The following is a 72,089-nucleotide window of genomic DNA, read 5'->3' on the forward strand; positions in this document are numbered from 1 at the left end:
TAAATAAGGCCGTGGGGGTGGATGACATTCCTGCTGAACTACTGAAATGTTTAGGAAAATGAGGGAGGAAGACTCTATATGGGCTTATTTGTAGTATTTATGAGGAAGTAATCTGGCCAGAAGACTTTGTGAGATCAATTTTAATTCTTATTCCGAAAAAGGTAAAGATTACATCTTGTGAGGACTACAGGACAATAAGTTTGATATCCCATGCAGCTTAAGTTGTTCTCAGGATCATAACCAAAAGGATCGAGTAGGGCAAAGAGGCTTTTACAAGGAGGAGGGAGTTGATAACAGGGACGTTGATTAGGAATATTAAGAAAAGACTCGTAAAAACTTTGATAAGGAGCGTGTGTGTGCAGAGGAGGAGACATGTACGGCACGAAAACTTGATCATTGAAGCAGGAGGATAGAATATACAATAGATAGGAGGCTTTTGAAATATGGGTGTGGGGAAGAATGGGAAAGGTGAAATATACAGACAAGAAAACAAATGAGAAAGTACTTGTTATGGTGAGCAAAGATCTTGTTGGGAGAAATCCTATAAAGGCAGGAAAGTGGATGAAGGGGGTATTGACCGGCAGTGAGATGTTGAAGACTGGGGGAGAATGTTAACCAAACAAGGAAAGGGAAGCAGGATAGGGATGTTGGACAGGATGAAGGAAGGAGAAAAGTACTCATAGATGAAGAGGGACATGGTGTAGAGTAGGATACTGGATTTTGTATTTTGTTAGGAATCACAAAATATTTATTTAGTAGCTGTGGCCATCCAAAAACCAACCTTAACCGGTAGATTACCTAATAATAATAATACTTCCAATTTAGTCATTTTTTAACACCAAATTTGCATAATATCTCACGTCCGGAGACTTGGTTCTCTTTCCTCAGGAATGTTCGCACCCCGTGTGCCTATCTAAAAGAGTAAAATATATTTTTCCAAATTATTCACTTATGTAATCGTCATTGCTTCTTAATTTTCAATTACTTGTGTAGTCTTCTTCATGCTTGCTCATTGGATATTTTCTTTCAAATTCAAATAAAATTTTTCGAGCACCAGTTCTTTGTGGGAAACCAAAAGCAGCTTAGGATACCTAATTATATAACTTGTTTATCTCAACAGATTCAGCTTAATTGAACTAGTCGACCTCAAAGTACATGCCTTAACTGACGACACACCTTTGACAACGTTTTCTCCTGCTCTCGCACCCTACCTGGGAAACCACCGCAAGGATCCTCTTCAGGTCTGCCATGCAATTAGTTTTAATGTCCTCAATAGAGTCGAATCGGCACCCTTTGATGGTTGATTTTAACTTTGGAACCAAAAAAAATGTCTGAAGGAGCCACGTCTGGAAAGTAGGGTGGCTGCGGGATCCCGGAAGTTACGGTTCTAGCAAAAAGCTCTGCCACGATCAGTTCCATGTCAGCTGGTGCATTATTACGGTGGAAATGCCATGCATCATTTCTTGGCATGTCTGGCATCTTTCGGCAAACTGCAACCCTCGGCCCCTTCATTACATTCAAGCAGAAATCTTCGTTGATGGCTTGACCTTGAGGGTCATTTTCATAATGAATCAACCCTTGCCAACCAAAGAAACACACCAACATGACCTCCACATCAGACGGGGACACATGAGCTTTCTTTGGTCACGGAGATTCAAGACCTTTTCACTGAGAAGACAGGGCCTTTGTCATCATAACCTTAAACCAAGGTTTTGTCAGCGGTTAAGATGGCTTTAAGAAACTTTGGGTCAGCATTGGCTCCATCCAAGAGTTCCCAACTAATGCCCACATGTTTTTGTCTCTGTTCATCAGTCTGAACCAGCAGTACGAATTTTGATGCGATGCACGTCATGCCCAAAATGTCTGTCAAAATTGTCATGCGGGCATTTTTCCGCACCAAATTGTTAAAAATTTACATGGTTGGGATCTGTTGCAGTTGAAGGCATTCGCGAATCTTCATCTGTTGAGGTTCTGCCCGACTAAAAATGAATGTACCACTCAAAACACTGGCTTCGACCCATAGCTTCATTAACAAAGGCCTGCTGAATCATTCCCAATGTCTTTGTAGCACTTTTGCCAAGTTTGAAACAAAATTTCACTCACACAAGCTGTTCCTCTAGCTCCTCAATTGCTGCCATTGTACGTGGTGATGAACAGATTAAGACACATACTACTGCAGCTGTGAAACAATTCGATGTAAACAAAAGCACCACCTCTCGTCTTAGCCGTCAGCTGTGTTGCTAGATGGCGCAATGTCTCATTTCGATCCGTTGAATGGTTTGCGCAGAATAAAATCAGTTCAGTCTTCTTTTGATCACACCTTGTAGAATGCAGTTAGAATGGCATGCTTCCAGACTGATTAATTTTTGAGAGACTCTTCTTAAAATTATTGTGGACATGGGTATGTAAATATTTGGATTTGTTCAATTTTTATTACATAACCCGCATCCTCATTGTTTCAACAATCTGAATATTTTTGTATAAGATAAATGCACGCTTTATTGATGAGCAATTACAGTATTTACCCTGCAACGTTGCATGAATAGATGCACACAGATGAATAAATAAATTCAATACAATCTACCAGGTGGTTTTGTGGAGATAATGCTCATGTAATCCATCAGTATACGCCAAAAAAGCATAAAAGCATTGGTCTGTTAACAAGTACATTATTTAACCAATAGTTTCAATACAGAAAATATCTTTATAAGCTGATGGAACCCATTACTATAGGTTTAAAACAGAATTAAACCCTTTGGCAAATGTAGAATCTATTTCCTATTGTGTGTAGGCCAATTGAATACCCTGTAAAATTATTCTTCCATTCACTATTGAAATTTGAGTCTGTGAATACATTAAACCTTCCAAACAAGTCATAAATAACAATCCAGTCTACCAATCCAATCCACTCAATTCTACCAAAAAACTATGAAGCTGCCCCAAGAAAAAGTCAGGAGAGACTGCTGATACATGGAAATCAGTTATCATAGGTGATCAGATTTATGATTTTTCACACCTCTAAATAAAGGTTGCAGCACACAACTTCTTTTTTTTTGAAAATAGGATTTATGTTGCCGCGCCCTACATTATGCCATGATTGCATTTAGAATTATGTCCAAGTTCTAATTTATTTATGGTGCATAACTTCCATTAAACTCTTTCTCTAATTCTGGCTACAATGTTCTTTTTCGAATCTCAGATTCAAACATACTCGTGTGGATGATCGCACGTGAATAACAAATTATGAATTTAAGAAAAGTGGTGAATATTTTACGGCAATTCTTTATGCAGTTGTTATTTAAAGCAACCTTCAACCACTTTGCAACAAATTTATTAGATTAAACAAACCTAGTAAGAAAGAAATGACTCTTAAATGAGCAAATAGTCAGGAATGACAACTCATAAAACACTTGGATAAAATGGCATAGCTTGGACTGGTGAAGCCATGCTCGGCTCTTTCGACTAAAACCTGTGAAAATGAAGAATAAATATAATTATTATTCGTCATCATATAAGAATTGAGGTCCCTTACACATTGCTGAAATGATTTGCTCCATAACTATAATTCCAAAATCTCCAACTATGAAAGCTACTAAATCATCATTCTCGCATTCAAATGAGACACTTCAATCAAAGTAACAGCATTCAATTGGAAAATGACTAACTGGTCCTTGGGCTACATTGTGTGCATTTACGACTCATTTGGGAATTTTTCCATGAAGAGCTGTCAATGAAGCATTAAAACTATATTGCTTCCCACTGGCTGAAAACATAAATTATTTATAGAAGTTCGTAATAATGGCAACCATTTCCTATGGCTTCATTTAGTTACTTCATTTTGAATATACTACACTAGATTGTAAAACATTACGATAAACTTAGTAGAATATCCAGCATATATATAAATCAAACTTCTTGCACAAATTGGAAAAATGTCTCTTAAGGAGTGATATTGAAACTATCATTGCCTCCATCGTACTACAGTACGAGAGATTATGTCAATAAAACTTGTGAGATTAAGTGCAGAGGAGATAGATTTAAGATGTCATTTTCTTCAACAAATAATAAGGGATTAGAATACCAAGGCAGAAAGCAGAGGATGGTGAAAGGGAGGGAGGTTTGTGCCCTCCCTTGTTTGATGGTCAGGGGAGGGTAAGTTACCACATAATTCCCATTCTTAATTTCTTCTCATCTTTAACTTTGTCAGGAAATAATTTATATTATATTTATAATACCTCACAAATTTTTACTGAGCTCACGTAAATAACTCATGTATACTTCAAAATAATATATCATTAAACTCTTGCTTAGCCATAAGACTTACCCTGACAGTGTTAATTCACATGTATACATTTGTATTGATACATCTCGCATATAAAATTATTAAAATGTGATGTAATGAACAGAGAATAAACAGGTCTAGTAAACTCAAGAGATATGAAGGAAACAATGAATAATAAAGATTTTAATTATTATTATTATTCCTCATGTTTTGTGGATAAATACAACATTAATACTTCCTTTACCTACTTTCAAAAATTTAAACGTATATTATTCATTAAATTTAAGGAAAACTAGTTCAGCTGAGTACAACTTTGATTCCTCAAAAAAAGAATTCCTTGTAAGGTTGCAGTCAAAGAAGGAAGCAATATTCTGATTAAAATACCGGTGATATTGTTGATAGTGAATATTTATTATGAAAGCACAGCAACGATGCAAGGTTTGAATGAAGAGTTTTGGAAAATGAGATTTATTTGAAATATTGTTACGATGCCTCGATTCAATTAAGTAAATCGCTTGAGCATCGACACATTTTGCCAGCAGCTTTTCCATGACTCAAAAGCTCCCTGGTCATCAGATTCCGGAAGGTCCTTCAGGGTACAGGCATGCAAGCCCCTTTTGATGGCACTCAGGGTCCCAACATTGTGTCCTTTGGGGGAGGATTTCACTTTTGGGAATATGAAATGAACTCCCGAGTAAATTGCTCCATTTCCATAATACTCTGCCATTGTGCATCACAGGTATTTCCCACAATGGCCACCTCAAGTGTCCTGAGCCCTAATCCCTTTATTGCCTGATGTAAGGGGTTCCTGGTTGAGAACATTTTCTTAACCCCCCAACACTTTTCTCAGTCCATGGTACATCGCAGTCGGCAGGCCTCATTTGCAGATTGACATAAGCCGTACGTCCTGCTCCATTCTCTTGGTTTCTAATGTTTTTCTGCAGCGCCATTGAATCTTTTTAATACTACCGTTGCCCTTGGCCTCAAAATGAGATGAGTGAATTATTTGCTTTGCGGCCTTGTCCTCAGGTTCTGTTTATCTTTATTACTTGAAATGATCTCACTATCAATTTTCTCCGGAACCATTCATGCATCATTCTTTCTTTTCCTTTTGTCATAACAGTTGGGAGGGCAAAAGGCCTCACCACCATCTAGTCTCAGTTGTTTCATATCTTTCTTGAGAGAGAGAAGCAAAAAAACCTCAAGTATAACACTCAATGGATTCCAAAAGGGATAAGCGTTTTTTGAGTGAAGATAATATAGAGATTTTATAAGAAGATTTTGACGTAAAAAGTGAAGTGAGCAGTGTATCTGATAATTCAAGTTCAAGCGAGGAAGTTTGGTTGGGAGGCACTTGGTTGAAGAGATACGGCCCGCCAGGTAGAAGCCCAGGCCACAAAGAAATTGTCAGGTGCCCTCTTCATGAGGTAAAAGGCAAGATACAGCATATTGACTCGACCCGACGGAAATGTGGGTCTAAGTTTAGAGAGTTGTTTAAAATAATATCATACAAAACTGAAATTTTAGAACGGAGGCTTGAAACTTAAAGGCAAGTGAGTAAGTGAAAATATGAAATATTATGCAAGTAATATTTTTACTTAGGGGAATAAGCAATTTAACATAGGGTTAATTTTTTTAATTTTAGAGTATATATTTAAAAAGATACAAATTATTTTCTGCCATGCTGCACACGGAGAGATGCCAAAAAATTGAATACTGCAGGTAAGGCACAAGGATTTAAATTCATATAGCGGCTTAAAGGGTTAAAATGGAATTGAGGGGGCCAAAACTCCTTAAATCTTTTAGAATGATGTAGGAATTCGAGTGCCACTGAATGCATATTTGTTTCTTTCATTGAACGTGCACATTTCTCCGTCCCTTCCTGTGAAATACCAATCTCCAATCAGCTTGCAAATCCTTGTTTTGATCACACCATCTTGATCACCCTTTCTTATATAACCTACACCATTAACACCACTGTGCACCAATTCTTGTGGGGATCGAGGTCCTGTGCTGGCTATCGTACCAGCTTCCCACCCTTCAGGGCCTGGGTTCAAGTCCCAGTGGCATCCAATATTTTACAGAGGTAACTCAATCGAGGTGCTTGAGGTGCTTTGTGGTTGAGGCACTTTGAGTGAGCATGCCATCAGTCTGATGAGATGTTAAGCTGTGGACCCCTGGTGCCTTTTGATAAGAGTAAGCTAATGCCGATGCCGAGTTTCTCTCCACCCTTCATCCTTACCTGTGCATATATCTCATGGCACAAATAACCTTAGCTGTCGAATGCCTCCCCTGAACACCACTACTATTACCAGTTCTTATTATAGATATTATGCCCTGATATTTGACAAATATCCTTTAATATAACACTAAGATAAATGGAAAGCCAGCAGTGCAAAGGCACTTCAAAACAATAAGTTTAACTTACCTAACATAAAATGCTAAAATGGTGCTTCAGAGGAAGGCTTATGGGGGATGATCAGAACACTGTCTCACGCTTAACTATGTGGAGTTGATCCATATTCAAAGGAATGACAGGAAAAACTCTGCAATTCCACAATTCCCTTTTCCTCAAGTTTCTTATAGATAGCATCCTTTTCTCAAAAGCAAACTCTCTGGCTGACCATATTATCCGAGGTTATTCATACCACTCCATATAGCAAGCTTTTCAGTTCCTTGAACTTACCTTGACTGCATTTCTTACAAACTTGATGAAGGACACTGTCTCAGGCTGCAGAATTCCTCCATATTCCAAGTGAATGTAGAAAAAACTCTGCAATTTCCAAAACTTCCACCATTCCTTGGAGAGGGACGACCAGTTTCATTTCAGGAAGGGGAGGGGCACACCCGATGCAATACCAGTGGTGAGCTTGCATGCAGAAAGGGTCATTTATTAAAAGTAGGATTCAGAGCTTTTAGTGTAGGAGATAAGGGTATAAAATTATTTTTGTTAACAAAAGGAAAACATGCCCCCCCTCACCTTATAGTTTTATGGATTACTTATTACTCTCTGCCATACAATTCAGTTTCTCATGATTCTGTCAATTGGAGAAATTTAACACTCGGGTATTTAGCAATAATATTTGGAATGATTCACCATGAATTTCAACTTAGGAATCTCCAACCAGTGGCTGCAAGCCCAGCCCACTCAGCTACCATGGCACCCAGAGATGCAGTGGAATGAAGCCATCATTTCTCAATGGATCTCACTTATTTCAATTACAGTAATTCCCATGCCATTCATGGATAGATAGAACGATCGAGAGAGGTCTTTATCTGGGAAAAATAGAGACCAAATGGTCCCTTCTTCCATTTACTCATCACCATTTACATATTGTAATGGCCATAGAATTTATAATTACATGCAAACACTATACCTATACATGTGCTCATACTTTAATAAACATAGAGAAAGAGAGAGACAAACTAAACTCAGATTTGCAAATCTTAATAACTATAATTATTATGCAGCTACATATACACACATACACAAAGTAAATTACAATGGAGAAAGAAAACATGCGGTGATGCTTACCTGGTTAAAACCCACACAGGAAAAACACTCGCATAGAAAAAGTGAGTCTAAAAGATGGGTGCAAAAAACCTTTGAATTAGAGGAATGACCACAATAGCAGCCTTTCCCTGGGCTGGTTATGGTTTCTCAGAGAGGATCCCAGAGAGGCTGGCTTGCCCAGGAATCAATTGCGGGCCCTCTGGTCAGCAATCCAATGCTCTACCCCTATGCAGGATATGGTGCTTAAATCTGGGCAAATTAAACTTTTGTTTAAAAGCAAATTCATTTTACAAAATACAAATGCAAATGAAAAACATACAAGTAGTTTCTGTCAAGAGTAACATTACTCAATGTAACTTCCTTTAGCCGCAATGACTGCCTCCAAACTTGTCCTGAATCGATTGCGCACACACTTGAAAACAACGCTGTCCATATTCGCAAAATTCTGCTATGATAGGGGTGCATAGGGATACACCTCATCTTATTGATAACTCCTTCGACTACGCTGCAAACATACATAACATAATAGTCAAAGGGGTTCAAGTCCGGCCTACTCTTTCGACCAGAACATGTCAATGTTAACTGAGAGCCAGTTTGGACTGAATGACTCGCATGAGCTCGTGCAATGTCCTGTTAAAAGACATATTGTCTTCCCGAGGCCACAGTTACCATCCACGGTTTTACGACACTCTTCAAAATTTGCAGATAGACTTCTTTGGCGATAGTTTATCCCTTTTCAAATAAATGTGGCAGCATGATATCATCCTCATTGACACAATATCTGGGACGTGAACACTAGCTAGAAATTTTGTTGGAGCAACAATCGGGATATCCTCGGGGTCCTGGGCAAGCCAGCAATCATTTCTAAAGTTGATCTTTGTGTCAATGCTGAAAATGTTTTCATCAAAAAAGAAGCAGCTTTATTTTTTAGAGAACACAACGGCAGGGTGCAGTGAGCGATCCACTTTGTTCTGCCAGCATCAGACAGCATGAGCTGCACCATTTTGTGCATGACTTGTATTGCAGGTCCTCCTCTGCCATCCAATGCATTGTTTGCTGACTGACATTTAATTCTGATGCCAATTTCCTCAGTGCCCACCCTGGGATCTCTGAAAACTGCACCTGAGCCTTCTTGACGACTGCCGCAGTTCGTGACATATGTTTCCTTGAATGAAGTTTCCTTGCCGGATTAGCAAAACCTTCCCAAGGCTTCTCTGTAGCATTATGCTTTGCCACAATATAATAAACAGTTGATCTGGGATACCCGAAGAATCGGGCAATTTCACTGGGCCAATGCCCAGCACAAACACTTTCCATAATAGCGGCTCTTCAATTGTACTCTGCAAGGTTACATTACATCTCAGCCATTTTGAGGTTATGACTGTTCACTAGATGCCTATAGATTTCAAGAATGCCAATCGCAACCTCAAGTGGAACTATGATATGCTGAGAAATGCAAATTGAATTAGTCGGGAGGTAACCACTGCACCCTGTATGTCCCCTACCACTCAATAGATATATACATATATGAATGAACCCCCATGAACTAAAACCTTGATGTGGCGGAAGGGCTTGAACTCTCCGATGACCCCTAGAGCTGTTATGGCGGGAGTAATGATTATTGTTCTCTGCAGGAACACCCATTCCAGATAGGTTGAGGCTTAGTAGCCAGGCAAAAGGTAATCCACGCAGCATCTGTTGCTCAGTAGAGGGGGCTGCAAAGGCATATGACCCCAGTGGGGCATCCATTGAGTGATGGTGTCACATTGAAAACATTGAACATTGTTGAGGAAGGCATTGGTAAACCACCTCAATCATAATTCCTAAGAATATAATGGACGAAATAGAGAATATGAATCCTGGACACTACTGGACTCAGCCCAATTGGCTGTGTGTCATGCCTGGCAGTGGTAGATGCAACACTTCATTGGTCATTATCTCACCAAACCCTTACAAAAGAAAACCAAGCATCAGGACAGAAGACACAGAAGAAGAAGACCAATTCAGTTAGAACAGGAATTTGTAATGTCAGGACAATATTGAGGCCAGGAAAATTAGAGAATATTAAGCAAGTGATGGAAAGAGGATACATAGATATTTTAGGTTTGTGCGAAGTGAGACGGAAGGAGAGCTGGGATAACTGGAGTGATACTTACTGAGAAATATACAGCCAAGGGGACGAGAGCCAACGAGGGGTTACCATAATAATGAATAAAGAGGTAGGAAGAAAGCAGAACTGACGAATTTGGTCATTGTTCAGGTATACATACCACCAAGCAATCATAAGGAGGAAGAAGACAATAGGATCTATGATCAGTAGGAGGACATAATTGCTTATGTTCCAGCATGAAAATATTTGAGTGTGATGGAGGATTGGAATTCGACAATAGGCTATAAATGGAAAATGCCAGGTCACTTAGAAAGGTATCAGTTTGATTATGCTATGGTTAGACACAGATACAGAAAAAGTGCAATCAATTTGCACAGCTTCACGGGAGCGGATGCAGCCTATGACCAAAATTAAGTTCTATGAAATGCTTCAATTTCAAAAGATTAAGCAGGGGCGGCGAGTTAGGAAGTGGAATGTAGAAGCATTAAATGGATTGACAAAGAAGGACTACCAGCAGGCTGCAGAGAAAATAATGGAGAATGGTTAAGAGCTGAGTATTATCGAAGAAACATGGAAATTTATCAAGAAAGGGTTGTCGAAAGCAACAAAGGATAATATAAGATCCATTAACATGAAAAGGACTATGAAACCATGTAAATACAGAGGTAGGCAAAATGAAGTGCAAAGAGTTAAACAATAAATTGAGGTGGGCAACAAATAAAGCAAAAGAAGCACGGTAGAAGATGCAGTGCGAGGATATGAAAAGGTTGCAGAGGAAGGGAGAAATTGGTGCGCTATATAATAAGATCAAAACACTAATGGGAACTAAGAAGATCTGGGTTAACAGTTGTGGATAGGTCTGGTAAGATAATAGTTGACACAGAAAAGATCCAAGAGATATGGAAAGGATAAGGGGAAACACTGTATTAAAAAAGAAATTAGGCCAACAAGGTTAGACATCGAAAATGACCATGATGTAAATGAAGATAGCTTAGGTCCAGCCATACTCAATGATAAGTTAGAAAAGGGAATAAGGGAGATGAAACCAAATAAGGCCAAGGAGGTAGACAAAATTCCTGCAGAACGACTAAAACGCTTAGAAAAATATGGGAGGAAAAGCTTATATGTACTGTTTTCTAGTATCTATTAGGAAGGAATCTGACCAGAGGATATTTTGAGATGAGCATTAGTTCCTATTCTTAAAAAGGTAAAGGCTACATCATGTGATGACTGCAGAACAATAAGTTTGATATCCCACGTAGCTAAAGTTGTTATTAGGATCATCAACAAAAGGATAGAGAGTAGGGCAAATGATCACCTAGGGGATGATCAGTTTGTGTTTAGGAAGGGGAGAGGTATGAGTTATGTCATTACAGTAATGAGATTATAAATGGAGAGGAATATAAAATACAACCAAGAGGTATTTGCTTGTTTCGTAAAGTTTGAAAAGGCATTTAACAGAGTCAATGGGGAAAACCTATCGAGTATTTGGCAGAAAATGGAAATGTATATTGGAGGGACAGTAGGCTAATCCACAACCTGTACATTTCTCTAACTGCTCAGCCTCGAGTGGGGAATGGAGGGCCCGGGTGGGCAGTGTTGGGGATAGGCATAAGCAGGATTGCCCATTATCACCATTGCTGCTCAACCTATATTTAGAGGAAATGATTAAAGAGGCATGGGAAGAACTGGAGGTAGAAATGAAAGTGGGCGGGGAAATCTTAAAATCAGTTAGGTTCACTGATGACCAAGCTTTAGTTTGTCAGTCAGCCAAGGGGTTGCAAGCATTCCTGAGTGAATTGGAAATTCAGTGTGACATGCATGGGATGAAAATCAATATTAATAAAACAAAGATTATTCGATTTTCTAGAAAGAAGATGGCTAAGCTAAACATTAAAATACAAGGCCAAAAACTAGACCTGGTAGAAGTTTACGTATCTCGGATGTGTTTTGGACCAATACGGTCAAAGTAGTAGAGCCTGAGGAGAAGAATTGCACTAGGCAAAGAGGCTTTCAAAAGGAGGAGGGAGTTGATGACAGGGACGTTGAGTCAGGATATTAAGAAAATACTTGTAAGAACTTTAATATGGAGCTTAGCTATGTACGGCACAGAAACGTGGTCATTGAAGCAGGAGGATAGACTTAGATTGGAGGCTTTTGAAATGTGGGTGTGGAGAAGAATGGAGAAGGTGAAGTGGACAGAGAAGAAAACAAATGAGGAAGTACTTGGTATGGTGGGCGAAGAGAGGGGTTTGTTGGGAGAGATCCTATGGAGGCAGGAAAAGTGGATGAAGGGGGTGTTGACCGGTAGTGGGATGTTGAGACTGTAATTCAGGGGAGAATTTTAGGCAAACGAGGAAAGGGAAGAACAGGATAGGGATGTTGGACGGGATGAAGGGAGGAAGAAAGTACTCAGAGATGAAGAGGGACCTGGTGTAGAATGTGTTGCTGGATTTTGTGTTTTGTTAGGAGAGGCATTTGAATTATTTGGTAGTTTGCCCATCCAAAAACCTACCTTAACTGGTATATTACCTAATAATAATATATTTATAAATGTATATATACATATACATACATATATACATACATATATATACATACATATATATACATATACATATATATACACAATCAAACACGAAATCCCGCCAAACAGCGAATAAATACTCATATATACAGAAACATATATAAGGAAAAGGGATAGGAACACACATAAAGGACGAACACAATAGAGGTGGGGAAGGCAGAATCGAACGGACCACAAGAGTAAAAATATTTCCTTGACCGGGACTCGAACACCGGATCTTTCCACTTGCCGGGCAGATGCCCTTAACCACTTGAGCTATCGAGGAAACGTAATTTTCCCTGAGATCCGTTGGTGCCTGCTCTATGCAAAAAATGCACCGCAAACTATAGCAATCTTGTGGCCATAATGTGGATTGTAGTTTTGCCCATTAGCGGCGTTAGTTGCCTGAGACCCAGTGAGCCATCTGTACTAGGCGCACCTTTGAACTGTGCATTTGGTGCCTGTTATGTTAGTTTTTGTTGTCCTTGTTTATTTGTCGAAAATGGAAAAATATGAATTCATGGAACAATGAATTAACTTCAAGTTTTTAATGAAGCTAGGCTAAAGTTATCAAGAAATTTCTGTAATAACGACAGCTGTTTACGGTTATAATACTCTGAAGGAAACATCAGTTTTCTATTGGATTAAGGGTTTTAAAGATGGCCAAGAGATGCCACGGATGATGCAAGGCCGGGACGACCTTCAACCAACTGTGTTGATGATAACATTAATCGTGTGAGGTCCCTTGTCCATACCATTCGTCAAAAAACTGTCCAAATGATATCTGATGAACTGAATTTAGGAATCAACAGTGCACAATACTTCGAGGGAACATGATGGATGGATCATTTACCATGACAATGCACCTGCACATTCAGCTTTGATTGTTCACCAGTTTCCGGTAAAAAATTCAATCACCATCCTTGATCATATGAGGGAAGATGTGGACACAATAAAGCAAGAAATGAGCAGCCAACTAAAAAGCCTAAAGCAAGCCGAGGACTTCCAAGGGTGCTTTAAACAGTGGAAAAGAAGATGGAATAGGTGCAAAGCAAACGAACGAAGAATTCTTTGAAGGGGACAAAATGAAAATATTAGCAGCAAATTTGAAAGAGAACCTGAAAACACTTTGGTCGTACCTCATAGAAGTTCAGAGAAATTATTGAACAGCTAGTTAAATCACAAATGATAATGGCAAAAGAGTAAAGAGCAGTTTGTATAAGGCCAACTTATTCAATTCCTTCTCTCAAAACATCCTCATCCAAGTCTTACTGCATGTCTCTCATAGCTTTGAAGTTCATTCTCTCTGACTGATGCCCAAAATGGAAACCTCATATATTGGAACAGAGCATTCGCTGAAAAATATTAAGCCTGGTAAATCCTATGGGTCCAATCAAATACCTGCTCATATATTGGGAACTAGCAATAGAAATTGCACCATATAAAGGAATCAAATTTAAGAAATTGCTAGTAGATCACAAGGTTCCCATTGATAGGAGAATGGCTAATGCAACACCAATATTTAATAATGGAGACAAGGAGGAACCAAGCAATTACAGACCTATTTCCCTTACATTCATATCATGCAAAATTATGGAACATATAGTTGCTATTTCCAGAGTGGGACACCTCGATAGTTGCGAGTTGTTGAATAACCAGCACAGTTTCCAAGAGGGTAAATCCTACAAAACAAAACTTCCACTTTTTGTTCACAATATGCTTATTTTGGGATAGAGCCATGTTCTAGTGGGCATGGTTTTTTCAGATTTTAAGATAGCTTTCGACAAAGTATCTCACGGAAAACTACCAATCTCTTTTAATCATATACGTACAAAAAAAAGTCTTTGAAATCAAGACTGAAATTCATCAGCATCTGTTTTACAATGTTAAATTGTTTTACTTAGGCACATAGTTACAAAAATAGTGAAAAAACTGAATATATATAAACATACATAAAACGTACGTATGTAAACGTACATATACTGAGTATAAGTAAATATCGGCTACCACATATAAAACAAAACCATAAACACTGTAATCAACCCGAAGGTCGGTTTAGTAGATGATGGTAGAGTTCACCCAGTACTAAGCCCTATACGGCATGTGAAAATTCACACATCAGGGTAGGGGGGCGAGTTCCTTTCCCTGTGCCGGTTATGGTTTCCCAGGAAGACCTGGTACCCGAAAAATCACTTTAGCTTGGGTGGAGCTGCAGGTGCCCAGAGTGCCTTGCCCGGGATTCGAACCCGGGACCCTCTGGTCAGCAGTCCATCGCTCTACCCACTGAACTACCGTGACCCACCTACCACATATGTTGCAATGAAATGAAATTGGTATTGGAATGAGAGTAAATATAGTTGGAATGAATGTATATATGGCATTTAAATATAATTATAGAACTCCTACTGTGAACAATGAGAGTGCCATATTACAATGAATTCTCAGGGATGGCAAAGAGAGGACATTCAAGATACACTGGAAAAGAGGCATTGGTTACGTCCCAACTAATGGCCATTATGCACCAGAACACCACAGTGGACACTCATGCCGTGCTTAATCAAAAATATACATCAGATCACCAAGATTAGACTGCCTAAATACTTCCCACAGACACAAACTGTGATGCGATGGTAAACAGGTACTTACTTTTGTGTTGAAATGCATTTTCTCCTATTTGCCACAGCAGTGATCATGTGGCAACCAAAACGACAGAAGGATTGCTACTCAATGCTTCCAAATGTGACTCACTGCCATATGCAAACTTATCTGACATTAGCATGTCCAGCCACTGAGTGGCAATCAGCCAAGTCTAAGAGAGGGACTACTATTATATGCTTGGTTCTGAAGGATCAAGGCCAAGGCATGCACAGACTCATACTCTTCATAGAAGATGGTGGATGCAGGGATGGGCTTTCGTGTCTAACTTCACTCAAATAAAGTCACAGCAACACCAACTCATCCTGAAATATATATTTGGCATTAGAGAAAAATAGCTTACAAAGCGATCAATCTACTCAAGGGCATTTGGATCAATTTCCATGACCCACCCTTTCATCATATATGAAAATTGTATCTCCCCATGAATGTATTTCCTGATGCACACATTCCCACCCCCTACACATGACACCACTGCACACCACAAACCACATGTCCCGGAATCAATAAAGAAAACTGCTATTATTTCCTCTACAAAATTGCATAAGCATGCTCTAAATTTTTAAATTATTACAAACCTGCCATATTGCCATACATCCAATCATCTTCTGTATCATCTTGAAGTTTTGGTGACAAGTGCCATAGTGTGGTGGTGTCTAGTGCAGGGTGGCCAAAGGTATATAAGTTTGGAGAGCCGATGTCCTGGAGGTGTAACCCTAAACTGGTCCCACAAAAGACAGTGCTATATAACTGGAGAAGACATAGAAAGCTCACCATTTTCCTTTGTATGGGCATGGAATTTCAAGGATGGATTCTCATATGTCCCCTATGTGACAAGTGAGAAGGAAGGAGAGACAATGAAGGTCTCTCTCCCTGCCTCTTTCAACAGTTTTGTCTGCTGCTTCTCTGAGAGAACTAACGCCTGCCTAGAACATAATATGCTGATTAAATGAAAGTAATTTGCAAAGCAAAAGGGACGCAAGAAAACCCCAAGGAATTAATAGACATCTGCCATCCTGAGTTTTGCCCTACACTGACTCCTAATCAAAGCTTTGAAGCAGCACCAGTCAATCCTCTCATCTCAGCTCCCGTGAATAGATCTCAATTGGTTTGGAAAGTATGGATTTCAATTGCACGGTACACACAAACGCTCACACACACACACATACATTCAGAAGATGACAGAGCACAGGTGATGGGCAGGTGATGCCACGTCCCATTAATCTGCCCCATTGGCCAAATATTCTAACAGTAAGTAATTCAATTCCTTTAGCCCATACAAATCTTACTTGTTTTCACACAAATAAGACTGTACTTTTCCTTTTAGCACTTTACTTTTTAGTATGGCGATTAAATACTTCTACGAAGTGAAGCCTGAAACAGTAGAATACATAATTTTCTTTTGTTTATGCCAATTTATGACCTATTAGATATGTTGTCAAAATCTATGTTTCTCTGGTTTTCTATGGCACATGGCTTCATTGAGGTTACTTTTTGATTCCCATTTAACATTGAAAATTTTCAGCCAATTTTCCATGGGGAAGACCACATAACTGATGGTATTTTACATAAATGTAAAGATGGTTTTTAGGCAGCATGCAGTGTCCTTCAGGGAGGCCTTTATTCCAGCAAGGGGCTGATTTGATTCAGCTGATTGGGCAGAACTGTAATTGGTAAGTAATCTTTCCATTCAGGCAAAGGGCCTAATGAATAGATAGATGATGATATCAAAGGTCATGAGACAAGTTTATTATACATCATTGGAATGGGTTTAATCTGAACTCTGTAGCATGTTGCCCACAATCCAGGGAGCAAGGCTCACCACAGGTAAAAACAACTTTGGTTCTCAATGTTAAGGGAGAGAGAAGAAAACCAAAAACCTTGTGAATAACTAGCCAGCAGTAAATGGTACCATTTAACGTCCAGGGACAGCCTTTCAGAAACATTCTCCCACCAGTGATCCCTCACAGCAATCTGGTGCCTTCCTTCTCTTCACTAACTTCCTAGCTTTTTCCACATTCCCATTAAATCCACTCCTAATCAATGACCTCCCCCAAGCCAACATGAGCTTTCTTTTTATTATTTGTAAAAGAAGATATACCATTCAAAAAGGATTGCACTACTATCATTGATTTAGAAATTTTCAGGAACACCTTCAGCAACTGAATTTAGTTTTTTTTGTTGTGGGTACAAAATGAATCAGTTAATGCAGCAAAATTTATTTTTCAGCTTTAATGCTCAGATCATTAACCTGATGTACTGACTTAGTGTATAATCCTCAGCACAGTGTAAACACACGAGAGACAATACTACAAGAAGTATATTACTCATATAACAAAGCAACCATTTCAGAGTGTAAAAATCATTCGCCTTGACGGGGATTCGAACCCAGATCCCTCAATGTCCATGCGAGTGCTATAGCCAGTTATGCTATCGAGGTGTCCTCTTAAGCTCTGAAATTTCGGAAATGATTTTTACTCTCTGAAAATGTTGTACTGAAATGCATATTAGCCGATGACTACTTTAAAAGTTACCTTTGCGGCATCTTCCGCAGTTTCTTGGAATTTGCCAAAAGACATCTGAATGCCATCACATTAATATATGCTGAAGGATAGGAAAACATGACCCCACCAACATGGAAATTAAAGAAATAGCAGGAAGGCTATATTATTTATTTTCTTTCTCGTTAGTAAATTTTACCTCAGGATTGGATATGTATTCACTGATTCTGTTAAGAAAATGAATGTCTTATTGACTTGGAGATTTAATGAGGATTTCCACAAGGATAGAAATATGCATTGATACAACCATTCACCTTGGCCTACCTAAATGATTCCTTTGAAATGCCTTCTCAAATAACTTTGTGGGCCACAAGGAAAAATCCAAAGTAATGTTATCTGTTTATTTAATATTCAAAATGTTCATTTAAGTACAGAATCACTTACATTGAACTAAATAATAGTAAATAAATGTTAGATATTATAAAAATATATCAAAAGTGATAGCATTAGATATTTAATGACTCACAATGTTTAGCAATGGCGGCAGTGAGTGACAATGAAATTGCTACAATGGTGCTTTGATCGCGGAGCACCCTATGACCCTGCAACCTGAAGCATTTTAGGAGAAGCACTTTCTATACACTTAAACTATTCAACCTATTCGAGTTTATGAATTATTTTTTTTAATATTTAACTTGACTTCCCTCTTTCTCAATAACTGAGTTATTTTACATTTATTTTCATCCCATACCTATCACACCTGACTGTCCAATGCACTCAGCAGAGATTGCAACCCCTTGGCTGACCGGCAAACAAAAGCTTGGTCATCAGCAAACCTAACTGATTACATTGAATTCCATACTGACCTTGATTCTAATCTCCAGTTCTTCCCATAATGCCTCTTTTAACATTTCCCCTACATACACATTGAACAGCACACAGGTGATACAACCCTGCCTCACTCCTCTTCCTAACACTGCACATCCGGGCCTTCCGTCCACCCCTCACACCTGAGCAGTCTGAGATACGTACACTTTCAAGGATAAGTCTCCTATTTCTACTACCTATTCACATTTTCAGCAACATATATTCATTGGTTTTTCCCTATACACTGTAATGAATGTTTTCTTGGAGTCTAGGCATGCTACGTATACGAGAAATTAGAAGGATTATATGTAGAATCCCTGGCCTCGTAACATCATGCAGGTTATTATTATTTTGATAGATAGAACCTACAAACAGACAAATACATCCTGACTGTAATCCATGCCCGTTTCTATTAGTTACCCCATTACTGCTATGCCATAGCACATGTCTCTCCTCTTCCCGAGCATAAAAATCATCTGCCCCACTCTCTATCCTTTTGTTGATGACCCTGAGAACCATTTCAGCTGTTTTTGAAATTAAATTTGTTGTTCTTTAGTCATCACATATTCCATCCCTTCCATTTTTCGGACTAGGGGCACTAACCGTTCGGACAACATCTTCCAGTAAAATTCCTTGATCATGAACACCATTGCAGAACTCCATAAAAACCCTTCCTCCCCAGCTGTTGAGTAGTTCTATGAGAATGTTGTCTAACCCCAATCCTCAATTAATTCAATGCCCTTTCTGGAGCCATTAAACCTATCCTAATTTATCTTCTGTGTCTAAACTTTGGGCCTACTGTCTTTTCATACAGTTCTTCTGTGAATTCTTTCCATTTCTTCATTCATTCAGTAATTGAGTGTTTTGAGTCCATTCAATAATTTTTCTTGAATTATCTTTGATGATTTGTGTGGATATTATCTTCCTACTTCCTGGCAGTCCTTTCACATTCCTGCACAGAGCACCCATTTCCCCCTTACTTTATCAACTTTCACATCCCTACACAATCTTTGTCTATGCTTCTTTAGCTCTGTTGGTTTCCCACTTAAATCTGCTATTGAATTCTTGGTACTTTCTCCTACCCATCTCTGCATTTACATTCTTCTCTCCTCTTGTTCTTAATCATATCACCTGCAATCCTTTGTCTTCTTGTCCTCTTCCCGCTCCTCAAGATTGGTTTATGGCTTTCAAATTCCTTTTCTTATTTTATGATAAGTTACACCCATGAGAATGACTGACATTAGGCTAAGACTAGGTGTGGACCTCTTTATGGGAATTCAATGCTCTGGAAGACAATGGCACTCCGTACCAGCCTGTATCTAACATGGTGAAATGAGCACTTTAAAATCAGTGTTTCCTCATCACAGCCACTATTTGCTCTGCATATACTGCAAATGCTTCCTTTGTTCTGCCAGGTCACCAGAAGAGAAAGTGCAATTCTCTCATTATGAAGAATAGAATCCTGTGGAGAGAAAACCAAAAATGTGATGCAAAATTTCAATGAATATTACAAAAATGCTTAAATATCTCCCAAAACACTTAGGAAAGAGCTCATTTGGCTCATGAGATAATTAATAGATAAAACAAAAAGCCAAAAAGGTTCCAGAATAGTGGTATGTCATGAATGAATTCTACATTAGGATTTGATATTTTACTTACAGACGTCTTATGCAGTCATCTCTGAATCCATTCCTTTGAACAAGCCATCACTTGACAGGTTGTCTCTGGCTATTTTGAGTGAAAACTGTGAAAGAGTACGGAGAGAAAAGATTAGATAGAGTAAGAATTGATCTGCCCCGCATTTTGCTAAGCCGTTTCCCCCAGAAGCAGACACAGATAGAGAATTTTAACTTATCAAACAGATAATGACATCATCAAAGAAGTACCTACCTTTCCCTCTCTTTCAAACCCAACCAATGCAGGCCCACTGCCACCTGAGATGGAATTGGCCGTTAGAGTGGCCGTGTCAGTCATCAGGTGAGAGGTGGTGATGCTTACATCATTGAAATCTTTTGAGCTGGGCTAAAATAATGGAGGATGATTAATTCTCACCAAGTGGGTGAGATTCGATCATCCTCGAGTTCCATGAGTGCATGCCCCTTTGAAAATTCCAATGGATCCGCATTGGCTACTGGGCCGGCTTTATTCTCAGTCTTTGGTGATGGCGTCACCCTTAGCCATGCAAGGAAGAGAGATGGTGAGAGAGAATGAAATGGGAAAGGGAGTTCCAAAATGAGAATATACAACAAATGATACAGGAATTCATATAGCAGCATGGAATTCATAATTATTAGGATTAAAGATAATAAATGATGAATTTTTCAATTTTTCCTGGTATACAATTGAACGCCCTTCATCTTCATTCCTAAATCATAAGATTGATAAATAAGTCAGTGCCTCAATCACATCAACGAGTGTCCACAAATGATCACCCGCCTGACATCCAGATGTCTCTTCCTATCCTGCATATCAAAATCCAATCCGCAATCCAACGTAATGGCGACATTCTACTGTCACAAAACTTGTGAGTGGGATCTTCAGGCTGCATCTTCCTCATCCTAATTTCCAGTTACTATCTCCTAAAACTGGATCTGGGTCTGGGCATTTTTGGGACAGACCCGTTAATGTTCAGTAATGTGGTATAACTTAACACTTGTCAAGAAGAATGAAAAAATCAAATTGATCTTGAAGATATGGTTAAAGCACGTCTAGACTGACTAAATCATGTAAAAATGCATCCATTTATCACACTTACAAGACCCCTTCACAAAAGAAACTGAGGATATTTATCATTATTTACCCAAGTCCACTTTACATAGATTTTGCTGACAACTTTGAAAAAAAAAACAATTTTTAAATATTCAATTATTACCGGCTAAACTTTGTGGACATTCGTTTTAATTAAATGAAAAATACAATGTATCTTTCCACTGTCCTTAAGGACAGAGGAAAGATACATTGTATTCTTCATTTAATTAAATTTTTTTTAAAGACTCACTTGAGCAACATTAAATTGCATCAGCCTGACTTCCTGCACTCAGCTTCAGATGCTCTGCACTGCACATATGTCCTACGGTATCTCTGGGTTGATAAAGGGTTCAATGAGGGAAGGACAATTACCTGAAGGGGAAAGTGAACCCTGAATATAACTCCGGGCCCTCCAAGTCAGCGGTTAGGCGTAGGGCTAGCAACCCTGCCCTTCCAAAATTCACTGGCTATGAATCCTCTAAACATGCCTCGGATAGATAAGCATGGATTTTCAGGGTATCGACCTGGAAAACAGACAAGGACAACGAATTCATGGAAATTATCAACATGGAATGTTAGAACATTGTTGAAACTGGGTAGAATGATTGAAGTTGCCAATGAAATGCTGAAATGTGGTTTGGATATTACAGCCCTACAGGAGGTGAGATGGGTAGGAAATGGTAGAATTGATGAGAAGAATTTTACAGTAGTATACAGTGGGCTCAGCTTGCTCTGTCACTCAACATGCTGATAAAGAACACATGATTTGAGCATAAAAATATTCACTAAGGTACCAGGAAAATACCTGGGGCAAGAATTGTGAATAAAATAATCACGTGCTGGTATCCAGGAGACATTCCTCTTCTATATTGGACATAAGGTCTGCACGAGGACCGATTTGTGATTCCGATGATCACTATATAGTGAGAGTGCATTTCAGTGAACGACTGACACTCTTGGGTACGCTCAATAGGCCAGGATGGGGTTAAATGGAATAATAAAATTTTAAGAGTACCTGGGAAAGCTTTGAGGTACAATAATTAAATAGGTAGAAAGTTAACAAGGAATGAGGAAGAACAGACAGGGCCATAGTCTGTGGAATATCAATGGCAAGAATTAAACAATCTGTTTTGTCAACTGCAAAGGACATCATAGGTAACACGAAAGTAAAAGGCATGCAGATTGGTTTGATAATGAGTGTAAACTTGCAATAGAGGAAAATAATAAGAATAGATACAATATGTTACAAAGGGAGACTAGATTTACAAGAGAGAAGTATAGGAAGAGCAGGAAAGAAGCTGATAAATTACTAAAAAGAAAGAAAAAGAGTGCTTAAAAATCAGATGAAGGCTGTAGAAGAGCTCAATAACGCTAAAGAAAGCAAAAAGTTCAACCAACCAGTAAAATGCATGACTAAAAGCTAACAACCATAGTGCACTCCCGTGGAAATAAAAATGGTCAAGCCATTGGGGAAGGCATAAGTGCCTATGCTCAAGACATACTGGAAGAATATCAGTTTGGCTTTAGAGCTGGAAGAAGTACCATTGACCAGATATTATCGGTAAGGTAAACAATGGAGAAATGCTATGAATATAATGTTTACTTGAATACACTCTTCATTAACTTCAAAAAAGCTTTCGACAGAAAATCTCTTGTCTCAGGGGTAACTCATAAAAGAACAAAAATCAACCGTAGGCTTGACCTACTATGGAAAAATAAGGAGTCCAGTTCAAAATCAACAAGTTCTCAGGGTGACCGTAAGTTTGGGCCTCAAATTGTTAACCTTTCCGGACATTCCTTTTCTAATAGTCAGATTTCTTTGCTCGAAAAGGGCTTAAGTACGTACCTTAAATTATTATTATTGTTAAAGGCATTATAAACCTGACAGTTGACCTCAACGCAGTAACGCAGATAAGGAGGGTCTCTAGAGAAGACACTCCATCAAATACCAGAATGCGCCATTGAACATCTTTTTCAAAAGTTGCTGCATCTCCCTTGGATTTTTCCAAAGTTCATCAACCTTCAGCATAAAAAACCCAATCCTCGGCAGGAAATTTTGCTATCAGAGTAGCCAAGAAAGCCTGGCTTACAAGGAAGATACACAAATGGTATGTTAAATGTAATGCTATATCCCATTATTTACTACTTTTATCCGTGGAATTGTCCCATAACTTCATTGAATCGAGTGTTTATACTTTCATAAAAATGTTCCCCAGACATGCAGTGCGATTTCCTTTCATAAAAGAGCAAAAATCAACCATAAGCTTGACCTACTATGGAAAAATAAGGAGTCCAGTTCAAAATCAACAAGTTCTCAGTGTGACCATAAGTTTGGGCCTCAAATTGTCAACCTTTCCGGACATTCCTTTTCTAATAGTGAGATTTCTTTGCTAGAAAAGGGCTTAAGTACGTACCTTAAATTCCTATTTCTGTTAAAGGCATTAAAAACCTGGTGGTTGAACTTTAAGTTGACCTTCAGAAAGAAATCATTGCGGTCGAGCAAGTTGTTTCCCAGGAGCTCCTTAAAATCTCACAACTAGAAGTAAAAAAGAAAAAGCATTCTACCAAGTACGAGGCCTTGAAGTCGATTATACTGTACATTCAGTGACAGATAAAAATTTGATCATCCAAAAAGCAGATAAGGTCAGCGCAGCGGTTGTATTAGAACGAAACACCTACAACACGAAATGCAAAGACTTTATCAGGGACAATAATACTGAAGTACTTCGTTCAGACCTAACCCCCAAGTTTCAACAAGATATTAAGAAAGTGATTAAATCCAGGGATATGTTATATAAAAGATGTGAAATGTTCAAACTAGTGCAAATGAATCCCTCAGCAACATGATTTTTCGGGCTTCCTAATTTCCATAAAAATGGGATTCCAATCAGACAAGTAGCTTCAAATATGTCAGCCCCCAACCACTACTATTGAAAAGGCTTGATGTACTGTTCAGGGAGGTGTCCAAATTTTCCACAGGATATGGTTTAGTGAATTCCTTGGACCTTGTCAACAAACTAATGAAAGTGGTCATCCCGAAAAAGTGCATGCTTGTTTCCTCCAATGTACACAACATTGTACACCACTCCATTTTTAAGAACAAAATGTATTCAGCCAGTTATATTTTTGTGAACCTTACCCCAGCATCCCGGCCTTTATTATACTTGATTCTTCTTTCCATCTCTCTAAATGAGATTTGGTTTTCCCAAATATCCATTAATTACCAGACTGCAGTACGGATTAGAAGGGGAAGAAAGTTCAAGGAATGTCACCACAATTGCCTCAGCACTTGATGAAACTAGAAGACCACTGGTAAAAATGAAGTATTTCCCAATGACCGCATTCCATCTACATCTCTACAGTAATTACCCTCCGATCCAACTAACAACATGTAAGCAGGGGGTGCAAGCACAAGGTTAAACTAACACCGCAGGTCACCTGAGACAATACATTATTCTCATTCTCCATTTTAAAAGATATTTTCCTTTCAACTTCTTCAGGTTGGGCCATTGTCAGGTGTACTGGCATTTTAATATCGTTTTAAAAATCCAAAGCCTATAAATTTTGCCTGAACATTTTAGTAAGTGAATTGTGATAGATGGTTTATGAACTAAATTCAAACTTCTACAATTGACAAAAATGTTGAAAAGTTGACAATGAGACCTCATAAAATGATTGTCTACTTCTTAAATCTACTTAAGTCTACTATTAAGACTACAGTAAAATATGGGGTACATAGTTAAAACAAGGCCGTATGAGCTGTCAAGACGAGCATAGCATTGGTTGCCCAAATGAGGTGACGACTCCAGAAATGGTGAAGGAAATCCAGTAAGTGATACTGGATGATCATCGACTGAAAGTGCACAAGCTAGTAGACATAGTAGGCAATACAAGAAGTGTGGTACATCCACATATGTACCGAAAATTTGAACATGAGAAAGCCGTGTGCAAGAAGGGTGCTCACACTTAAGCAATTACAATGTCGCGAAGATGTTTCAAATGGAGTGCTCAGCAAAGTTTAAGAGCAAAGAAGCAGAATGAATAAAAACAATGGATTCTAAAGGGACTAGCGGCTCCAAAGAAGGCAAAGACCTGTTCATCTGCAAGCAAGGACAGAAAGTCGGTTTCTTGGGATGCACATTGGGTAATTTCCTTTTACTATCTTGAAAAAGGAAAAACTATCAACGGTGAATATTATGCCAACTTATTGCAATGTTTGAGTGAAGAAATGGAGTAAAAGCGGCTGCATTTGGGTGAGAATAAAGTGTTGTTCAATCAAGACAATGCACCAGCTCACAACTCCGTTATTGCAATGACCAACATTCATGAATTAAAGTTTGAATTGCTACCTAATGCACCCTATTTACCAGATATAACCCCCCAAATTTTTTCTGTTCGCTAACTTGAAGAAATGGCTCGGTGGTCAAAGATTTCCCAATCGTGAAGAAGTGATGTTGGCAGTTGATGGCTATTTTGATGAGCGAGACAGCTCTTATTATAAAAAAGGGTATCGAACTTATTGAACATCACTGGGAAAAGTGTATAGAGCTGAAAGGAGATTATGTTGAAAAATAAATAAATTTTTTCCAAAAATTTTTTGTTTTCTTTTGTTAGGTCGGGTACTTCTGGGGATACCTGGTTTATATTTACATTACCCTTTCATCTCTCATGGGCAACTACATGCAGTGTGTTCACATATTTCAGGGAAAACGTTTGTTCTTCCATGCACCATATCGCAAAACTATGAATGCTCAAACCAATACTGCATTGCAAAAATGATCAAATTATAAAACCATCCACTAAAAGTTATACCTTACCAAAGTGTACACGATAAGGTAAAACTTGGTAAGGTTCTTTTTCCAAAATCCTCAGAGTTAATTTGAATTAACCGTAATACACCCTGCCTTAAATAGGACTAATGCAAAAACCACTGCCATAACCATGTGGATCCCAACAGTGAGGATTGTGGAATTGTAAAATATATAGAATTGAAAGCATATATTTTGTTGCTAAGTAATTGAAATGTCACAAAACACAAACCTCATTACTCAACATGGAAATAAGAGGTATTCACCCAATAAAACATCTGCATTACAAAATGGAATATATTTTTTACCCCCATGAAAGGGCGCTTTGGTTACCAGCTTCATTCTTGTCAATTACTAACAGATGGAAAATAATTCGTATAACACAGAAAAAATTGCTCTTGGAGTACATACATGTCTTTTGCCAAAGACAAATTTGACTATGAAACCATCAGCATAATCAGGTAGACACAATCAGAAAGCAGTCACGTAGATGCGTTGCCAGTAGTAATATGACCTCATTGCAAAGAAAATAAGTAATAAATAATTTTATCATAACTACTGTTATTTATTTTCATGGCTACTTGGAAAAAAATAGCATTTCATTATCCTGGAAACTTTAGTTCCTTGCAAGACTTCCATGTCATGCAAATCTTTTGCTTTCCCATTATTTATACTGGGCAATAAAACAGCCTACTGGATTTTCTGCTAGCCTTAATAATGTAATTACCAATTAATGTCCTGAACTGTTTAGTATAAGTGGTATTGACTGTCTCTCATCTGACATTCAAGGTATAAGCTTCACTTTTGAGACTCAAATAACTCAAGAGATATTCTCAAATAGAGGTAAAAACCAGTTTTTCAAGTTTTTTAGGTAATTTCCTCGACATTTTTGAACAATGATTTCGGAAAAAAATACTAAACTCTATGCCCACTAAAAATAAAAATAATCTCTGGTATACTGGGGAATTATTAGCTCTTTGAAATGATTTACTTAGCTACTATAACTCTAACAAAATCAGCGGAAGCCTGCATGACAAAGAGGCTTACTTGAAATACGTAAGATCACAAAGTAAGGTGTGCCAAAAATTAAGCTTATTAGGATTTCATATTGAATTCAAAAATTAACAAAGGGCAGAGCAATCAATCAAGCAGTTGGTCAAGGTAATGGAAAAGAAAATCTTCCTTTTACCCCAAATTCTATAAATAATTTTTCTTTAAAGTTGTTCAGGACAATTTTTTCTCTCAAATCATTGATTCTGCCCACAAACCTTTTTTTATTAGGTATGGAATCATGATTGCACTTAGTTTAGATATCTTTGAGGCTCTGATTCATGTGAAAGTTAATCTAGAAACTTACCAATTAAGATCTAACATCCATAACTACCCCACAAGAGGTAAATCAAATCTAAATACTACATATTGTAGATTGTCATTAACTTAAAACACATTTCCTAATATGATCATATGACTGTACAACTATCTGCCTACTCAGTTGAAATCAGACTGTACCCAGAGTCTCAAGAATAGGGTATATTCCTGGTTACTTACTCATCCACTTTACTCATTTGATGAATTCTTTTGTGACAATCTTCATCACATTTAAGAACTGTTTGTATGTCGAATAATATTTATATTGATAACATTAAAATACGGTTGTACGATTTTTCAAAATGAATGAAGTATTATTATTATGTCTTCTTTCCCTGCGACAGAAAGGGAGCTCTCTGCTCCGATTGATGCGTGCCCACAGCCACCTGAGAGGGAATTGGCCGCTAGAGTGGGCGTTATTATTATTACTTTTTATTTGCCCAGAGATCACAATATAAAAATACCAGGTGGGTGGTGTATGTACATGATATAAGGCACGTCAAATGAGGAGCAAAGACACAGGCTCAGTTAAGATACATCAAAGAAATGATGCTCATAGTTACATAAATGTTTGGTACAAACCCATGAACATTGGCTGTAACATGCACATGCAATATCAAATTCAGAAAAATCATTGATCATTAACATGAATCAGACCATGACCATTGCTAGAAACTAAAAGTATGAACTTACTGGTTGGGGAATATTGTTGAGATATTCGTCAACCGAGTAGAACATATTGCGCTGTAGATATCTTTTTAATTTATGCCTGAATGCAGCAGTTCCCTTTGTATCCTTGATACTTTTGGGTAGTTTGTTGTATAATCTGATGCCCATTTCAATGAGTCCTAATTTCAATGCTTTAGTTCTTATATTCCCATAATGGATGTCATTCCTTCCTCAATGTGTAATGATGATGATAGGTAGAGTTAAGAGAATAGTTGCCAATGTTATTTTTATATATAGAATTAAAAACATAATGTAGATGCATGGGAGTGGTAGCAAATTTAATTCATGGAAAATAGGTCTAGCTGGAGCATTGTGAGGTTTCATGGAGATGTTTCTAATAGCTTTCTTTTGCATTTTAAAGATTGTTTGAGAAATAGCAGCTGATCCCCATAATAGTATACTGTAGGTTATATTTGAATAAATTTCCCCATAGTACAAATTGAGTAGTACAGTTTTACTTGTAGTTTCATGCAGGTGTCTTAATAAGTAGCAAGTTGAACTGAGCTTGTATTGAAGGTCTTTTACATGAGTATCCCAAGAAATATTTGCACATAGAGAAATACCTAGAAATTTGCATTCTGTCACACCCTCAATTGATAGGTCATTGATTTTTACCAGCAGATCATCTGACACGTTCTTGTTGCGTGTAATGTATACTATTTTACTTTTATTTACATATAAGTCTAGAAGGTTGTCTGTACACCACTTGTTTATTGCAAGTGTGACAGACTTAGATTTTTCCACAAGGCTGGGATATGCTTGTGTTGATATTATTACATTAGTGTCGTCAATGTACAACACTGGTATTATTCCATTATTATTTGGTAAGCAGTTAGGTAGGTCATTGATGTAAATCAGAAAGAGGAGTGGCCCAAGGGTTGAGCCTTGTGGAACACCTTTGTTAACTTGGTATGCTTCGGATGAATATTTTGACCCATCAACTGATAACACTACTTTCTGAGTGCGATTATGAATATTGAACTTCATCCAGTTTAAAGGTCTTCCTCTAATTCCTATTCTATTGAGTTTAATTAGTAGTCTATTGTGGTTTACATTATCAAAAGCCTTTGACAAGTCAAAAAACATTCCAAGAGTTTTGCGTTTAGCTTCTAATGAATTAAGTATGCTGTCGATTGCCTGACATATGGCAGTTGTGGTAGACCTTTCAGATCTAAATCCATGCTGAGAATTTGAAAGTAGGAAGTTTTTTTTGAGATAAGATGCTATTTGCATATACATGGCTTTTTCGAATATTTTAGCAAATGTATTTTGAATGGCTATTGGTCTGTAGTTATTCAAATCATTTACACAGCCATGGTTTTTATAAATGGGCACTACTTTTGATTCTTTTAATTGGGATGGGAAAATCCCTTGTATCAAAGATTCATTAATTAAAAATAAAAATCATGTCAGTCATCAGGTGAGAGGTGCTTATGCTAACATCATTGAAATCTTTCAGGTTGGGCTAAAATAGGAGAGGATGATTAAATCTCCTGACGTGGGTGAGATTCGGTCGGCCTTGTGTTCCACGATTGCACGCCCCTTTGAAAAGACCGATTGATCCCCATTAGCAACAGGGGCGGCTTTATTCTCAGTCTTTGGTGATGGCATCACCCTTGGCCATGCGAGAGAGAATGAAATGGTGGGAATGGGAAAGTGAGGTCGAAAATGAGAATATACAACCCATGATACAGGAATTCTGCATATGGCTGCATTGAATTCATAATTATTAGGATTAAAGATAACAGCAGGTATTTTTCCAGAATAGTCAATATTTATGATAAGCCAAGGTATTTAACAGTTTATTAACTCTTTAATAATTCAAAAAGAGTGTACATCCCATAATAAACTTGTAGACAACAGGAGATTCTTAAGGATTACTCTTCATATTCAAACACTTAATGGCAACAGAGAATTATTTTAAACACAGGAAAGTATGGCCAGATCCCAGTTCCCTTCCAGCTTGGGATAGAGAACCCACGAGATGATGCATACATGGGTGCTCTGGTCATTCAAACCACCCGAGCTGAATCAAGCCCACTGAATAGCCACCTATATGTGGCCTCCGACTCCCTTGTCCGTTTCTTGTTCATCTTTTACCTCTCCTCCCATTACCAGTCCCCCACACAACGCCATGCCTAGAAGGGGCCCTGAAAATCCTTGACAGGAATATCTCTCAGAATCATTGTAACATTCTTTTGGATGTTATTTTGAGTCTCTAAATGGTTTCCTTTCGGCTCTTTCCCCAGTTGTAGAAACCAAGTCCAAGCCAGGAAGTTGGAAATGATGAAGGACGTGTGGCACTGCCATGCCAATCTACAATGCAATGGAACACTTCATCGCTCCAATATGTTAGGCTAGGTCAAACTTTTTGCCTATTTTGAATGTTCAGTTCATTGCTGACAGCTGTTTTGCTTGGACGTGTTTTGGCTTGTCTTCCACTTTTGCCTGTTCAAAAAACTGGATCAAAGAATCTGTTACAAATTTTGTGCCTAAAACAAAATTCAGTGCGTGGACACATTCCAAATGTTGACTCTGGCATATGGAGAAGCTATCTTGGACCGAATTAACGTTTATCAGTGGTTCCAAATGTTCTCAGAGGGCCAAGAAGATTTGAACGATGAAGAGCATGCTGGACTCCTGAGCACTTCAACAACAGATATTAAACTTAAATTAGTGAAGAAAAGAGCATCGGCCAATCGTCGAATCACCGTTAGAGAATTAGCTGAGGGCCTAAACATATCCATTGGCTCATGTTTTTTGACCTTTACTAATGATTTGGGCATGACACAGGTTGCCACAAAATTCATACCAAAATTGCTCAATTTCGACCAAAAACCCCAATGCATTAGCATTGCTGTTGCAGTGTTGGCCTCTGTCCATGATGACCTGAATTTGCTCCTCCCGCGTTGCTCTTTCCCACATTGTTTAGTATTTGTCTGGCAGCCATCAATAGTAAACGTTTTCACTGAATTTGTGAAAATGATGGATCAACTGAAGAGACTGAATGATGGTCATTGCTATGTGATACAATACTTTTACTTGAAAGGCCTCAGCCCATCCAATATAAAAGCTGAACTGGATTCTCCTCTGGGTGAGTCTGCTCCATTGTTTAGATCAGTGAAATGTTGGGAAGCACAGTTTAAACAAGGCTGTACGAGCTGTCAAGACAAGCACCCCATTGGTCGTAATTGAGCTCTTCTACAGCCTTCATCTGATTTTTAAGCACTCTTTTTTTTCTTTTATAGTAATTTATCAGCTTCTTTCCTGCTCTTCCTATACTTCTCTCTTGTAAATTTAGTCTCCCTTTGTAACATATTGTATCTATCCTTGTTATTTTCCTATATTACAAGTTTGCACTCATTACCAAACCAATCTGCAAATGAGGTGACGACGCCAGAATCGGAGAAGAAAATCCACAAAATGATACTTGATGATAGTCTTCTGAAAGCGCACGAGCTAGCAGACATAGTGGGCATTTCAAAAAGTGTGGTACATTGCATATTAGCCAAAAATTTGGACATGAAAAACCTGGGAAAGTAAACCCTAAATATAACTCCGGGCCCTCCAAGTCAGGGGTTAGCCATAGGGCTAGCAACCCTATCCTTCAAAATTTCACTGGCTATGAACGCTCTAAAGATGCCTCGGATAGATAAGCATGGATTTTCAAGGTATCGACCTGGCAAACAGACAAGGACAACGAATTCATGGAAATTATCAACATGGAATGTTAGAACATTGTTGAAACTGGGTAGAATGATTGAAGTTGCCAATGAAATGCTGAAATGTGGTTTGGATATTACAGCCCTACAGGAGGTGAGATGGGTAGGAAATGGTAGAATTGATGAGAAGAATTTTACAGTAGTATACAGTGGGCTCAGCTTGCTCTGTCACTCAACATGCTGATAAAGAACACATGATTTGAGCATAAAAATATTCACTAAGGTACCAGGAAAATACCTGGGGCAAGAATTGTGAATAAAATAATCACGTGCTGGTATCCAGGAGACATTCCTCTTCTATATTGGACATAAGGTCTGCACGAGGACCGATTTGTGATTCCGATGATCACTATATAGTGAGAGTGCATTTCAGTGAACGACTGACACTCTTGGGTACGCTCAATAGGCCAGGATGGGGTTAAATGGAATAATAAAATTTTAAGAGTACCTGGGAAAGCTTTGAGGTACAATAATTAAATAGGTAGAAAGTTAACAAGGAATGAGGAAGAACAGACAGGGCCATAGTCTGTGGAATATCAATGGCAAGAATTAAACAATCTGTTTTGTCAACTGCAAAGGACATCATAGGTAACACGAAAGTAAAAGGCATGCAGATTGGTTTGATAATGAGTGTAAACTTGCAATAGAGGAAAATAATAAGAATAGATACAATATGTTACAAAGGGAGACTAGATTTACAAGAGAGAAGTATAGGAAGAGCAGGAAAGAAGCTGATAAATTACTAAAAAGAAAGAAAAAGAGTGCTTAAAAATCAGATGAAGGCTGTAGAAGAGCTCAATAACGCTAAAGAAAGCAAAAAGTTCAACCAACCAGTAAAATGCATGACTAAAAGCTAACAACCATAGTGCACTCCCGTGGAAATAAAAATGGTCAAGCCATTGGGGAAGGCATAAGTGCCTATGCTCAAGACATACTGGAAGAATATCAGTTTGGCTTTAGAGCTGGAAGAAGTACCATTGACCAGATATTATCGGTAAGGTAAACAATGGAGAAATGCTATGAATATAATGTTTACTTGAATACACTCTTCATTAACTTCAAAAAAGCTTTCGACAGAAAATCTCTTGTCTCAGGGGTAACTCATAAAAGAACAAAAATCAACCGTAGGCTTGACCTACTATGGAAAAATAAGGAGTCCAGTTCAAAATCAACAAGTTCTCAGGGTGACCGTAAGTTTGGGCCTCAAATTGTTAACCTTTCCGGACATTCCTTTTCTAATAGTCAGATTTCTTTGCTCGAAAAGGGCTTAAGTACGTACCTTAAATTATTATTATTGTTAAAGGCATTATAAACCTGACAGTTGACCTCAACGCAGTAACGCAGATAAGGAGGGTCTCTAGAGAAGACACTCCATCAAATACCAGAATGCGCCATTGAACATCTTTTTCAAAAGTTGCTGCATCTCCCTTGGATTTTTCCAAAGTTCATCAACCTTCAGCATAAAAAACCCAATCCTCGGCAGGAAATTTTGCTATCAGAGTAGCCAAGAAAGCCTGGCTTACAAGGAAGATACACAAATGGTATGTTAAATGTAATGCTATATCCCATTATTTACTACTTTTATCCGTGGAATTGTCCCATAACTTCATTGAATCGAGTGTTTATACTTTCATAAAAATGTTCCCCAGACATGCAGTGCGATTTCCTTTCATAAAAGAGCAAAAATCAACCATAAGCTTGACCTACTATGGAAAAATAAGGAGTCCAGTTCAAAATCAACAAGTTCTCAGTGTGACCATAAGTTTGGGCCTCAAATTGTCAACCTTTCCGGACATTCCTTTTCTAATAGTGAGATTTCTTTGCTAGAAAAGGGCTTAAGTACGTACCTTAAATTCCTATTTCTGTTAAAGGCATTAAAAACCTGGTGGTTGAACTTTAAGTTGACCTTCAGAAAGAAATCATTGCGGTCGAGCAAGTTGTTTCCCAGGAGCTCCTTAAAATCTCACAACTAGAAGTAAAAAAGAAAAAGCATTCTACCAAGTACGAGGCCTTGAAGTCGATTATACTGTACATTCAGTGACAGATAAAAATTTGATCATCCAAAAAGCAGATAAGGTCAGCGCAGCGGTTGTATTAGAACGAAACACCTACAACACGAAATGCAAAGACTTTATCAGGGACAATAATACTGAAGTACTTCGTTCAGACCCTACCCCCAAGTTTCAACAAGATATTAAGAAAGTGATTAAATCCAGTGGTATAAATAGAAATTAAGAAAGATATAAATCCAGTCCAAATTTTCCACAGAATATGGTTTAGTGAATTCCTTGGACCTTGTCAACAAACTAATGAAAGTGGTCATCCCGAGAAAGTGCATGCTAGTTTCCCTCGATGTACGCAATATTTTCACCAACGTGACCTAACCCATGGAAGCTGTGAACCTCGCCCAAGACATCATCCTCCTAAAATCCAAGCCATTGCCAGTTATAAGTGAACTCTGTGCATTACTAAAGACGTGTGTTTCTCAAAATTGTTTTATTTTTAATGGTTCATATTTCCAACAGCCCAATGGTTTAGCCATGGGCTTGCCCTTGTCCCCACTCCTGGACGGCATTTATAGGGACAATTTTGAACAAATTTTGTTCTCCTCAGCTCACCCTCTCATTAATAATGTATTTCGTTGGTATAGATATGTAGACGATGTCTTCTGTGGGTGGACAGGTTGCGCAAGGCAACTAGATCAGTTTCCAGCACATTTAAATTCTGTCAATTCTAATGTACAATTCACGTGTGAAAAAGAGGAAAAAGGTTCCCTTAATTTCCACGACTCATCAATTTGTAAAGACAAAGATGGGCTACAGTATTCTATTTTTAAGACCTAAATGTATACGGACCAATCTATTCATTCCTCTTCAAGGCATTGCTTTGCCCAAAAGCTTTCGGCATTTCATGCAATGATCCACCATTTAACCGCTATCCCTATGTCTACGTTAAATATAAATCAGGTTATTAATGTAATTAAAACATTAGCAGTAAACAATGGCTATTCAGAAGATCTAATTAATAAACTTTACCCGAATGAACTTACAAAAACAGTCCTATGCCACATTTACAACCCCGAACATTTAAAAGATCCCATTATTAAAAGTTTTCCTAGAGAAAAAATTACATGTGCCTTTTACAGTAGTTCATGCCTTAAAAACCTCACCTCTCAAACTAAAGACAAGGTCCCCAAAAATGAGAGGAGTGGAGTATATGAGTTCAAGTGCTCAGAGTGTAACACAAATTATATTGGGCAAACAGGACTGAAATTTAGAGAGAGAATTCAAGAACACCTATCATGTTTCAAAAGTAAGAACATAAATCCCTCTTTACAAAACACCTCATCGAAAGTGACCATTAAAGTGACTTTACGACTAAAATTATTTATTTTGAAAATAAAGGTCAGAGGCATGATGCTTCGGAGCAGTTGGAAAGTTTGAAATGTGTCCGTTGCAAAGATGAACCTTTCAATGGAACTTTGTATCCCTCTCACTCCCTCCCCACTCCTAGACCTACCTACCACCCTTCCAAGTCAATGATTGACACCGAAAGATTTAATTCTCTTTTCTTCCCGGCTACATTGTAACCTTTTTACCCCTCCACCTTCCCTCTCTGACCAACCCTCCCTTCCCTTGATCAGATGGTATATCTACCAAGTTTGCTTCTATGAGGACCACCTGATGATGACTTTCAACCTTGAAACCTGGGTTGTGTTTTTAAAATAAAGTGTGTCGAATTACAAAGTCAATTATTTCATTTCATCTCAATAAGCTTTCGACAGCGTGAAAAGAAAGAGATGTTACCTGTGTTGAGAGGCTATGATATTCCAGAGACTGGTTCCATTGACATTGCATATGATATTCCTGATTAGACTGGTTCAATTGACATTGCAGAATCATAACATAAAACCTTTATTGGGGGTAGAGCAAGTTGAGTATTTAATATGACCTCAGGGGTAAGACAAGGAGATGCTCTCTCAGCCATGTCATTGAGCCTGGCCCTACATAATGCAATGAAAGAATTGAATTCAAGAGGGACCATTGTGCATTAATCCCAGCAAGGATTCCCATATGCAGACCATATAGCACTGATTACACGAAACGTGAATGGCCCGAAAGAAATGTTTAACATTTTAGAAAACACTGGTGAAGAAGTGGGGCTGAAGGTTAGTGAGGAGAAGACCAAATACTTGAAAATTACAGCTTCTCAGAATAAGTGGGACCTGCAAAATATAATGATTGGGAATTATGAGTTAGAGGGTTTCAAGGAACTAACCTATCTAGCAGTCCGACTTGACAATAAAAATAAGACATCCACGGAGATCAATGCAAGGGTAATGGAAGGTAACAAGGCATATTTTGCGAATGTCAAACTCCTCAAGTCATTGTTACTATCGAGGAATACAAAACTGAAGATCTATAGATTGCTTGCTAGACCCGTTTGAACTTATGGGGCTGAGACATGGACATGGCAGGATGGAGAAATCCCAAGAAAATTGGAAAGGAAAATGATTAGGAGAATCTATGGCTCAATTAGAGAAGGAGAGAGATGGAGAATTATAATGAACATGGAGATAAATGAACTACTAGAAGGGAAGGACATAGTTAAATTTGCCATGTCACCGTGGCTGGCATGATTGGGCCATGTAGAAAGGATGGAGAATAACAGAATGCCCAAACTGATACTTAATAGCAAGATGGAAGGGGTCAGAGAAAGAGGTAGACCAAGGAAGAGATGGCTACAGGGTGCAGAGAATAATTTGAGGGCAATGGAAGCTACAAGATGGAAGGGTAAAGCAAGAACAAGAACTCTTGCATGGGGGCATATCTTAGAGGAAGCCAAGGCCCACACCAGGCTGTAGAGCTGCGAATGATGATGAGGTGGTTGAAGTGAGCTTTCAATGAGCAGCCAATGTTCCCAAAAAACAAAGTGACCTACACGATACCTATTCCCCAAGCCAAGTAAGTCGAGGGTGGCAAAGGGTGAGTGCTTGACATGAGTTTGACAATTCTTTAAAAGACCCCTCCAGAGCGAGATTAAATGACTAGGAGCATGTCTGATTATTATTCTGAAACACTCACTTCACTGCCCTTGGTTGTCATGTTCATAAGGACACCATAAAGCCTGCAGACATGAATGCCACAGGAGCAGACGTCACCTTTCACATTACCTTTGTTTACAAAGAGAATTTAAAAAGTGATTCCCACTCCCTTTGTCTACAAAGATAATGCTCATCGAAATAATTATTTCACTTCTGCATCATCAACTTGCCTCAATTTGGAGTACCAGTTTCCCCATCATCCCAACATTTTATCACAGAAAAGACTACACTTCCGTGTCAGTAATGTTTGTGGGGAAATTGATGCAGCCAGTTATATTTTTGCGAACCTTACCCCAGCATCCCGGCCTTTATTATACTTGATTCTTCTTTCCATCTCTCTAAATGAGATTTGGTTTTCCCAAATATCCATTAATTACCAGACTGCAGTACGGATTAGAAGGGGAAGAAAGTTCAAGGAATGTCACCACAATTGCCTCAGCACTTGATGAAACTAGAAGACCACTGGTAAAAATGAAGTATTTCCCAATGACCGCATTCCATCTACATCTCTACAGTAATTACCCTCCGATCCAACTAACAACATGTAAGCAGGGGGTGCAAGCACAAGGTTAAACTAACACCGCAGGTCACCTGAGACAATACATTATTCTCATTCTCCATTTTAAAAGATATTTTCCTTTCAACTTCTTCAGGTTGGGCCATTGTCAGGTGTACTGGCATTTTAATATCGTTTTAAAAATCCAAAGCCTATAAATTTTGCCTGAACATTTTAGTAAGTGAATTGTGATAGATGGTTTATGAACTAAATTCAAACTTCTACAATTGACAAAAATGTTGAAAATTTAACAATGAGACCTCATAAAATGATTAACACTCTGACCTCATGGGATGAGTTTGAAATGCACTCTTCCTCTCACATCAAAACACAAATGAACATTGTCTTGAGGTTTGATTTCACTTAAAGAACTTTTCTTGCCTGAGGTGACAATGAAGTTTTCCACTGACCTGACTGTTATTTGATTTTGGTGTCAAAACCACAGCACCATGACTCTTCAACAGCATTGACCTCAGGAAAAAATCTGAGCCGGTTCGGGGCTGGATTCAGTGGTGGACGTAAGGTGCCTCGTGAAGAGGCAGCTTCAGTTTGGACACCCCATGCAGTAGTACTGCCATCTATGTCGCTAAGAATATGGAATGAAAAGATGATGCCTGAATGTAAATACATATATTTTGATAATTTAGATAGCTTGTGCGAACACATTTGGGCAGTTGTGAGAGCAGGTAATGGTTTTTGCATAGTTCTGATTTCACTTCACAAGTCATCCAGCACTCTCTGAATCAAGTCTTCCATTTCTTTTTTTAATTTTGTGACCTGGGCGATTTTTGGTACTAGTTTCCCATCCATTTTCTCTACTCAGACCATATTTTGTCTATAGATAATCCTTTTTTTTTATTTTGCTTTAATTATTAGGTCTGATGGTATTATCTATCAATAAGTAAAAAACTTTTAATCTTATTATATGGTATGAGGGTAAAATGAAACTTGACACTTCCACAATAAAGATATAATATTTCACGACCATGTTTTCGATTCTGCGCATCAACATCAGGTAACATACGTCAGCATTTATTTCAACTCATATAGTCTGGCTCCAAGAGGGAGAGGAGAGGGGTTAAGGTAGGGGGAGTAAGGGAGAGGGGATAATTTGAGGTTAGGTGCAGCAACCTATTAGTGGGCTAGGGGAAGGGGAAGGAATGAATTGGAAGGTTACTGGCTCAAATTTGTGAGTTTAAATTAATTAGATGACCATTAAATGAAAAACACAATGTAACACTCCACCATTCTTAGAAATAGCAGCGGAAAAAAATCAAACACATTTTGTCCTTCATTTAATCAATGGGGGTCTTTGTCTACAATGGTTTGATCTATATTGAGGGATGTTCAATGATCATCACTGCCGTGGTGGGGGCAGGGATGGGGTGGAAAGATATTGGAGTCTTTTAAGAATTTTAGGAGGGTGGAAGAGCAGCGAGAGATATAATGTTTCATTGACCACCTCAAACCTGTCAGCCTGAAGGGATTGCCAAATCTCCAACTCCCCCAAAGCATTCAACCTGCATCCCTTCATGTCAGCGAGAAGAATGTCTGCCATGAAGTTACTGGTGTGATTTCTATCCAAGAGGTATTTGGCAAATTGGGATTTTTTGTCTTTCTTTCTGAAGTATTAACAGTGTTCTTTGATCCTAATATCCAATGTCCTCCGTTGGTCATGGTCGAACCATAGTCATGAAATATGAAATCTTCATTGTGGACATGTGAAGTTTCTTTTTACCCTCATAATGAAGGAATTCCACAAAGTTAAACCTGAAACTGTTATGTTTATTTTACGGCAATTTCATCCAGGGTATTTTTTCATCATTAATCCTTTTCAATAATTGTTTTAAGATATGCTATGTGTCGTGTGTAGTCTATTAATATCTATAGGTACTTTTCTTGAAATGTTTGATCTTTTTCGGTTAAGCTTAGCATCAATGCGATATTTATCCTACAATTACTCTTGGTTGGCCCTTTTTCATTTTTGCTAGTTTTGTTACTTTGTCAGCCTACATAGTGAAACTGTGAATCCCTTTGCCAAGGTTCGGTGAACGACCTACCACAACACAGTTGCATTCATGCAGACAGCTACATTTTTATTAAGGGCATTGCTAATTACCTACACTCTCCTAGCACAAAATTATTCATAAGATTATTCTCCGCAATGTACCAAAATAAGATTCTACACATACATAAAAGAGGTGTGCACCCAAACAATTGGTGGTATCTTGGTAAAATAAGCAAAAATAGGAGTGAACAGAATAACTTTTGACTAAGTATGTCATAATGAACTACCCATCTCTCTTAATCATATATGTACAAGGCAGAGCCAAAATAGTCTTTGAAATCAAGATTGATATTCATCAACACATGATTTCCAATGGAAATTTTCTTACTCAGCACATAGAGAGACAGATATTGGAGAAACTGAAATTGAAATTGCGTAAATATGGACTTCTACATATGTTGGAATGACATGCAATTATATGGGACCTGATACAATCGCCAGAAATACAGGCATATGTAAATTCTGTTAATGCTAATATGGCATTTAAATATAATTATAGAACTCCTACTGTGAACAATGAGAGTGCCATATTACAATGAATTCTCAGGGATGGCAAAGAGAGGACATTCAAGATACACTGGAAAAGAGGCATTGGTTACGTCCCAACTAATGGCCATTATGCACCAGAACACCACAGTGGACACTCATGCCGTGCTTAATCAAAAATATACATCAGATCACCAAGATTAGACTGCCTAAATACTTCCCACAGACACAAACTGTGATGCGATGGTAAACAGGTACTTACTTTTGTGTTGAAATGCATTTTCTCCTATTTGCCACAGCAGTGATCATGTGGCAACCAAAACGACAGAAGGATTGCTACTCAATGCTTCCAAATGTGACTCACTGCCATATGCAAACTTATCTGACATTAGCATGTCCAGCCACTGAGTGGCAATCAGCCAAGTCTAAGAGAGGGACTACTATTATATGCTTGGTTCTGAAGGATCAAGGCCAAGGCATGCACAGACTCATACTCTTCATAGAAGATGGTGGATGCAGGGATGGGCTTTCGTGTCTAACTTCACTCAAATAAAGTCACAGCAACACCAACTCATCCTGAAATATATATTTGGCATTAGAGAAAAATAGCTTACAAAGCGATCAATCTACTCAAGGGCATTTGGATCAATTTCCATGACCCACCCTTTCATCATATATGAAAATTGTACCTCCCCATGAATGTATATCCTGATGCACACATGTTAAACAATTAAAATTTGACAATAAACCAAATATCAAAAACATTCTTTACATGTTAACCACATGTCCTGGAATAAATGAAAAAAACGGCTAGTGTTCCCTCCACAACACGTACAAACATGCTCTAAATTTTTCAATTATCACAAGGGCCATATTACTCTCAATAACCCAAGGATTGAGACTACCTGATGTAATCATTTAGTAAATCATCATTGAAGAACAAATGAGGTAGAACAATGAAACCAAGAGAATAAAATATCTGGTTTAATTCAGTACGAGTAACAATTGGATATGAGAAAATTATCTCCCAGATGAGTGCCATGAATCTTCACAAAACCATCAGAATGGAAATTTCTGAACAAAGTTTGACCCGTTTCATGAGCAACCAACAATATTTTCTTCGCTGGTTTTGGTCCACGGATAAAATATAGGTCAACCACTATACCCCAGAGATGAAATAGTATTCGAAGCAGTGGAAACATGTTGATTCCTTTTCAAAAGACTATTTAGGCTACAAGAAAAAATCCAAAGTAGTGTAATCTGGGGTAAAATGTAAGGATACCTCCATTGTTTCCACAGATGAACTGAACAAGTTTCAAATTTCAACGGAGGCCCATGATGCAATATTCTAATCAAATTTATGAAACTTGTTCCGAACATGCATTAAACATTACGATTACACAGCAACACAGTGAAATTTGAGGAAAAATTGGGCCTTCCCTTAGTTGAACAAGCTTGTAGGCAGAAGGTGGTACTGATACCACGTGGTTAAAACATGGGAGAACCCAAAATAAAGGCAGGATTAGGGCAGGGTTGTTCTATGTTGTCCGTGATGTTTAATGTTAATATTGAGAAGGCAATAGACAAAATTAAGGAAGAAGTATTTGGTGGTGCACGAATATACGGAGAAAGGATAATATGTATTGAGTATTTTGTGAACATATTTAAGCAGCGGGATCTCTAGCAATGGAAAAAGCAAATGGGAGATAATAGCGCAAATAGAGCACAAATGAAAAACCATGCATCAAGAAATACATTGCATATCATTTTCATCTTCACTCTTTTTGGAGTGGTCACAAATACATGCAAGCATCCAATGCATTCACATTTACTAAATCCTGAAACATTCTGCGCTATATTTGACAAGAAAAATTGCAAGAGAAATCTTGAATGTACACACAAGTTTCTAAGCCATCAAACCTGAATCACAGCTTTAATGAAAGATTTCACTAAGAAACTTCCAGAAGTATAGTGACCAATTTGTCCTCCATGAGCAACCGAGTGACACTCTAAATTAATACTGCTTTAGTGTTCCCGAGAGCAAAACTAATTTAATTTATCCCCAAGTGATATGCATTCAAATGCATATTAAGTGAATGACTCCATCAAAAAATTACTGCAGCAGTATGTCCCACAGTTTCTCAGAATATGCCAAAGGTAAACCACCCCTAGTATTTAAAGTTGGCTTAAACCCCGTGGACTGCGGCTCAATGCGCACATCTACGAATGCCTGTGACATTGTATGCAAGGTATATCATCACAGCGTCTCGTACCTTTAAAGCCACTCAAATTTCAGAGGGTAAGGGGACACCTCGATAGCTTCACTGGCTAAAACACTTGGCTGGAAGTCGAGGGATCCGTATTTGAATCCCGGCAAAGGCAAATGATATTTACAAACAAATTTTTGCATTATAATATTAAAGAATATGTCTTTCAGTCTTGTGATATCCTTTCAATGAGTCTTCAGAATGTTTGTTATTTACTACAATTAAATTAATTTCTTATATTGAATGGCATTTAACTTGCACCTATTGTAAGTATTAACGGACTCCATAATTGCTCTCACCATAAGGTGGGAGTAATTACTATGTTTCTTATATGCTAACTGCTGCTTAGTTAAGCTAATGGGCAGGCAGGTGATCAAATTAACCGAGGAAATACTCTGATAAGTATCTCAGTGAAAATTCTTTTCATTTTGATCCACTTGAGTTGCATGCCAGGTAAAAATAGGTTGTGCCCCACACTTACTCTTCAGAAGTGCGATTTTCATTCTTTGAGAAAGTCCACAAGTGCATTTATATTTTCCTCACATGAATAAAACTTATGTGTTTTCGTTAGAAAAACGAAGTCATCGATGACAACCGGTTTAATGATAAATTAATAAAAGACACTACACCCATAATTCTGATCGACTCAAAACAGCGCCAACACCCTGCAAACAAAACGATTTTCAACTACTTTCACTGGAAACGGAAAACGCTCAATGACAACAATCAGTGATTCAGTATATCCTCCCAATAACAAATTAATGCCTGGTGTAAATCACTCCTACCATAAAACGATTACCTGATGAGATCATGGGTACTTTCCACCAGAGCCTTCACTCGATGTTGTTCCCACAGGCACACGTCTTTCATAAAATGATTTCATATAATTCACTTATCCATCAACACACAGAATATTTAAAAAAGCATTGATTGGAATAATAAACTCCCGAGGGCATCCATTTGATTTGCCGAAATCAACTTCATTGAGCAACTGGCTCCTCCTCGTCATTACATGGTCTGAAAACGAATACGTCACATTAGTAATCACACTTAAAATTGACGAAAGTTGATCAATAACCATCACAAATACTATTAGTTCGAATCACTTACTTGAATTCTCTACTTGCACGAAACGTGACTTTCGATATCTTGATCTTCAATCGACGACTTGTCAAACGGTCGCGGCCAGAATCAGCTGACATCAAGAATAACTTGAAGACCGTTAACTGTTTTCTTTCCCAGATCCTTTTAATTTTTTAAATATCTATGTGAAAACAAATCTTTTCTTAGGGAATGCCAATTTTTGATAAGCAGCTCTTCCAAAGATGCATCCTTATTTTCTTGTACCTGGCTCTGCAATAAACAAAGAACTAATTTGGAATTGTGGCATTTTGCAAAGAATTGTGCCCTTATGAGAAATCTACATCAATAAATCTAAAATTGGCATTCCCTAGGATTGTTGATCACTTGATTTGAATTTTAATGTTAGGTCCATTTATTAATTCATAATTTCTGGTTTTAGAATAAAATTGGCATGAGTTTCTCCGAAATATATAATTGCCAATGCGCAAAGCGGGGACCGGAAAGAAAACAGTTGACGGTCTTCAAGCGATCGTTGATGTCAGCTGATTCTGGCCGCGACCGTTAGACAAGTCGTCGATTGAAGATCAAGATATCGAAGGTCACGTTTCGTGCAAGTAGTGAGTTCAAGTAAGTGATTCGAACTAATAGTATTTGTGATGGTTATTGATCAACTTCCGTCAATTATAAGTGTGATTACTAATGTGGCGTACTTAAGCCCTTTTCTAGCAAAGATATCTCACTATTAGAAAAGGAATGTCCGGAAAGATTAACAATTTGAGGCCCAAACTTATGGTCACACTGAGAACTTGTTGATGTTGAACTGGACTCCTTATTTTTCCATAGTAGGTCAAGCCTACGGTTGATTTTTGTCCTTTTATGAGTTACCCCTGAGACAAGAGATTTTCTGTCGAAAGCTTTTTTGAAGTCAATGAAGAGTGTATTCAAGTCAACGTTATATTCATAGCATTTCTCCATTGTTTGCCTTACCAGTAATATCTGGTCAATGGTACTTCTACCAGCTCTAAAGCCACACTGATATTCTTCCAGTATGTCTTGAGCATAGGCGCTTATGGATGTCAGAAGAAGACTGGTGAAAATTTTATATGGTACATTCAGTAATGTAATGCACCTATGGATTTTGCAATCACATTTGTCGCCTTTTTTTATACGTTGCACAAATCAATCCTGTCTTGCAGTCTTCTGGGAACTCACCCAACTTACAAATACTACAAATTAGATGACGTATTGTTCTATTTAAATCTTGACCTCCATTTTTAGTTAATTTTGCTGTTATTCCATCTTCTCCAGGTGCTGTGTCATTCCTTTGTTTTCCAATACTTTCAATTACTTCTTCTATTGTCGGAGTGAGCACTTCCGGATTTTCTATGTGACTTTGTTCTTACTCTTCTACCCCTGGAGTTAATTCCTTAACATACAGGCCATTAAAATATTCAGCGCATTTTTCTATCATCTCATTTTCGTCCCCAATGGCTTGACCATTTTTATTTCTACAGGAGTGCACTATGGTTGTTAGCTTTTAGTCGTGCATTTTACTGGTTGGTTGAACTTTTTGCTTTCTTTAGCGTTATTGAGCTCTTCTACAGCCTTCATCTGATTTTTAAGCACTCTTTTTCTTTCTTTTTAGTAATTTATCAGCTTCTTTCCTGCTCTTCCTATACTTCTCTCTTGTAAATCTAGTCTCCCTTTGTAACATATTGTATCTATTCTTATTATTTTCCTCTATTGCAAGTTTACACTCATTATCAAACCAATCTGCATGCCTTTTACTTTCGTGTTACCTATGATGTCCTTTGCAGTTGACAAAACAGATTGTTTAATTCTTGCCATTGATATTCCACAGACTATTGCTCTGTCTGTTCTTCCTCATTCCTTGTTAACTTTCTACCTATTTAATTATTGTACCTCAAAGCTTGCCCAGGTTCTCTTAATCTTTTATTATTCCATTTAACCCCTCCTGATCTATTGAGCGTACCCAAGAGTGCCAGTCGTTCACTAAAATTTACTCTCACTAGATAGTGATCATCGGAATCACAAATCGGTCCTTGTGCAGACCTTATTTGTTTCACAATTCCTGTCCCAGGTATTTTCCTGGTATCTTTGTGAATATTTTAATGCTCAAATCATGTTGTCTTTGTGAGCATGTTGAGTGACAGAGCAAGCAGAAAGGCCTTCCATCTTCACTTGTCAGATAATTCAAAGAGTACTTTCCTGCTACAGAATGCAAGGAGTCTTCCTGAACAGTTTTGCATTAAAATGTCAATAATGATAATTTTTTGATATTTTGGTATTTTTTGGCATTATCTTTCCAGTTTATCATAAAATTCTTGCTTTTCTTCCTTTGTTTTTCCTTTGGTAAGGGAAAGGGCTGATATGAGACTGATGTTACGGAATGTTCCTTTTAAGGTTATTTTACATAGTCTGTCCCCTAATGGCTCAAAATTCATCAAACTGTTTCTTATCCTTGCATTAATCATGAAAGCCATTCCATATAACCCAATTGAATGGCTGGGTCCACTGTATACTACTGTAAAATTCTTCTCACCAATTCTACCATTTCCTACCCATCTCACCTCCTGTAGGGCTGTAATATCCAAACCACATTTCAGCATTTCATTGGCAACTTCAATCATTCTACCCAGTTTCAACAATGTTCTAACATTCCATGTTGATAATTTCCATGAATTCGTTGTCCTTGTCTGTTTTCCAGGTCGATACCCTGAAAATCCATGCTTATCTATCCGAGGCATGTTTAGAGGATTCATAGCCAGTGAATTTTGGAAGGGCAGGGTTGCTAGCCCTACGCCTAACCGCTGACTTGGAGGGCCCGGAGTTATATTCAGGGTTCACTTTCCCCTTCAGGTAATTGTCCTTCCCTCATTGAACCCTTTATCAACCCAGAGATACCGTAGGACATATGTGCAGTGCAGAGCATCTGAAGCTGAGTGCAGGAAGTCAGGCTGATGCAATTTAATGTTGCTCAAGTGAGTCTTTAAAAAAAATTTAATTAAATGAAGAATACAATGTATCTTTCCTCTGTCCTTAAGGACAGTGGAAAGATACATTGTATTTTTCATTTAATTAAAACGAATGTCCACAAAGTTTAGCCGGTAATAATTGAATATTTAAAAATTGTTTTTTTTTTCAAAGTTGTCAGCAAAATCTATGTAAAGTGGACTTGGGTAAATAATGATAAATATCCTCAGTTTCTTTTGTGAAGGGGTCTTGTAAGTGTGATAAATGGATGCATTTTTACATGATTTAGTCAGTCTAGACGTGCTTTAACCATATCTTCAAGATCAATTTGATTTTTTCATTCTTCTTGACAAGTGTTAAGTTATACCACATTACTGAACATTAACGGGTCTGTCCCAAAAATGCCCAGACCCAGATCCAGTTTTAGGAGATAGTAACTGGAAATTAGGATGAGGAAGATGCAGCCTGAAGATCCCACTCACAAGTTTTGTGACAGTAGAATGTCGCCATTACGTTGGATTGCGGATTGGATTTTGATATGCAGGATAGGAAGAGACATCTGGATGTCAGGCGGGTGATCATTTGTGGACACTCGTTGATGTGATTGAGGCACTGACTTATTTATCAATCTTATGATTTAGGAATGAAGATGAAGGGCGTTCAATTGTATACCAGGAAAAATTGAAAAATTCATCATTTATTATCTTTAATCCTAATAATTATGAATTCCATGCTGCTATATGAATTCCTGTATCATTTGTTGTATATTCTCATTTTGGAACTCCCTTTCCCATTTCATTCTCTCTCACCATCTCTCTTCCTTGCATGGCTAAGGGTGACGCCATCACCAAAGACTGAGAATAAAGCCGGCCCAGTAGCCAATGCGGATCCATTGGAATTTTCAAAGGGGCATGCACTCATGGAACTCGAGGATGATCGAATCTCACCCACTTGGTGAGAATTAATCATCCTCCATTATTTTAGCCCAGCTCAAAAGATTTCAATGATGTAAGCATCACCACCTCTCACCTGATGACTGACACGGCCACTCTAACGGCCAATTCCATCTCAGGTGGCAGTGGGCCTGCATTGGTTGGGTTTGAAAGAGAGGGAAAGGTAGGTACTTCTTTGATGATGTCATTATCTGTTTGATAAGTTAAAATTCTCTATCTGTGTCTGCTTCTGGGGGAAACGGCTTAGCAAAATGCGGGGCAGATCAATTCTTACTCTATCTAATCTTTTCTCTCCGTACTCTTTCACAGTTTTCACTCAAAATAGCCAGAGACAACCTGTCAAGTGATGGCTTGTTCAAAGGAATGGATTCAGAGATGACTGCATAAGACGTCTGTAAGTAAAATATCAAATCCTAATGTAGAATTCATTCATGACATACCACTATTCTGGAACCTTTTTGGCTTTTTGTTTTATCTATTAATTATCTCATGAGCCAAATGAGCTCTTTCCTAAGTGTTTTGGGAGATATTTAAGCATTTTTGTAATATTCATTGAAATTTTGCATCACATTTTTGGTTTTCTCTCCACAGGATTCTATTCTTCATAATGAGAGAATTGCACTTTCTCTTCTGGTGACCTGGCAGAACAAAGGAAGCATTTGCAGTATATGCAGAGCAAATAGTGGCTGTGATGAGGAAACACTGATTTTAAAGTGCTCATTTCACCATGTTAGATACAGGCTGGTACGGAGTGCCATTGTCTTCCAGAGCATTGAATTCCCATAAAGAGGTCCACACCTAGTCTTAGCCTAATGTCAGTCATTCTCATGGGTGTAACTTATCATAAAATAAGAAAAGGAATTTGAAAGCCATAAACCAATCTTGAGGAGCGGGAAGAGGACAAGAAGACAAAGGATTGCAGGTGATATGATTAAGAACAAGAGGAGAGAAGAATGTAAATGCAGAGATGGGTAGGAGAAAGTACCAAGAATTCAATAGCAGATTTAAGTGGGAAACCAACAGAGCTAAAGAAGCATAGACAAAGATTGTGTAGGGATGTGAAAGTTGATAAAGTAAGGGGGAAATGGGTGCTCTGTGCAGGAATGTGAAAGGACTGCCAGGAAGTAGGAAGATAATATCCACACAAATCATCAAAGATAATTCAAGAAAAATTATTGAATGGACTCAAAACACTCAATTACTGAATGAATGAAGAAATGGAAAGAATTCACAGAAGAACTGTATGAAAAGACAGTAGGCCCAAAGTTTAGACACAGAAGATAAATTAGGATAGGTTTAATGGCTCCAGAAAGGGCATTGAATTAATTGAGGATTGGGGTTAGACAACATTCTCATAGAACTACTCAACAGCTGGGGAGGAAGGGTTTTTATGGAGTTCTGCAATGGTGTTCATGATCAAGGAATTTTACTGGAAGATGTTGTCCGAACGGTTAGTGCCCCTAGTCCGAAAAATGGAAGGGATGGAATATGTGATGACTAAAGAACAACAAATTTAATTTCAAAAACAGCTGAAATGGTTCTCAGGGTCATCAACAAAAGGATAGAGAGTGGGGCAGATGATTTTTATGCTCGGGAAGAGGAGAGACATGTGCTATGGCATAGCAGTAATGGGGTAACTAATAGAAACGGGCATGGATTACAGTCAGGATGTATTTGTCTGTTTGTAGGTTCTATCTATCAAAATAATAATAACCTGCATGATGTTACGAGGCCAGGGATTCTACATATAATCCTTCTAATTTCTCGTATACGTAGCATGCCTAGACTCCAAGAAAACATTCATTACAGTGTATAGGGAAAAACCAATGAATATATGTTGCTGAAAATGTGAATAGGTAGTAGAAATAGGAGACTTATCCTTGAAAGTGTACGTATCTCAGACTGCTCAGGTGTGAGGGGTGGACGGAAGGCCCGGATGTGCAGTGTTAGGAAGAGGAGTGAGGCAGGGTTGTATCACCTGTGTGCTGTTCAATGTGTATGTAGGGGAAATGTTAAAAGAGGCATTATGGGAAGAACTGGAGATTAGAATCAAGGTCAGTATGGAATTCAATGTAATCAGTTAGGTTTGCTGATGACCAAGCTTTTGTTTGCCGGTCAGCCAAGGGGTTGCAATCTCTGCTGAGTGCATTGGACAGTCAGGTGTGATAGGTATGGGATGAAAATAAATGTAAAATAACTCAGTTATTGAGAAAGAGGGAAGTCAAGTTAAATATTAAAAAAAATAATTCATAAACTCGAATAGGTTGAATAGTTTAAGTGTATAGAAAGTGCTTCTCCTAAAATGCTTCAGGTTGCAGGGTCATAGGGTGCTCCGCGATCAAAGCACCATTGTAGCAATTTCATTGTCACTCACTGCCGCCATTGCTAAACATTGTGAGTCATTAAATATCTAATGCTATCACTTTTGATATATTTTTATAATATCTAACATTTATTTACTATTATTTAGTTCAATGTAAGTGATTCTGTACTTAAATGAACATTTTGAATATTAAATAAACAGATAACATTACTTTGGATTTTTCCTTGTGGCCCACAAAGTTATTTGAGAAGGCATTTCAAAGGAATCATTTAGGTAGGCCAAGGTGAATGGTTGTATCAATGCATATTTCTATCCTTGTGGAAATCCTCATTAAATCTCCAAGTCAATAAGACATTCATTTTCTTAACAGAATCAGTGAATACATATCCAATCCTGAGGTAAAATTTACTAACGAGAAAGAAAATAAATAATATAGCCTTCCTGCTATTTCTTTAATTTCCATGTTGGTGGGGTCATGTTTTCCTATCCTTCAGCATATATTAATGTGATGGCATTCAGATGTCTTTTGGCAAATTCCAAGAAACTGCGGAAGATGCCGCAAAGGTAACTTTTAAAGTAGTCATCGGCTAATATGCATTTCAGTACAACATTTTCAGAGAGTAAAAATCATTTCCGAAATTTCAGAGCTTAAGAGGACACCTCGATAGCATAACTGGCTATAGCACTCGCATGGACATTGAGGGATCTGGGTTCGAATCCCCGTCAAGGCGAATGATTTTTACACTCTGAAATGGTTGCTTTGTTATATGAGTAATATACTTCTTGTAGTATTGTCTCTCGTGTGTTTACACTGTGCTGAGGATTATACACTAAGTCAGTACATCAGGTTAATGATCTGAGCATTAAAGCTGAAAAATAAATTTTGCTGCATTAACTGATTCATTTTGTACCCACAACAAAAAAAACTAAATTCAGTTGCTGAAGGTGTTCCTGAAAATTTCTAAATCAATGATAGTAGTGCAATCCTTTTTGAATGGTATATCTTCTTTTACAAATAATAAAAAGAAAGCTCATGTTGGCTTGGGGGAGGTCATTGATTAGGAGTGGATTTAATGGGAATGTGGAAAAAGCTAGGAAGTTAGTGAAGAGAAGGAAGGCACCAGATTGCTGTGAGGGATCACTGGTGGGAGAATGTTTCTGAAAGGCTGTCCCTGGACGTTAAATGGTACCATTTACTGCTGGCTAGTTATTCACAAGGTTTTTGGTTTTCTTCTCTCTCCCTTAACATTGAGAACCAAAGTTGTTTTTACCTGTGGTGAGCCTTGCTCCCTGGATTGTGGGCAACATGCTACAGAGTTCAGATTAAACCCATTCCAATGATGTATAATAAACTTGTCTCATGACCTTTGATATCATCATCTATCTATTCATTAGGCCCTTTGCCTGAATGGAAAGATTACTTACCAATTACAGTTCTGCCCAATCAGCTGAATCAAATCAGCCCCTTGCTGGAATAAAGGCCTCCCTGAAGGACACTGCATGCTGCCTAAAAACCATCTTTACATTTATGTAAAATACCATCAGTTATGTGGTCTTCCCCATGGAAAATTGGCTGAAAATTTTCAATGTTAAATGGGAATCAAAAAGTAACCTCAATGAAGCCATGTGCCATAGAAAACCAGAGAAACATAGATTTTGACAACATATCTAATAGGTCATAAATTGGCATAAACAAAAGAAAATTATGTATTCTACTGTTTCAGGCTTCACTTCGTAGAAGTATTTAATCGCCATACTAAAAAGTAAAGTGCTAAAAGGAAAAGTACAGTCTTATTTGTGTGAAAACAAGTAAGATTTGTATGGGCTAAAGGAATTGAATTACTTACTGTTAGAATATTTGGCCAATGGGGCAGATTAATGGGACGTGGCATCACCTGCCCATCACCTGTGCTCTGTCATCTTCTGAATGTATGTGTGTGTGTGTGAGCGTTTGTGTGTACCGTGCAATTGAAATCCATACTTTCCAAACCAATTGAGATCTATTCACGGGAGCTGAGATGAGAGGATTGACTGGTGCTGCTTCAAAGCTTTGATTAGGAGTCAGTGTAGGGCAAAACTCAGGATGGCAGATGTCTATTAATTCCTTGGGGTTTTCTTGCGTCCCTTTTGCTTTGCAAATTACTTTCATTTAATCAGCATATTATGTTCTAGGCAGGCGTTAGTTCTCTCAGAGAAGCAGCAGACAAAACTGTTGAAAGAGGCAGGGAGAGAGACCTTCATTGTCTCTCCTTCCTTCTCACTTGTCACATAGGGGACATATGAGAATCCATCCTTGAAATTCCATGCCCATACAAAGGAAAATGGTGAGCTTTCTATGTCTTCTCCAGTTATATAGCACTGTCTTTTGTGGGACCAGTTTAGGGTTACACCTCCAGGACATCGGCTCTCCAAACTTATATACCTTTGGCCACCCTGCACTAGACACCACCACACTATGGCACTTGTCACCAAAACTTCAAGATGATACAGAAGATGATTGGATGTATGGCAATATGGCAGGTTTGTAATAATTTAAAAATTTAGAGCATGCTTATGCAATTTTGTAGAGGAAATAATAGCAGTTTTCTTTATTGATTCCGGGACATGTGGTTTGTGGTGTGCAGTGGTGTCATGTGTAGGGGGTGGGAATGTGTGCATCAGGAAATACATTCATGGGGAGATACAATTTTCATATATGATGAAAGGGTGGGTCATGGAAATTGATCCAAATGCCCTTGAGTAGATTGATCGCTTTGTAAGCTATTTTTCTCTAATGCCAAATATATATTTCAGGATGAGTTGGTGTTGCTGTGACTTTATTTGAGTGAAGTTAGACACGAAAGCCCATCCCTGCATCCACCATCTTCTATGAAGAGTATGAGTCTGTGCATGCCTTGGCCTTGATCCTTCAGAACCAAGCATATAATAGTAGTCCCTCTCTTAGACTTGGCTGATTGCCACTCAGTGGCTGGACATGCTAATGTCAGATAAGTTTGCATATGGCAGTGAGTCACATTTGGAAGCATTGAGTAGCAATCCTTCTGTCGTTTTGGTTGCCACATGATCACTGCTGTGGCAAATAGGAGAAAATGCATTTCAACACAAAAGTAAGTACCTGTTTACCATCGCATCACAGTTTGTGTCTGTGGGAAGTATTTAGGCAGTCTAATCTTGGTGATCTGATGTATATTTTTGATTAAGCACGGCATGAGTGTCCACTGTGGTGTTCTGGTGCATAATGGCCATTAGTTGGGACGTAACCAATGCCTCTTTTCCAGTGTATCTTGAATGTCCTCTCTTTGCCATCCCTGAGAATTCATTGTAATATGGCACTCTCATTGTTCACAGTAGGAGTTCTATAATTATATTTAAATGCCATATATACATTCATTCCAACTATATTTACTCTCATTCCAATACCAATTTCATTTCATTGCAACATATGTGGTAGGTGGGTCACGGTAGTTCAGTGGGTAGAGCGATGGACTGCTGACCAGAGGGTCCCGGGTTCGAATCCCGGGCAAGGCACTCTGGGCACCTGCAGCTCCACCCAAGCTAAAGTGATTTTTCGGGTACCAGGTCTTCCTGGGAAACCATAACCGGCACAGGGAAAGGAACTCGCCCCCCTACCCTGATGTGTGAATTTTCACATGCCGTATAGGGCTTAGTACTGGGTGAACTCTACCATCATCTACTAAACCGACCTTCGGGTTGATTACAGTGTTTATGGTTTTGTTTTATATGTGGTAGCCGATATTTACTTATACTCAGTATATGTATGTTTACATACGTACGTTTTATGTATGTTTTTATATATTCAGTTTTTTCACTATTTTTGTAACTATGTGCCTAAGTAAAACAATTTAACATTGTAAAACAGATGCTGATGAATTTCAGTCTTGATTTCAAAGACTTTTTTTTGTACGTATATGATTAAAAGAGATTGGTAGTTTTCCGTGAGATACTTTGTCGAAAGCTATCTTAAAATCTGAAAAAACCATGCCCACTAGAACATGGCTCTATCCCAAAATAAGCATATTGTGAACAAAAAGTGGAAGTTTTGTTTTGTAGGATTTACCCTCTTGGAAACTGTGCTGGTTATTCAACAACTCGCAACTATCGAGGTGTCCCACTCTGGAAATAGCAACTATATGTTCCATAATTTTGCATGATATGAATGTAAGGGAAATAGGTCTGTAATTGCTTGGTTCCTCCTTGTCTCCATTATTAAATATTGGTGTTGCATTAGCCATTCTCCTATCAATGGGAACCTTGTGATCTACTAGCAATTTCTTAAATTTGATTCCTTTATATGGTGCAATTTCTATTGCTAGTTCCCAATATATGAGCAGGTATTTGATTGGACCCATAGGATTTACCAGGCTTAATATTTTTCAGCGAATGCTCTGTTCCAATATATGAGGTTTCCATTTTGGGCATCAGTCAGAGAGAATGAACTTCAAAGCTATGGGAGACATGCAGTAAGACTTGGATGAGGATGTTTTGAGAGAAGGAATTGAATAAGTTGGCCTTATACAAACTGCTCTTTACTCTTTTGCCATTATCATTTGTGATTTAACTAGCTGTTCAATAATTTCTCTGAACTTATATGAGGTACGACCAAAGTGTTTTCAGGTTCTCTTTCAAATTTGCTGCTAATATTTTCATTTTGTCCCCTTCAAAGAATTCTTCGTTCGTTTGCTTTGCACTTATTCCATCTTCTTTTCCACTGTTTAAAGCACCCTTGGAAGTCCTCGGCTTGCTTTAGGCTTTTTAGTTGGCTGCTCATTTCTTGCTTTATTGTGTCCACATCTTCCCTCATATGATCAAGGATGGTGATTGAATTTTTTACCGGAAACTGGTGAACAATCAAAGCTGAATGTGCAGGTGCATTGTCATGGTAAATGATCCATCCATCATGTTCCCTCGAAGTATTGTGCACTGTTGATTCCTAAATTCAGTTCATCAGATATCATTTGGACAGTTTTTTGACGAATGGTATGGACAAGGGACCTCACACGATTAATGTTATCATCAACACAGTTGGTTGAAGGTCGTCCCGGCCTTGCATCATCCGTGGCATCTCTTGGCCATCTTTAAAACCCTTAATCCAATAGAAAACTGATGTTTCCTTCAGAGTATTATAACCGTAAACAGCTGTCGTTATTACAGAAATTTCTTGATAACTTTAGCCTAGCTTCATTAAAAACTTGAAGTTAATTCATTGTTCCATGAATTCATATTTTTCCATTTTCGACAAATAAACAAGGACAACAAAAACTAACATAACAGGCACCAAATGCACAGTTCAAAGGTGCGCCTAGTACAGATGGCTCACTGGGTCTCAGGCAACTAACGCCGCTAATGGGCAAAACTACAATCCACATTATGGCCACAAGATTGCTATAGTTTGCGGTGCATTTTTTGCATAGAGCAGGCACCAACGGATCTCAGGGAAAATCACGTTTCCTCGATAGCTCAAGTGGTTAAGGGCATCTGCCCGGCAAGTGGAAAGATCCGGTGTTCGAGTCCCGGTCAAGGAAATATTTTTACTCTTGTGGTCCGTTCGATTCTGCCTTCCCCACCTCTATTGTGTTCGTCCTTTATGTGTGTTCCTATCCCTTTTCCTTATATATGTTTCTGTATATATGAGTATTTATTCGCTGTTTGGCGGGATTTCGTGTTTGATTGTGTATATATATGTATATGTATATATATGTATGTATATATATGTATGTATATATGTATGTATATGTATATATACATTTATAAATATATTATTATTAGGTAATATACCAGTTAAGGTAGGTTTTTGGATGGGCAAACTACCAAATAATTCAAATGCCTCTCCTAACAAAACACAAAATCCAGCAACACATTCTACACCAGGTCCCTCTTCATCTCTGAGTACTTTCTTCCTCCCTTCATCCCGTCCAACATCCCTATCCTGTTCTTCCCTTTCCTCGTTTGCCTAAAATTCTCCCCTGAATTACAGTCTCAACATCCCACTACCGGTCAACACCCCCTTCATCCACTTTTCCTGCCTCCATAGGATCTCTCCCAACAAACCCCTCTCTTCGCCCACCATACCAAGTACTTCCTCATTTGTTTTCTTCTCTGTCCACTTCACCTTCTCCATTCTTCTCCACACCCACATTTCAAAAGCCTCCAATCTAAGTCTATCCTCCTGCTTCAATGACCACGTTTCTGTGCCGTACATAGCTAAGCTCCATATTAAAGTTCTTACAAGTATTTTCTTAATATCCTGACTCAACGTCCCTGTCATCAACTCCCTCCTCCTTTTGAAAGCCTCTTTGCCTAGTGCAATTCTTCTCCTCAGGCTCTACTACTTTGACCGTATTGGTCCAAAACACATCCGAGATACGTAAACTTCTACCAGGTCTAGTTTTTGGCCTTGTATTTTAATGTTTAGCTTAGCCATCTTCTTTCTAGAAAATCGAATAATCTTTGTTTTATTAATATTGATTTTCATCCCATGCATGTCACACTGAATTTCCAATTCACTCAGGAATGCTTGCAACCCCTTGGCTGACTGACAAACTAAAGCTTGGTCATCAGTGAACCTAACTGATTTTAAGATTTCCCCGCCCACTTTCATTTCTACCTCCAGTTCTTCCCATGCCTCTTTAATCATTTCCTCTAAATATAGGTTGAGCAGCAATGGTGATAATGGGCAATCCTGCTTATGCCTATCCCCAACACTGCCCACCCGGGCCCTCCATTCCCCACTCGAGGCTGAGCAGTTAGAGAAATGTACAGGTTGTGGATTAGCCTACTGTCCCTCCAATATACATTTCCATTTTCTGCCAAATACTCGATAGGTTTTCCCCATTGACTCTGTTAAATGCCTTTTCAAACTTTACGAAACAAGCAAATACCTCTTGGTTGTATTTTATATTCCTCTCCATTTATAATCTCATTACTGTAATGACATAACTCATACCTCTCCCCTTCCTAAACACAAACTGATCATCCCCTAGGTGATCATTTGCCCTACTCTCTATCCTTTTGTTGATGATCCTAATAACAACTTTAGCTACGTGGGATATCAAACTTATTGTTCTGCAGTCATCACATGATGTAGCCTTTACCTTTTTAAGAATAGGAACTAATGCTCATCTCAAAATATCCTCTGGCCAGATTCCTTCCTAATAGATACTAGAAAACAGTACATATAAGCTTTTCCTCCCATATTTTTCTAAGCGTTTTAGTCGTTCTGCAGGAATTTTGTCTACCTCCTTGGCCTTATTTGGTTTCATCTCCCTTATTCCCTTTTCTAACTTATCATTGAGTATGGCTGGACCTAAGCTATCTTCATTTACATCATGGTCATTTTCGATGTCTAACCTTGTTGGCCTAATTTCTTTTTTAATACAGTGTTTCCCCTTATCCTTTCCATATCTCTTGGATCTTTTCTGTGTCAACTATTATCTTACCAGACCTATCCACAACTGTTAACCCAGATCTTCTTAGTTCCCATTAGTGTTTTGATCTTATTATATAGCGCACCAATTTCTCCCTTCCTCTGCAACCTTTTCATATCCTCGCACTGCATCTTCTACCGTGCTTCTTTTGCTTTATTTGTTGCCCACCTCAATTTATTGTTTAACTCTTTGCACTTCATTTTGCCTACCTCTGTATTTACATGGTTTCATAGTCCTTTTCATGTTAATGGATCTTATATTATCCTTTGTTGCTTTCGACAACCCTTTCTTGATAAATTTCCATGTTTCTTCGATAATACTCAGCTCTTAACCATTCTCCATTATTTTCTCTGCAGCCTGCTGGTAGTCCTTCTTTGTCAATCCATTTAATGCTTCTACATTCCACTTCCTAACTCGCCGCCCCTGCTTAATCTTTTGAAATTGAAGCATTTCATAGAACTTAATTTTGGTCATAGGCTGCATCCGCTCCCGTGAAGCTGTGCAAATTGATTGCACTTTTTCTGTATCTGTGTCTAACCATAGCATAATCAAACTGATACCTTTCTAAGTGACCTGGCATTTTCCATTTATAGCCTATTGTCGAATTCCAATCCTCCATCACACTCAAATATTTTCATGCTGGAACATAAGCAATTATGTCCTCCTACTGATCATAGATCCTATTGTCTTCTTCCTCCTTATGATTGCTTGGTGGTATGTATACCTGAACAATGACCAAGTTCGTCAGTTCTGCTTTCTTCCTACCTCTTTATTCATTATTATGGTAACCCCTCGTTGGCTCTCGTCCCCTTGGCTGTATATTTCTCAGTAAGTATCACTCCAGTTATCCCAGCTCTCCTTCCGTCTCACTTCGCACAAACCTAAAATATCTATGTATCCTCTTTCCATCACTTGCTTAATATTCTCTAATTTTCCTGGCCTCAATATTGTCCTGACATTACAAATTCCTGTTCTAACTGAATTGGTCTTCTTCTTCTGTGTCTTCTGTCCTGATGCTTGGTTTTCTTTTGTAAGGGTTTGGTGAGATAATGACCAATGAAGTGTTGCATCTACCACTGCCAGGCATGACACACAGCCAATTGGGCTGAGTCCAGTAGTGTCCAGGATTCATATTCTCTATTTCGTCCATTATATTCTTAGGAATTATGATTGAGGTGGTTTACCAATGCCTTCCTCAACAATGTTCAATGTTTTCAATGTGACACCATCACTCAATGGATGCCCCACTGGGGTCATATGCCTTTGCAGCCCCCTCTACTGAGCAACAGATGCTGCGTGGATTACCCTTTGCCTGGCTACTAAGCCTCAACCTATCTGGAATGGGTGTTCCTGCAGAGAACAATAATCATTACTCCCGCCATAACAGCTCTAGGGGTCATCGGAGAGTTCAAGCCCTTCCGCCACATCAAGGTTTTAGTTCATGGGGGTTCATTCATATATGTATATATCTATTGAGTGGTAGGGGACATACAGGGTGCAGTGGTTACCTCCCGACTAATTCAATTTGCATTTCTCAGCATATCATAGTTCCACTTGAGGTTGCGATTGGCATTCTTGAAATCTATAGGCATCTAGTGAACAGTCATAACCTCAAAATGGCTGAGATGTAATGTAACCTTGCAGAGTACAATTGAAGAGCCGCTATTATGGAAAGTGTTTGTGCTGGGCATTGGCCCAGTGAAATTGCCCGATTCTTCGGGTATCCCAGATCAACTGTTTATTATATTGTGGCAAAGCATAATGCTACAGAGAAGCCTTGGGAAGGTTTTGCTAATCCGGCAAGGAAACTTCATTCAAGGAAACATATGTCACGAACTGCGGCAGTCGTCAAGAAGGCTCAGGTGCAGTTTTCAGAGATCCCAGGGTGGGCACTGAGGAAATTGGCATCAGAATTAAATGTCAGTCAGCAAACAATGCATTGGATGGCAGAGGAGGACCTGCAATACAAGTCATGCACAAAATGGTGCAGCTCATGCTGTCTGATGCTGGCAGAACAAAGTGGATCGCTCACTGCACCCTGCCGTTGTGTTCTCTAAAAAATAAAGCTGCTTCTTTTTTGATGAAAACATTTTCAGCATTGACACAAAGATCAACTTTAGAAATGATTGCTGGCTTGCCCAGGACCCCGAGGATATCCCGATTGTTGCTCCAACAAAATTTCTAGCTAGTGTTCACGTCCCAGATATTGTGTCAATGAGGATGATATCATGCTGCCACATTTATTTGAAAAGGGATAAACTATCGCCAAAGAAGTCTATCTGCAAATTTTGAAGAGTGTCGTAAAACCGTGGATGGTAACTGTGGCCTCGGGAAGACAATATGTCTTTTAACAGGACATTGCACGAGCTCATGCGAGTCATTCAGTCCAAACTGGCTCTCAGTTAACATTGACATGTTCTGGTCGAAAGAGTAGGCCGGACTTGAACCCCTTTGACTATTATGTTATGTATGTTTGCAGCGTAGTCGAAGGAGTTATCAATAAGATGAGGTGTATCCCTATGCACCCCTATCATAGCAGAATTTTGCGAATATGGACAGCGTTGTTTTCAAGTGTGTGCGCAATCGATTCAGGACAAGTTTGGAGGCAGTCATTGCGGCTAAAGGAAGTTACATTGAGTAATGTTACTCTTGACAGAAACTACTTGTATGTTTTTCATTTGCATTTGTATTTTGTAAAATGAATTTGCTTTTAAACAAAAGTTTAATTTGCCCAGATTTAAGCACCATATCCTGCATAGGGGTAGAGCATTGGATTGCTGACCAGAGGGCCCGCAATTGATTCCTGGGCAAGCCAGCCTCTCTGGGATCCTCTCTGAGAAACCATAACCAGCCCAGGGAAAGGCTGCTATTGTGGTCATTCCTCTAATTCAAAGGTTTTTTGCACCCATCTTTTAGACTCACTTTTTCTATGCGAGTGTTTTTCCTGTGTGGGTTTTAACCAGGTAAGCATCACCGCATGTTTTCTTTCTCCATTGTAATTTACTTTGTGTATGTGTGTATATGTAGCTGCATAATAATTATAGTTATTAAGATTTGCAAATCTGAGTTTAGTTTGTCTCTCTCTTTCTCTATGTTTATTAAAGTATGAGCACATGTATAGGTATAGTGTTTGCATGTAATTATAAATTCTATGGCCATTACAATATGTAAATGGTGATGAGTAAATGGAAGAAGGGACCATTTGGTCTCTATTTTTCCCAGATAAAGACCTCTCTCGATCGTTCTATCTATCCATGAATGGCATGGGAATTACTGTAATTGAAATAAGTGAGATCCATTGAGAAATGATGGCTTCATTCCACTGCATCTCTGGGTGCCATGGTAGCTGAGTGGGCTGGGCTTGCAGCCACTGGTTGGAGATTCCTAAGTTGAAATTCATGGTGAATCATTCCAAATATTATTGCTAAATACCCGAGTGTTAAATTTCTCCAATTGACAGAATCATGAGAAACTGAATTGTATGGCAGAGAGTAATAAGTAATCCATAAAACTATAAGGTGAGGGGGGGCATGTTTTCCTTTTGTTAACAAAAATAATTTTATACCCTTATCTCCTACACTAAAAGCTCTGAATCCTACTTTTAATAAATGACCCTTTCTGCATGCAAGCTCACCACTGGTATTGCATCGGGTGTGCCCCTCCCCTTCCTGAAATGAAACTGGTCGTCCCTCTCCAAGGAATGGTGGAAGTTTTGGAAATTGCAGAGTTTTTTCTACATTCACTTGGAATATGGAGGAATTCTGCAGCCTGAGACAGTGTCCTTCATCAAGTTTGTAAGAAATGCAGTCAAGGTAAGTTCAAGGAACTGAAAAGCTTGCTATATGGAGTGGTATGAATAACCTCGGATAATATGGTCAGCCAGAGAGTTTGCTTTTGAGAAAAGGATGCTATCTATAAGAAACTTGAGGAAAAGGGAATTGTGGAATTGCAGAGTTTTTCCTGTCATTCCTTTGAATATGGATCAACTCCACATAGTTAAGCGTGAGACAGTGTTCTGATCATCCCCCATAAGCCTTCCTCTGAAGCACCATTTTAGCATTTTATGTTAGGTAAGTTAAACTTATTGTTTTGAAGTGCCTTTGCACTGCTGGCTTTCCATTTATCTTAGTGTTATATTAAAGGATATTTGTCAAATATCAGGGCATAATATCTATAATAAGAACTGGTAATAGTAGTGGTGTTCAGGGGAGGCATTCGACAGCTAAGGTTATTTGTGCCATGAGATATATGCACAGGTAAGGATGAAGGGTGGAGAGAAACTCGGCATCGGCATTAGCTTACTCTTATCAAAAGGCACCAGGGGTCCACAGCTTAACATCTCATCAGACTGATGGCATGCTCACTCAAAGTGCCTCAACCACAAAGCACCTCAAGCACCTCGATTGAGTTACCTCTGTAAAATATTGGATGCCACTGGGACTTGAACCCAGGCCCTGAAGGGTGGGAAGCTGGTACGATAGCCAGCACAGGACCTCGATCCCCACAAGAATTGGTGCACAGTGGTGTTAATGGTGTAGGTTATATAAGAAAGGGTGATCAAGATGGTGTGATCAAAACAAGGATTTGCAAGCTGATTGGAGATTGGTATTTCACAGGAAGGGACGGAGAAATGTGCACGTTCAATGAAAGAAACAAATATGCATTCAGTGGCACTCGAATTCCTACATCATTCTAAAAGATTTAAGGAGTTTTGGCCCCCTCAATTCCATTTTAACCCTTTAAGCCGCTATATGAATTTAAATCCTTGTGCCTTACCTGCAGTATTCAATTTTTTGGCATCTCTCCGTGTGCAGCATGGCAGAAAATAATTTGTATCTTTTTAAATATATACTCTAAAATTAAAAAAATTAACCCTATGTTAAATTGCTTATTCCCCTAAGTAAAAATATTACTTGCATAATATTTCATATTTTCACTTACTCACTTGCCTTTAAGTTTCAAGCCTCCGTTCTAAAATTTCAGTTTTGTATGATATTATTTTAAACAACTCTCTAAACTTAGACCCACATTTCCGTCGGGTCGAGTCAATATGCTGTATCTTGCCTTTTACCTCATGAAGAGGGCACCTGACAATTTCTTTGTGGCCTGGGCTTCTACCTGGCGGGCCGTATCTCTTCAACCAAGTGCCTCCCAACCAAACTTCCTCGCTTGAACTTGAATTATCAGATACACTGCTCACTTCACTTTTTACGTCAAAATCTTCTTATAAAATCTCTATATTATCTTCACTCAAAAAACGCTTATCCCTTTTGGAATCCATTGAGTGTTATACTTGAGGTTTTTTTGCTTCTCTCTCTCAAGAAAGATATGAAACAACTGAGACTAGATGGTGGTGAGGCCTTTTGCCCTCCCAACTGTTATGACAAAAGGAAAAGAAAGAATGATGCATGAATGGTTCCGGAGAAAATTGATAGTGAGATCATTTCAAGTAATAAAGATAAACAGAACCTGAGGACAAGGCCGCAAAGCAAATAATTCACTCATCTCATTTTGAGGCCAAGGGCAACGGTAGTATTAAAAAGATTCAATGGCGCTGCAGAAAAACATTAGAAACCAAGAGAATGGAGCAGGACGTACGGCTTATGTCAATCTGCAAATGAGGCCTGCCGACTGCGATGTACCATGGACTGAGAAAAGTGTTGGGGGGTTAAGAAAATGTTCTCAACCAGGAACCCCTTACATCAGGCAATAAAGGGATTAGGGCTCAGGACACTTGAGGTGGCCATTGTGGGAAATACCTGTGATGCACAATGGCAGAGTATTATGGAAATGGAGCAATTTACTCGGGAGTTCATTTCATATTCCCAAAAGTGAAATCCTCCCCCAAAGGACACAATGTTGGGACCCTGAGTGCCATCAAAAGGGGCTTGCATGCCTGTACCCTGAAGGACCTTCCGGAATCTGATGACCAGGGAGCTTTTGAGTCATGGAAAAGCTGCTGGCAAAATGTGTCGATGCTCAAGCGATTTACTTAATTGAATCGAGGCATCGTAACAATATTTCAAATAAATCTCATTTTCCAAAACTCTTCATTCAAACCTTGCATCGTTGCTGTGCTTTCATAATAAATATTCACTATCAACAATATCACCGGTATTTTAATCAGAATATTGCTTCCTTCTTTGACTGCAACCTTACAAGGAATTCTTTTTTTGAGGAATCAAAGTTGTACTCAGCTGAACTAGTTTTCCTTAAATTTAATGAATAATATACGTTTAAATTTTTGAAAGTAGGTAAAGGAAGTATTAATGTTGTATTTATCCACAAAACATGAGGAATAATAATAATAATTAAAATCTTTATTATTCATTGTTTCCTTCATATCTCTTGAGTTTACTAGACCTGTTTATTCTCTGTTCATTACATCACATTTTAATAATTTTATATGCGAGATGTATCAATACAAATGTATACATGTGAATTAACACTGTCAGGGTAAGTCTTATGGCTAAGCAAGAGTTTAATGATATATTATTTTGAAGTATACATGAGTTATTTACGTGAGCTCAGTAAAAATTTGTGAGGTATTATAAATATAATATAAATTATTTCCTGACAAAGTTAAAGATGAGAAGAAATTAAGAATGGGAATTATGTGGTAACTTACCCTCCCCTGACCATCAAACAAGGGAGGGCACAAACCTCCCTCCCTTTCACCATCCTCTGCTTTCTGCCTTGGTATTCTAATCCCTTATTATTTGTTGAAGAAAATGACATCTTAAATCTATCTCCTCTGCACTTAATCTCACAAGTTTTATTGACATAATCTCTCGTACTGTAGTACGATGGAGGCAATGATAGTTTCAATATCACTCCTTAAGAGACATTTTTCCAATTTGTGCAAGAAGTTTGATTTATATATATGCTGGATATTCTACTAAGTTTATCGTAATGTTTTACAATCTAGTGTAGTATATTCAAAATGAAGTAACTAAATGAAGCCATAGGAAATGGTTGCCATTATTACGAACTTCTATAAATAATTTATGTTTTCAGCCAGTGGGAAGCAATATAGTTTTAATGCTTCATTGACAGCTCTTCATGGAAAAATTCCCAAATGAGTCGTAAATGCACACAATGTAGCCCAAGGACCAGTTAGTCATTTTCCAATTGAATGCTGTTACTTTGATTGAAGTGTCTCATTTGAATGCGAGAATGATGATTTAGTAGCTTTCATAGTTGGAGATTTTGGAATTATAGTTATGGAGCAAATCATTTCAGCAATGTGTAAGGGACCTCAATTCTTATATGATGACGAATAATAATTATATTTATTCTTCATTTTCACAGGTTTTAGTCGAAAGAGCCGAGCATGGCTTCACCAGTCCAAGCTATGCCATTTTATCCAAGTGTTTTATGAGTTGTCATTCCTGACTATTTGCTCATTTAAGAGTCATTTCTTTCTTACTAGGTTTGTTTAATCTAATAAATTTGTTGCAAAGTGGTTGAAGGTTGCTTTAAATAACAACTGCATAAAGAATTGCCGTAAAATATTCACCACTTTTCTTAAATTCATAATTTGTTATTCACGTGCGATCATCCACACGAGTATGTTTGAATCTGAGATTCGAAAAAGAACATTGTAGCCAGAATTAGAGAAAGAGTTTAATGGAAGTTATGCACCATAAATAAATTAGAACTTGGACATAATTCTAAATGCAATCATGGCATAATGTAGGGCGCGGCAACATAAATCCTATTTTCAAAAAAAAAGAAGTTGTGTGCTGCAACCTTTATTTAGAGGTGTGAAAAATCATAAATCTGATCACCTATGATAACTGATTTCCATGTATCAGCAGTCTCTCCTGACTTTTTCTTGGGGCAGCTTCATAGTTTTTTGGTAGAATTGAGTGGATTGGATTGGTAGACTGGATTGTTATTTATGACTTGTTTGGAAGGTTTAATGTATTCACAGACTCAAATTTCAATAGTGAATGGAAGAATAATTTTACAGGGTATTCAATTGGCCTACACACAATAGGAAATAGATTCTACATTTGCCAAAGGGTTTAATTCTGTTTTAAACCTATAGTAATGGGTTCCATCAGCTTATAAAGATATTTTCTGTATTGAAACTATTGGTTAAATAATGTACTTGTTAACAGACCAATGCTTTTATGCTTTTTTGGCGTATACTGATGGATTACATGAGCATTATCTCCACAAAACCACCTGGTAGATTGTATTGAATTTATTTATTCATCTGTGTGCATCTATTCATGCAACGTTGCAGGGTAAATACTGTAATTGCTCATCAATAAAGCGTGCATTTATCTTATACAAAAATATTCAGATTGTTGAAACAATGAGGATGCGGGTTATGTAATAAAAATTGAACAAATCCAAATATTTACATACCCATGTCCACAATAATTTTAAGAAGAGTCTCTCAAAAATTAATCAGTCTGGAAGCATGCCATTCTAACTGCATTCTACAAGGTGTGATCAAAAGAAGACTGAACTGATTTTATTCTGCGCAAACCATTCAACGGATCGAAATGAGACATTGCGCCATCTAGCAACACAGCTGACGGCTAAGACGAGAGGTGGTGCTTTTGTTTACATCGAATTGTTTCACAGCTGCAGTAGTATGTGTCTTAATCTGTTCATCACCACGTACAATGGCAGCAATTGAGGAGCTAGAGGAACAGCTTGTGTGAGTGAAATTTTGTTTCAAACTTGGCAAAAGTGCTACAAAGACATTGGGAATGATTCAGCAGGCCTTTGTTAATGAAGCTATGGGTCGAAGCCAGTGTTTTGAGTGGTACATTCATTTTTAGTCGGGCAGAACCTCAACAGATGAAGATTCGCGAATGCCTTCAACTGCAACAGATCCCAACCATGTAAATTTTTAACAATTTGGTGCGGAAAAATGCCCGCATGACAATTTTGACAGACATTTTGGGCATGACGTGCATCGCATCAAAATTCGTACTGCTGGTTCAGACTGATGAACAGAGACAAAAACATGTGGGCATTAGTTGGGAACTCTTGGATGGAGCCAATGCTGACCCAAAGTTTCTTAAAGCCATCTTAACCGCTGACAAAACCTTGGTTTAAGGTTATGATGACAAAGGCCCTGTCTTCTCAGTGAAAAGGTCTTGAATCTCCGTGACCAAAGAAAGCTCATGTGTCCCCGTCTGATGTGGAGGTCATGTTGGTGTGTTTCTTTGGTTGGCAAGGGTTGATTCATTATGAAAATGACCCTCAAGGTCAAGCCATCAACGAAGATTTCTGCTTGAATGTAATGAAGGGGCCGAGGGTTGCAGTTTGCCGAAAGATGCCAGACATGCCAAGAAATGATGCATGGCATTTCCACCGTAATAATGCACCAGCTGACATGGAACTGATCGTGACAGAGCTTTTTGCTAGAACCGTAACTTCCGGGATCCCGCAGCCACCCTACTTTCCAGACGTGGCTCCTTCAGACATTTTTTTTGGTTCCAAAGTTAAAATCAACCATCAAAGGGTGCCGATTCGACTCTATTGAGGACATTAAAACTAATTGCATGGCAGACCTGAAGAGGATCCTTGCGGTGGTTTCCCAGGTAGGGTGCGAGAGCAGGAGAAAACGTTGTCAAAGGTGTGTCGTCAGTTAAGGCATGTACTTTGAGGTCGACTAGTTCAATTAAGCTGAATCTGTTGAGATAAACAAGTTATATAATTAGGTATCCTAAGCTGCTTTTGGTTTCCCACAAAGAACTGGTGCTCGAAAAATTTTATTTGAATTTGAAAGAAAATATCCAATGAGCAAGCATGAAGAAGACTACACAAGTAATTGAAAATTAAGAAGCAATGACGATTACATAAGTGAATAATTTGGAAAAATATATTTTACTCTTTTAGATAGGCACACGGGGTGCGAACATTCCTGAGGAAAGAGAACCAAGTCTCCGGACGTGAGATATTATGCAAATTTGGTGTTAAAAAATGACTAAATTGGAAGTATTATTATTATTAGGTAATCTACCGGTTAAGGTTGGTTTTTGGATGGCCACAGCTACTAAATAAATATTTTGTGATTCCTAACAAAATACAAAATCAAGTATCCTACTCTACATCAGGGCCCTCTTCATCTCTGAGTATTTTCCTCCTTCCTTCATCCCGTCCAACATCCCTATCCTGCTTCCCTTTCCTCGTTTGCTTAACATTCTCCCCCAGTCTTCAACATCTCACTGCCGGTCAATACCCCCTTCATCCACTTTCCTGCCTTTATAGGATTTCTCCCAACAAGATCTTTGCCCACCATAACAAGTACTTTCTCATTTGTTTTCTTGTCTGTATATTTCACCTTTCCCATTCTTCCCCACACCCATATTTCAAAAGCCTATTGTAAAATCTATTGTATATTCTATCCTCCTGCTTCAATGATCAAGTTTTCGTGCCGTACATGTCTCCTCGGCACACACACGCTCCTTATCAAAGTTTTTACGAGTCTTTTCTCAATATCCTTACCTCAACGTCCCTGTCATCAATTCCCTCCTCCTTGTGGAAAGCCTCTTTGCCCTACTCGATCCTTTTCGTTATGATCCTGAGAATAACTTTAGCTGCGTGGGATATCAAACTTATTTTCCTGTAGTCCTCACAAGATGTAACCTTTACCTTTTTCGGAATAAGAACTGAAATTGATCTCACAAAGTCTTCTGGCCAGAGTCCTTCCTCATAGATCCTACAAATAAGCCCATGTAGCATCTTCCTCCCTCATTTTGCTAAGCATTTCAGTAATTCTTGCAGGAATGTCATCCACTCTCACAGCCAGTTTTGTTGGTCTATAATATATATATATATATATATATATATATAAATATATATATATATATATATATATATATATATATATATATATATTATATATATATATAGAATATATATATATAAATGTCTAAATTTGCTGGTCTAAGTTCTTTATTATACTTTTCTTCTATATATATATATATGTGTATATATATATATATATATATATATATATATATATATATATATATATATATTATATATATATATATATATATATATATATATATATATATATATATATATATATATATATATATATATATATATGTGTATATATATATATGTATATATATATATATATATATATATATATATATATATATATATATATATATATATATATATATATATATATATATATATGGTACAATACACAGTAACACATAATATAGAAACACAAAAAAAGAGAACACTCACACGTATTTTCTTGATATTTCGACGGAAACAATCCGTCTTCCTCTGAAGATGTAGAAGTAATGACTGCTGGAATTGTTGAGGTGAGGGGTGCGAGAGAAAGGGAAGGGGGCCAGGGGAAGGGGAGAACGGGAGGCGAAGGAGGGGTGAAAGGAATGGTTGGGGAGAGGAAAGGGAGAGGGAAGGGGTGGAAGTAACAGTTTTAGGCCACTCCCATCAGTGAACGACATTGAGGCCCGGATGCTGATAGGCCATACAGATGTAAATGAAAGCCAATTCAAGGGTTTTTAATTCTATAGGGTTATCGGATGTGGGAAGGGACGCTAGGACGGAAACATTGTAACACTGGTTGAAGGGGGTATTATGATGGGAAGCATGTTTAGGGATGGGGAGACCCGCGGACGGGGAGGAGGGATTGCACGAGGCGCGGTGGTTGTTAATCCTAATGTTAAGTGGTGTGGAACATTGGCCTATGTAAAAGGACGGGCAGAGTTTACAGGTAAGAAGATAAACAACATTCTTGGAAGTGCAAGAGGAATAGGGGAAGGGCGGGAGAGAGTTGAATGGTGGGATGGAGTGGGGTGGAGTGGTGAAAATAGGGCAGGTTTTGCATCTTGCTCGATGACATGGAGTGGGTATGGCTCTGGGTGTGTGAGGGGATTTTGAGAGTGGCCTGGTGGATTTGAGGATATCTGCTAGGTTGGCGGGACGTTTGAAGGTGACAGAGGGGCAATTGGGGAGAAGGTTGGAGGAAGTGTTGTGATTTTTGAGGATGGGGAATAGGTCTTTGAGGATGACTTTGAGAGACTGAATGCCTGGGAAGTAGGTCGTACAGATTGAGAGAGGCTGGGAGGCTGTGGTTGACGCAGTCTTGGGGGTGTAGGAATGTTTAAGTATTTTTTTATGGAGGAGAGAATCAGGGTATCCTCGTTGGAGGAGGGAGTGGTGAAGGTTGTTAAGGTATTTGTTAAGGAATTCGGGATGGTTGCAAATGCGGTGACCGCGGATAGAAAGAGAGTAAGGGAGGGAGCGCTTGGTATGGGAGGGGTGACAACTGCTGTAATGAAGGTATTGCTGCTTATTAGTAGGTTTGGTGTGAACAGAGGTAAGGAATTTGTTGTTGCTGCGGGAAATATTAACATCGAGGAAGGTAATCTGAGAGGATGAAATGGTCGAGGTGAAAGACAAAGATGAGGAATCATTGAGTTTGGAGATGAAGGAATTGAGGGAATCTATGCCGTGTGGCCATAGTAGAAAGATGTCGTCAATGTATCGGAGCCACAGGAGAGGTTGCAGAGGATAGTTGGAAAGGAAATTCTCTTCCAGGACACCGAGGTGGAGGTTTGCATATGAAGGGCTGAATCTGCTACCCATGGCACAGCCCTTTATTTGGAGGTAATGGTTATTGTTGAAAGAAAAGGAGTTGCGGGTGAGAATGAAGTTGGAAAGATCAATGAGAAAATCGGTACTGGGGATTTGAGGGGTAGGGCGTTTGGAGAGGAAGTAACGTAGGGAAGAAAGGCCTTCTTGGTGAGGAATGGATGTGTATAAGGAGGTGACATCGATTGTAGCCATAGTAATTTGGGTGTCAGGAGGGAGTGAAGTTGAGTGGAGCAATCTGAGGAAGTGGTAGGTATCTTTGATAAAGGAGGGTAGGGAGTGAACTAAAGGTTGGAGATAGTGGTCCACGAAGGCGGAAATTCTTTCGGTCGGAGAGCTACGCGAGGAGACTATAGGGCGGCCTGGGCTGTTGGGTTTGTGGATCTTAGGAAGGATGTAGAAGTGAGGGGTGTGAGGTTGGGAAGGGGAAAGGAGGGAGATGTCCCTGGGGGAAAGATTCTCCTTAGGGCCATTGTCTCGGAGGAAAGCGATTATTTCTTTTTGGAATGCGGGGTTAGGGTCAGCAGGAATATGTTGATAGGAGGAAGTGTCGGAGAGTAATCTGTTGCATTCTTGAAGGTAGTCTGTAGTGTTTAGGATTACAACTGTCGAACCCTTGTCGGCAGAAGTGATGACTAGGTTGGGGTTGCGTGTGAGTTTTTTTAACTCAGCTAATTCGGCCGGGGAGAGATTAGTTTTCGGATTTAGAGATTTAAGGAAAGAAGGACTAGATGTTTTGGACAGGAGAAGATTGATAAAGATTTCGACCGGGTGATTTGGAAGGAGCGGTGGAGGCTCAAGGTGGGAAGGCGGCCGGAACTTGGTGAGAGCGCTGTGTGTGTGTGCGGGGGATTGAGTGGCGGGTTGCATCGCCCAGAAATGTCGCCATCTAAGATTTCTGGCAAAATTGATGACGTCTGCGAGGATGGTCACGTGATTAATCTTGGGGGTGGGGGAAAAAGAGAGGCCTTTTCCCAGAAGAGAGGTTTGGTGCTCATTCAGCGTTGTGCTAGAGAGGTTCAGCACGTGTTCGGCAGTATCTTTTGCTTGGTCAGCCGGCGGGGAAGGGACGGATTGAGAAGGGTTTTGTTGGTGGCAACGGCTCGGTGGAATTCCTGGTGTTGGTAGGGAAGGTGGGGGTAGGTGGAAAATAGTCGCTAAATCCGGTTTCTGTAGGTAAAGGGGTGGGGGAGGAGGGCTAGGTTTGACAAGTTGGAGAGGTAAGGCAAGGCCTTGGCGGAAGTAAGAAGTGCAAAGATTGGACAATTTGTTTAAGGCTTTTCTGCGTCGGAACTCAAGGGAGCGGAGAGCCGATTTGAGGATTCGGTTTACATTCGGGAGGAGATGTGGGGAAGTGAGAGAAAGAATGTTGATGAGGGAATGTGTGGAATTGTGATATTTGTGAATGAGGCCATTGTATTGATCTCGGATGAACGTGCAAAAAAGATAGGACTGTTGAAACTTGAGTGCATGTAGACTGGGGTGCAGGACGGAAGGTAGGCCTGATATAGGGAACTTAATGCATAAGCCATTGGGAATGATACCCAATGCAATGCATGCCGAAAGAAATTCAGAATGGCAGGTGTATTGGGCGAGTTTGCGGGAAAATTTCCGAATCTGGCGTAACCAAGATGATGTGGGATCAAAGTCGTTCATCATTGGAAGGGTGCAAAAATATATAAAGGAAGGGTGTTGGGATGGTGATTAAGTGGAAGAGGAAAAATAGAGAAACAGTAGTGAAGGGAAGGATAGGACACTGAGAAAGGTAGTTTCAGCTTACAATACTGGAACCGTAGACACAGCACGTTGACAGAAGATGACAGGGTGATTGCTCATAGCAACAGTATATAGTATATGCTTTCATAGACGTAACACGGAAGTGCCGAATAGTACAATACACAGTAACACATAATATAGAAACACAAAAAAAGAGAACACTCACAGGAAGACGGATTGTTTCCGTCGAAATATCAAGAAAATACGTGTGAGTGTTCTCTTTTTTTGTGTTTCTATATTATGTGTTACTGTGTATTGTACCATATATATATATATATATATATATATATATATATATATTGTTTATTGTGGTATATGACGAGTTATTCTTTTATAATCTTTTTATGTCGTCCCTTTTCCATTTATTCTTCTATCTGCAATCCCTTTTTTATCTTTATAATTGTGCCAATCAGAAGTAACTTTCTTATCCATCTTTCACTTCCTCCTCATTCGCCCCCTTATCACCTTTGCTATTACCAACTGCAACTGTAATTCTTCCATAGTCGTTGCCATAGGGGAAACAAGAATAAAACCTTCAATGGTTTTTAGCAA

General features: G+C 38.6%; 2 long non-coding RNA genes across 3 annotated transcripts; one reads left to right on the plus strand and one right to left on the minus strand.

Annotated features, from left to right (window-relative positions):
• Positions 1–17,806: 17,806 nt before the first annotated feature.
• On the minus strand, positions 17,807–40,465 carry LOC139689881 (uncharacterized). Of its 2 annotated transcripts, none has more exons than XR_011701438.1 (4): positions 40,347–40,465; positions 37,941–38,116; positions 20,155–20,239; positions 17,807–19,957 (listed from the first exon to the last, which is right to left on the minus strand). It is a non-coding gene; the product is annotated as an uncharacterized lncRNA (long non-coding RNA). The 2 variants fall into 2 exon arrangements; XR_011701439.1 differs by lacking the exon at positions 40,347–40,465 and adding an exon at positions 20,386–20,667 and having other exon boundaries at positions 37,941–37,951.
• Positions 40,466–44,005: 3,540 nt separating this feature from the next.
• On the plus strand, positions 44,006–50,123 carry LOC139689882 (uncharacterized). Its single transcript, XR_011701440.1, has 4 exons — positions 44,006–44,061; positions 47,263–47,544; positions 47,691–47,775; positions 47,973–50,123. It is a non-coding gene; the product is annotated as an uncharacterized lncRNA (long non-coding RNA).
• Positions 50,124–72,089: the final 21,966 nt, after the last annotated feature.

The sequence above is a fragment of the Hetaerina americana genome, unplaced genomic scaffold (genome assembly GCF_022747635.1).
Source record: "Hetaerina americana unplaced genomic scaffold, ioHetAmer1.1.p SCAF_286, whole genome shotgun sequence".
NCBI classification, from domain to species: domain Eukaryota; kingdom Metazoa; phylum Arthropoda; class Insecta; order Odonata; family Calopterygidae; genus Hetaerina; species Hetaerina americana.